Here is a 72,089-nt window from a genome sequence, read left to right on the forward strand (position 1 = left end):
GAGCGCAGTGATTTGCATGCTGAAATTTTGATCCAAATCGCTGCGCTCAAAAAAGCAACATGTCACTTCTTTCGTGGGCTTTGGATGCAGCTCCCACTCTGCCTATGGGCGAGGCAGCATCCAGTGCGCATGAAATCGGCATCTATTCTGCAGACACACTGCATCCATTACGCAGTGTTTCTGCTGCGATTTGAAGCGCACATGCACTGCCAAATCACTGCAGAATTTTCAGCATGAACACTATGCAACGTGCACACATAGCCTAACTGTGGTTTAGGTATACTGTAGGGCTCAGAAGGGAGGTGGGCATTTCAATTTGGGAGTGCAGATTTTGACGGATTGCTTTTTTGGGGAGGGAGGCATAGCGTTTTTCCATAGCCTTTGTGTTACCAGTAATGTGGAAGTCCCCTATACTTTCATTAACATATGATGGACCTGAGTGGGGACTTGGTTTCTGTGGGTTGAGTTGAATGCCATTTGTGATGCAGAACATTTTGGATCAGTCCACATTTATCCTGTGCTCTATGCTTAGCAATGACGTCAAGGTGTCCATCTACATCTCCGAAATACGTGATTCAGGTGAAACCCTCGAAACCCCACCATAGGGATCGTACGCTTCTCAAATCCCACCACAAGCGTCGTACGCCACCCATATTGCACCAAAAGGCATTTCCCATCAGGCATCGAACAGCCAACCCCTCCATCAAGCATCGTATGTTACCCAAATCGCACCACAGGCATCTCCCCCCCCATCGTATGACCCCATACCCCCGCCCCCGACATTAAGCCCTCCTCCCAACATACCATATAGCCCCAATTCCCCAAGCACCGCGTACACCCCCAAAACTATACAGACAGGACAAAACCTCGCTCCCCTTTCCCTCCGCAGCTTGTCAGAGGAGCGAGCACTAAGAATGGAGGCGAAACCGTGCGCAGCTCTCCACAATGCTAAATAACGCGCTGTGGTGAAACCACGCCCACACCACGTGACGGAAGTGACGTCTTCCCGGACAGGCGCCCTTACATTCTAGCATCCACCGTCCATGTTTCCCCGGTTTGTCGTTGTAGTGTGCGCAGAACCGGGCCGGCACAACCATGAGCGGGACACTGGCCAAGATCGCCGAAATCGAGGCTGAGGTGATTTGCTTGGGAGTTATGGGGGTCTTGGAGCTGTGGTTGTAGTCTCGGCCTCGCACAGCTGGCACAGGCATTGGCGGAGTGCGTGACAGCCTTGTAGGCGCAGGCAATACTGGCTGTTTTCCCACTATATAATTCCCAGTGTTTCCCTATTGCCATTCACATGGTATTGTGATGATCTCTTATAAGGGCTGACCTTTTTCAGGAAAGGATCCTTAGTAATCCAAAATAAGGAGCCCAGGCGCTCGCCCTCCCTCCCCTGGTCCTTTTCTGTCTCTTCACCGCTGCTCAGATCTGTGTTTTAGCTTCAACAGTAACATCACGTTGATCGGTCGCATCACCGCTGCAGCCCATCAAGGAGATCAGCAGCTAATGCTGCCTACCTCGGCACAGCCGCTGAACTCGGTGATCGACTGCAGCGGTGATGTTAGCGGTCAAAACACCAGGACCGGAGCAGCAGAGGGGAGCCGGCAGTGGACCGAGGAGGGTTAGAACCGCCTCTGTTTTGGGAATTCTGTAACAACCCTTTCATCGTTGTTACATGGGCTCATACAATAAAGCCGCTGTTTATAAATCACTAATATCAGAAAATGTTATACGACAAGCCCCGCATTAGTCGCCTCTTATATCCCCCCCCCCAACCTCAGCACCATCAATGGTCCCTACTGGTCTTTAGGCTATGTGCGCACGTTGCGTATTTACATGCAGTTACGCTGCGATCTGCACCGCAGCGTAACTGCATGTGTCCTGCGTCCCCAGCATAATCTATGAAGATTATGCAGGAGCCGTGCGCACGTGGCGTATTAGAGCGCAGCGCTTCGGCTGCTGTCCAAAGCGCACGTTCTTAGAAGTGACATGTCACTTCTTTCCTGCGCTCTGCCTGCAGGTCCCACTCTGTCTATGGGAGGGGCTGCACTCAGAGCGCATGGAATCGGCTTTTTTTTTTTTCATTACGGCTTCTTTCTGTAGCGATTTGAAGCGCACGTTACTTGTTTGACAGCGATGTCACATATCCAGCACAGCAGCCAGGCACTGACCTCGGCGTCCATACTGGGACCAGCGATTGGGTGCACTGGTCTGTACGACACATTATCACTGCCACACAGCAAACAAGGCCAGAGGAGTGGTGGAGGCATTACAAGGGGCATTACACTGGCTTCATGTCTCTCCAGCATCATGAGTAGAGTGCCGCTTCCTCTCAATGGCAGCATGGACCGGCTCTGCTCACTGCTATGTTCTTTCTCCAGCGCTATAGAACATATGCATTGTGATATACAGCACCCATCATGGAGGCAGCAGGGATCTCTGTTGTACAAATGCATTTTTTAATGTGGGGATGATATTGAGCTTGACCTGCATATAATAGTCCATGAAATTATGACACAAAACCCTACTGCATGATGGCAATCTCTGTACAACGCTTCCAAATAGGTTACTGCTATATAAGCAACGGTGTGCAGAAGATTCACACTTGAAGATGCATTGTTATATGTTCTTATTGTACAATCAGTAAGGTCCATAGATGAATTTGCCAATGGCCCTAGGAACCTGTCATGTCATTTTTTTAACTTGTCAGCCCCTGTCTATATGGTCAGCATAAATGATGAGTGCAAACAATCAGTACAGTAGTTTTACTTGGTAAGAAATCGGGTTACTGCTAATGATGAGCGAGTTTCCAAATACTCGGATTTGCAATACTCGTAACGAGTACTGTCTAATACATGTGTATTCATTCCGAATAGCATGTGCAATGCAAGTCAATGGGGAAAACTTGCAATGTAATGAGTAACCCGAATGCCGCACTATTAGTGCGAGTAGTGAATAGTGCGGCATTCGGGTTACTCGTTACATTGCGAGTTATCCCCATTGACTTTTATTGTACATGCTATTCGAAATGCATACATGAGTATTAGTACAGTGCTGGCCAAAAGTATTGGCACCCCTGCAATTCTGTCAGATAACTCAGTTTCTTCCTGAAAATGATTGCAATCACAAATTCTTTGGTATTATTATCTTCATTTAATTTGTCTTCAATGGAAAAAAAAATAAATATTTGTCATAAAGCCAAATTGGATATAATTCCACACCAAACATAAAAAGGGGGTGGACAAAAGTATTGGCACTGTTTGAAAAATCATGTGATGCTTCTCTAATTTGTGTAATTAACAGCACCTGTAATTTACCTGTGGCACCTAACGGGTGTTGGCAATAACTAAATCACACTTGCAGCCATGGATTTAAGTTGACTCAACCTCTGTCCTTGTGTGTACGGCTAGTTTCACACTTGCGCTATTTTGGCGCAAACGGAATCCGTCACTAATGTACTACAGTTCATTTATTTACATTGGAAGCGCGTTACTATGGCGCGTGTGTGTGTGTCATGCAGTACCCGCTTGTGTCCACATGATGTCGCGCTTCCACTTTAAATAAATGAACTGTACTACATTAGTGACGGATTCCGTTTGCGTCAAAATAGCGCAAGTGTGAAACTAGCCTACCACATTGAGCATGGAGAAAAGAAAGAAGACCAAAGAACTGTCTGAGGACTTGAGAATCCAAATTGTGAGGAAGCATGTGCAATCTCAAGGCTACAAGTCCATCTCCAAAGACCTGAAAGTTCCTGTGTCTACAGTGCACAGTGTCATCAAGAAGTTTAAAGCCCATGGCGCTGTGGCTAACCTCCCTAGATGTGGAAGGAAAAGAAAAATTGACTAGAGATTTCAGCGCAAATTGTGTGGATGGTGCATAAAGAACCTCGACTAACATCCAAACAAGTTCAAGCTGCCCTGCAGTCCGAGGGTACAACAGTGTCAACCCGTACTATCCATCGGCGTCTGAATGAAAAGGGACTGTATGATAGGATACCCAGGAAGACCCCACTTCTTACCCGGAGACATAAAAAAGCCAGGCTGGAGTTTGCCAAAACATACCTGAGAAAGCCTAAAACGTTTTGGAAGAATGTTCTCTGGTCAGATGAGACAAAAGTAGAGCTTTTTGGGAAAAGCCATCAACATAGAGTTTACAGGGAAAAAAAAGAGGCATTCAAAGAAAAGAACACGGTCCCTACAGTCAAACATGGCGGAGGTTCCCTGATGTTTTGGGGTTGCTTTGCTGCCTCTGGCACTGGACTGCTTGACCGTGTGCATGGCATTATGAAGTCTGAAGACTACCAACAAATTTTGCAGCATAATGTAGGGCCCAGTGTGAGAAAGCTGGGTCTCCCTCAGAGGTCATGGGTCTTCCAGCAGGACAATGACCCAAAACACACTTCAAAAAGCACTAGAAAATGGTTTGAGAGAAAGCACTGGAGACTACTAAAGTGTCCAGCAATTAGTCCAGACCTGAATTCCATAGAACACCTGTGGAGGGATCTCAAAATGGCAGTTTGGAGAAGGCACCCTTCAAATCTCAGGGACCTGGAGCAGTTTGCCAAAGAAGAATGGTCTAAAATTCCAGGAGAGCATTGTAAGAAACTCATTGATGGTTACTGGAAGCGGTTGTTCAGTTATTTTGGCTAAAGGTTGTGCAACCAAGTATTAGGCTAAGGGTGCCAATACTTTTGTCTGGCCCATTTTTGGAGTTTTGTGTGAAATGATCAATGATTTGATTTTTGTTTCATTCTCTTTTGTGTTTTTTTCCATTGCAAGCAAAATAAATGAAGATAATAATGCCAAAGAAATTGTGATTGCAATCATTTTCAAGAAGAAACTGAGTATTATCTGACAGAATTGCAGGGGTGCCAATACTTTTGGCCAGCACTGTACTCGTTACGAGTATCGCAAATCTGAGTATTTTGAAACTCGCTCATCATTAGCTACTGCTATCATTTTTCAAGAGCAGTACATCCCAGACAGCAGGTGATTGGCAGAAGTACGCAGTGCATGACAGATGGCAGGTGACTGGTAGCAGTGTGCGGTACAGCGCACGGCAGGTGACTGGTAGCAGTGTGCGGTACAGCGCACGGCAGGTGACTGGTAGCAGTGTGCGGTAAAGCGCACGGCAGGTGACTGGTAGCAGTGTGCGGTAAAGCGCACGGCAGGTGACTGGTAGCAGTGTGCGGTAAAGCGCACGGCAGGTGACTGGTAGCAGTGTGCGGTACAGCGCACGGCAGGTGACTGGTAGCAGTGTGCGGTACAGCGCACGGCAGGTGACTGGTAGCAGTGTGCGGTACAGCGCACGGCAGGTGACTGGTAGCAGTGTGCGGTACAGCGCACGGCAGGTGACTGGTAGCAGTGTGCGGTACAGTGCACGGCAGGTGACTGGTAGCAGTGTGCGGTACAGCGCACGGTAGGTGACTGGGAGCAGTGTACTGTACACAGCGCACGGCAGGTGACTGGGAGCAGTGTACTGTACACAGCGCACGGCAGGTGACTGGGAGCAGTGTACTGTACACAGCGCACGGCAGGTGACTGGGAGCAGTGTACTGTACACAGCGCACGGCAGGTGACTGGGAGCAGTGTACTGTACACAGCGCACGGCAGGTGACTGGGAGCAGTGTACTGTACACAGCGCACGGCAGCTGACTGGGAGCAGTGTACTGTACACAGCGCACGGCAGCTGACTGGGAGCAGTGTACTGTACACAGCGCACGGCAGCTGACTGGGAGCAGTGTACTGTACACAGCGCACGGCAGCTGACTGGGAGCAGTGTACTGTACACAGCGCACGGCAGCTGACTGGGAGCAGTGTACTGTACACAGCGCACGGCAGCTGACTGGGAGCAGTGTACTGTACACAGCGCACGGCAGCTGACTGGGAGCAGTGTACTGTACACAGCGCACGGCAGCTGACTGGGAGCAGTGTACTGTACACAGCGCACGGCAGCTGACTGGGAGCAGTGTACTGTACACAGCGCACGGCAGCTGACTGGGAGCAGTGTACTGTACACAGCGCACGGCAGCTGACTGGGAGCAGTGTACTGTACACAGCGCACGGCAGCTGACTGGGAGCAGTGTACTGTACACAGCGCACGGCAGCTGACTGGGAGCAGTGTACTGTACACAGCGCACGGCAGCTGACTGGGAGCAGTGTACTGTACACAGCGCACGGCAGCTGACTGGGAGCAGTGTACTGTACACAGCGCACGGCAGCTGACTGGGAGCAGTGTACTGTACACAGCGCACGGCAGCTGACTGGGAGCAGTGTACTGTACACAGCGCACGGCAGCTGACTGGGAGCAGTGTACTGTACACAGCGCACGGCAGCTGACTGGGAGCAGTGTACTGTACACAGCGCACGGCAGCTGACTGGGAGCAGTGTACTGTACACAGCGCACGGCAGCTGACTGGGAGCAGTGTACTGTACACAGCGCACGGCAGCTGACTGGGAGCAGTGTACTGTACACAGCGCACGGCAGCTGACTGGGAGCAGTGTACTGTACACAGCGCACGGCAGCTGACTGGGAGCAGTGTACTGTACACAGCGCACGGCAGCTGACTGGGAGCAGTGTACTGTACACAGCGCACGGCAGCTGACTGGGTAGCAGTGTGCGGTACAGCGCACGGCAGGTGACTGGGAGCAGTGTACTGTACACAGCGCACGGCAGGTGACTGGGAGCAGTGTACGGTACAGCGCACGGCAGGTGACTGGGAGCAGTATACTGTACACAGCGCACGGCAGGTGACTGGGAGCAGTATACTGTACACAGCGCACGGCAGGTGACTGGGAGCAGTGTACTGTACACAGCGCACGGCAGGTGACTGGGAGCAGTGTACTGTACACAGCGCACGGCAGGTGACTGGGAGCAGTGTACTGTACACAGCGCACGGCAGGTGACTGGGAGCAGTGTACTGTACACAGCGCACGGCAGGTGACTGGGAGCAGTGTACGGTACAGCGCACGGCAGGTGACTGGGAGCAGTGTACTGTACACAGCGCACGGCAGGTGACTGGGAGCATTGTACTGTACAGCGCACGGCAGGTGACTGGGAGCAGTGTACTGTACAGCGCACGGCAGGTGACTGGGAGCAGTGTACTGTACACAGCGCACGGCAGGTGACTGGGAGCAGTGTACTGTACACAGCGCACGGCAGGTGACTGGCAGCAGTGTACTGTACACAGCGCACGGCAGGTGACTGGCAGCAGTGTACTGTACACAGCGCACGGCAGGTGACTGGCAGCAGTGTACTGTACACAGCGCACGGCAGGTGACTGGGAGCAGTGTACTGTACACAGCGCACGGCAGGTGACTGGGAGCAGTGTACTGTACACAGCGCACGGCAGGTGACTGGGAGCAGTGTACTGTACACAGCGCACGGCAGGTGACTGGGAGCAGTGTACTGTACACAGCGCACGGCAGGTGACTGGGAGCAGTGTACTGTACACAGCGCACGGCAGGTGACTGGGAGCAATTTGTATTACATTAGACAATTGATTTTAAATCACTATGATTCCTATGTCTGCAATTTTGGGTGCCAGTCACATATATTTATGCGTAAAACTGTTGTGCTTTGCAGATGGCTCGGACCCAGAAAAATAAGGCCACAGCACATCATCTTGGTCTCTTAAAAGCCCGCTTAGCTAAACTGCGACGTGAACTCATCACCCCAAAAGGTGGTGGAGGTGGTGGTCCTGGGGAAGGTAGGTGTGCTAGTGAGCTTTCTACTGTGACATCATGAATTGGGAGATGAGTGCACTTACAGGTTGTCTACTCCGTTTCTTGGTGACCTTTGCAAATTCGCTGATCCATTTGCTTCTGCCGGTGTGACAGTTATTCAAGAGTGAGATGCATTTTCACTGCGATTTGTATGACCGAGTATCCAAGAAGCACAGACTATGAGTGCAGCCATTTCTGTATTAGTTATATTCCCTATTGGTTTGTGTGCCAAAATAGCAGAATCATTTTAATACACTTTAGCCAGGGCAGAAGAAATGTCAGGAATGATATACATGGCTGTCTCTGGCAGTCAAGCTGTCCTATGAGTAGGGACCACTTCCCGACAGAATGCCCCTTTTTTACTAAAGGAAATGTTCTTGCTTGGCTACTGAAAGGGTGAACATGTCCCCTCAGTCTAGATGGCAGAAGACGTTCAGCAATCGCATTGTCAAACTATGACTTTCTACAGGACGCTTGTGCAGGTTTGGTGTACATACAGTTGTAATGCCATATTTTTTTATATTTGTTTTGATCAAGTGTTTTTTCTTTTGTAGGCTTCGATGTTGCCAAGACTGGGGATGCCCGAATTGGATTTGTGGGATTTCCATCTGTGGGAAAGTCAACACTTCTCAGCAACCTGGCTGGTGTTTATTCCGAAGTGGCCGCTTATGAGTTTACTACATTGACAACAGTACCTGGGGTTGTGAGATACAAAGGGGCCAAAATTCAGGTAAAATATGCTCTCGCATGGTAACTAAAGCTTAGCTCCCATAGAGGAGAGAACCCAACATACACTTTTCTTTATCACCAATATTACACATACATGAAACAACTTTAAAATTAGCCGATGTAAACTGTGAATACTTTCCCCATCCCAGCAGATCTCGCTTTGTATGTTTTCTAAAGGGAAGAGCAAATTATTTTTTTGTCTGGGAGCTTATGATAAATAAAAATTCCACAACTCTTTTAATACTATTCTTTCATCAGTTGCTTGACCTTCCTGGAATCATCGAGGGAGCTAAAGATGGAAAAGGCAGAGGTCGCCAAGTCATTGCAGGTGATTTTGAATTTATTGATTATTCATATTGCTACAAAATTGGCTCCTTTTTTTTTTTTTATTTTTCAATACATGTTTTTTTTCACCTCCTGTACAGTGGCACGCACGTGCAATTTGATCCTTATTGTCTTGGATGTATTAAAACCTTTGGGACACAAAAAAATTATTGAAAATGAACTGGAGGGCTTTGGTATCAGACTGAACAAGCAACCACCAAACATCGGATTCAAGAAAAAGGACAAAGGTGGCATCAATCTTACGGCTACTGTGAGTATTGTAGGCCCAGGTTTGGCATGCACACGACAACAGGGTCAAGGTGCAGGTGAATGGGTTATGGTTAACCCTTGTAGAAAATCACTGCGCGCTGTTTTCAAATTGCAGAACTAAATATTAATGATGAATGTAAACACATAGGAAACATGCAACAATATATTTTCTTTGTCGCTCCATTGGGAGACCCAGACAATTGGGTGTATAGCTTCTGCCTCCGGAGGCCACACAAAGTATTACACTTTAAAAAGTGTAACCCCTCCCCTCTGCCTATACACCCTCCCGTGCATCACGGGCTCCTCAGTTTTATGCTTTTTGTGGAAGGAGGCACACATCCACTCATGCATTCTCAGATTAGTTATATCGGTTGGAAGAAAAGAGGACCCCCACGGGGCCCCCGGCATGTTCCCTTCTCACCCCACTACGTCGGCGGTGCTGTTAAGGTTGAGGTACCCATTGCGGGTACAAAGGCCGGAGCCTCATGCCATTTTCCTTCACCATCCCTTAGTGGCTCTGGGAGAAGTGGGATCCTGACCGGTCATCCATTCACTGGGACCGGGCTCCCTCCGCAGCCCCTGTGGGAATCTGCTGGACAGGAGTCTATTCTTCCTCAGGGATCGGGCCCTGCATCTATAAGGTACTCTGTGTCCCCATGGGGACTGTGCCAGTGGCCACTCTGAAAACAGAGGGAGTTGTGATGCCGGTTCCCCCTCAGGAACATGGTCGCGGCTTTTACTCCAACTTGTTCGTGGTGCCAAAGAAGGACGGATCATTCCGCCCCGTTCTGGACCTCAAATTGCTCAACAGACATGTGAGCACCAGACGGTTTCGGATGGAATCTCTCCGCTCGGTCATCGCCTCGATGTCACAAGGAGACTTCCTAGCATCGATCGACATCAAGGATGCTTATCTCCATGTGCCGATCGCACCCGAACATCAACGCTTCTTGCGTTTCGCCATCGGGAACGAGCACCTTCAGTTCGTGGCATTGCCTTTCGGCCTGGCGACAGCCCCAAGGGTGTTCACCAAAGTCATGGCATCCGTAGTGGCGGTCCTACACTCTCAGGGCCACTCGGTGATTCCCTACTTAGACGATCTCCTAGTCAGGGCACCTTCTCGGGCGGCGTGTCAACACAGCCTTACAGTCGCTCTGGCGACTCTCTAGCAGTTCGGGTGGATAATCAACTTCCCAAAATCCCAGTTGACACGGACCCAATCACTGACTTACCTCGGGATGGAGTTTCATACACAGTCAGCGGTAGTCAAGCTACCGCTGGACAAACAGCTGTCCCTGCAGGCAGGGATACAATCTCTTCTTCGGGGTCAGTCATACCCCTTGAGGCGCCTCATGCACTTCCTGGGGAAGATGGTGGCAGCGATGGAGGCAGTGCCGTTCGCGCAATTCCATCTGCGGCCACTCCAATGGGACATTCTCCGCAAATGGGACAGGAGGTCGACTTCCCTCGACAGGAACGTCTCTCTGTCCCTTGCAACCAAGACGTCTCTTCAGTGGTGGCTCCGTCCCAATTCTCTATCGCAAGGAAGATCCTTCCTACCCCCAACCTGGGCTGTGGTCACCACGGACGCGAGCCTGTCAGGGTGGGGAGCGGTTTTCCGCCACCACAGGGCTCAGGGAACCTGGACTCCGGTAGAGTCCTCCCTTCAGATCAATGTTCTGGAGATAAGGGCGGTGTATCTAGCCTTATTGGCCTTCCATCGGTGGCTGGAGGGCAGACAGATCCGTATACAGTCGGACAACGCCACGGCCGTCGCATACATCAACCATCAGGGAGGCACGCGCAGTCGTCAGGCCTTCCAGGAAGTCAGGCGGATTCTGCAGTGGGTGGAAGCCACAGCCTCCACGATCTCCGCAGTGTACATCCCGGGCGTAGAAAACTGGGAAGCAGATTTTCTCAGTCGTCAGGGCATGGACGCGGGGGAATGGTCTCTTCACCCAGACGTGTTTCGAGAGATCTGTCGCCGCTGGGGAACGCCGGACGTCGATCTCATGGCGTCACGACACAACAAGGTCCCGGCCTTCATGGCACGGTCTCAGGATCACAGAGCTCTGGCGGCGGACGCATTAGTTCAGGATTGGTCGCAGTTTCGACTGCCTTATGTATTTCCTCCTCTGGCGATGCTGCCCAGAGTGTTACGCAAGATCAGGTCCGACTGTCGTCGCGCCATTCTCGTCGCTCCAGATTGGCCGAGGCGATCGTGGTACCCGGATCTCTGGCATCTCACGGTGGGTCAACCGTGGGCGCTTCCAGACCGCCCAGACTTGCTGTCACAAGGGCCGTTTTTCCATCTGAATTCTGTGGCCCTCAACCTGACTGTGTGGCCATTGAGTCCTGGCTCCTAGCGTCTTCAGGATTATCTCAGGATGTCATTGCCACTATGAGACAAGCCAGGAAACCAACGTCCGACAAGATCTATTACAGATCTTGGCGGATCTTCTTATCCTGGTGCTCTGATAATGGTTTTTCTCCCTGGCCGTTTGCCTTACCCACTTTTCTTTCATTCCTTCAATCCGGAATGGACAAGGGTTTGTCACTCGGCTCTCTCTCAAAGGACAAGTATCGGCGCTCTCCGTATTTTTTCAAAAGCGCCTGGCCAGGCTTCCGCAGGTCCGCACATTCCTGCAGGGAGTTTGCCACATAGTCCCACCATACAAGCGTCCGCTGGAACCCTGGGACCTTAACAGGGTGCTAACGGCTCTTCAGAAACCACCTTTCGAGCCGCTGCGGGATGTTTCTTTATCACGTCTTTCGCAGAAGGTGGCATTTCTAGTGGCAGTTACATCACTCCGAAGAGTGTCGGAGCTTGCAGCGCTGTCATGCAAAGCCCCCTTCCTGGTTTTTCACCAGGATAAGGTGGTTCTGTGTCCTGTTCCGGAATTTCTCCCTAAGGTGGTATCCCCTTTTCATCTCAATCAGGATATCTCCTTGCCTTCATTTTGCCCTAATCCAATTCACAAATGTGAAAAGGATTTGCACTCATTAGATCTAGTGAGGGCACTCCGGTTCTACGTGTCTCGCACGGCACCCCTGCGCCGTTCAGATGCGCTCTTTGTCCTTGTCGCTGGCCAGCGTAAGGGTTCGCAGGCTTCCAAGTCAACCTTGGCTCGGTGGATCAAGGAACCGATTCTTGAAGCCTACCGCTCTTCTGGGCTTCCGATTCCTTCAGGGCTGAAAGCCCATTCTACCAGAGCCGTGGGTGCGTCCTGGGCATTGCGGCACCGGGCTACGGCTCAGCAGGTGTGTCAGGCAGCTACCTGGTCTAGTCTGCACACTTTCACGAAACACTATCAGGTGCATACCTATGCTTCGGCAGACGCCAGTCTAGGTAGGCGAGTCCTTCAGGCGGCGGTTGCCCACCTGTAAGAGGGGGCCGTTTTCGGCTTTTTTTATCGAGGTATTCTTTTACCCACCCAGGGACTGCTTTTGGACGTCCCAATTGTCTGGGTCTCCCAATGGAGCGACAAAGAAGGGAATTTTTGTTTACTTACCGTAAATTCCTTTTCTTCTAGCTCCTATTGGGAGACCCAGCACCCGCCTCTGTTCCCTTCGGGCTGGTTGTTCTTTTGTGTACACATGTTGTTCATGTTGAATTGTTCTTTTGGTTCATGGTTTTCAGTTCTCCGAACATCCTTCGGATTGAATTTACCTTAGACCAATTTATAAGTTTCCTCCTTCCTGCTTTTGCACCAAAACTGAGGAGCCCGTGATGCACGGGAGGGTGTATAGGCAGAGGGGAGGGGTTACACTTTTTAAAGTGTAATACTTTGTGTGGCCTCCGGAGGCAGAAGCTATACACCCAATTGTCTGGGTCTCCCAATAGGAGCTAGAAGAAAAGGAATTTACGGTAAGTAAACAAAATTCCCTTCTTTTAAATGTTTCGACCTATAAGGCCTTGTTCACAAAGTTGCTGTAGACAACTTCACTCCATATAGTGAAGTTGTCATCATCCATAGGAAGGGCTTTTATTTGGATGAATGGACAATGTTGTCACAGTAGTGTTTGGATGCTGGCTCTCCTGTGCCTTATCTGGATAAATGGACAATTGTTATGATCTGGTCACCGTGGATGATCACAAAAAATTCAGCAGAAAAACACAAGAGTAGCTGGAACCTGAGCTGACCGCAATCCCCTATCTATCGGACAACGCTAGAAGTAGCAGTGGAGCGTTCCTAAACACACCTAGACTCCTCGTCACAGTTGGAGAAACTTACTACACCTCACAGACAGAAATGAGGAAACCTATCTTGCCTCAGAGTAGTCCCCAAAGGAATAGCAAGCCCCCAACATATAAAGCCAACGGTGAAGTAAGACAATACAATACACAGATAGGAAATATAGATTAGCAAAGACGAGGCTCGACTTCTTAGAACAGGACAGAAAACTGATTGCGGTCAGTGCAAAAGCGTGCATAAATATACCAATCTCCTGCTATCAAAAAAACCCTGAGACCACACAGTCTCTACTGCACTATATCACGTACTCTTGTAAATAATGGGAGAAACAAAATGACAAAAAAAACCCCACAAGAAATACAAAATAGCAAATAATCAAGTAGAACAGAGAGAATCTCTTGAGGACTTGCGGAGGGGGGAACCCCCCATGCTCATCAAAATAGAAAGACAATTCCTCTCCTGCCAAAAAACACTTTAAGCAAAATGAAATGAAATACAAACACTCTTAGGTTTGGATCAGGCAATAAAGCAAAGAACTTGCAACTTATCTGTAATGGTTCAGGCTCAGGATAAATAGGACAAACTCCCAAGCCAATTCAGAGACTGAGGAATAAACATCTATCACCGGCCCCAGCCAGCAGACACTGATCTTCTATATAGCCCAGGCTTTCACCTCCAGTCCTGACTACCAGAGGGAGCTACAATCACCCCCTCGGATGACATTCACAACAGACAATGTTGTCACTGTAGTGTTGGATGCTGGCTCTCCCGTGCCTTATTTGGATTAATGGACTATGTTGTCACTGCAGTGATGGATGCTGGCTCACCCGTGCCTTTTAAAAAGCTCATCACAGGACATTTAGTATAAATTCATAGAAAAAACTCACGAAAAATAAAGCCAAACCATAAACTGGTCAGATAGTAGCAAAAGCACATGCAAGATGCATACGGCCCCCCATGATAAAGGTTGAAAGATCACAGGTGCAGAATGCCAGCAACCTCCCCCTCCTGTTATGATAGGCTCAGCTAAGGCACAGGAGAGCCAGTATCCATCCATCCATCACTACAGTGGCAACATTATCCATTTATCCAAATAGCCCTTCCTATTGACTTCCCTCTATTGAGAGAGTTGTCTACAGTGACTTTGTGAACAAGGGCTTATAGGTAGAAACGTTAAAAGAAAAACACTGTCACATGTTTCCTGTGTGTTCACTTTCATCATTAAAATGTAATTCTGCAGTTTGATAACAGTGTGCAGTGATATTTTACAGATTACTGGGAGTATGGTGGCAAACCATCTTTGGAACAAACCTGTAAGGAAATTGCATTCTTTCAGTACAGTCTTGGTAAGAGTTAGAAAGAAAGGGAGTAGTCTCCAATTAAAGTCATGAATGTTCATCAGAACACGGTCTCTTCTTGTCACTCCTACATATATGGCTTCTCCTAACACTTGTTTTGTACAGGGATACACTTGGTCAGTAAGTCTTCACAGCTGCATCTTTACACTCAAGCCAGAATGTGAGCGAGAAAACTAACTGCTATAAATAATTTTATGGTGGATGAGATTTAGTTCTCTTTTTATATTCCTTTTGTTCTTACACACTCAGTGCACTCAAAGTGAGCTGGATTTGGAGACCGTAAAGAGTATCCTGGCAGAATACAAAATTCACAATGCAGATATCACCCTTCGAAGTGATGCTACCGCCGATGACCTGATTGACGTGGTTGAAGGAAATAGGTATTTAATTTTTAAGTGAGCTTTCATTATAAAAATAAGAAACTGTTGTCTTTTTCTATCCTGTTCATCTATTTCTTTCAGAGTCTACATCCCTTGCATCTATGTATTGAATAAGATTGACCAGATCTCATTAGAAGAATTAGATGTTATTTACAAGGTGCCACACTGTGTTCCCATCTCTGCCCATCACCGCTGGAACTTTGATGACCTCTTAGAAAAAATCTGGGATTACTTACGATTGGTTCGAATGTAAGTCTAAGGGGTACTTTGCACGCTGCGACATCACTAGCCGATTGTAGCGATGCCGAGCGCGATAGTCCTCGCCCCCGTTGCAGATGAGATCTCTTGTGATAGCTGCAGTAGTGAACATTATCGCTACGGCAGCTTCACACGCACTTACCTGCCCTGCGACGTCGCTCTGGGGGCGGGTTGTGCGGCGTCACACGGCAGGTGGCCAATAGAAGCGGAGATGAGCGGGACGTAAACATCCCGTCCACCTTTTTCCTTCCTCATTGCAGGCGGGACGCAGGTAAGGAGATGTTCCTCGCTCCTGCGGCTTCATACACAGCGATATGTGCTGCCGCAGGAACGAGGAACAACATCGTACCTGTCGCTGCAGCGAAATTATGGAAGTGACCGACACTACACAGATCACCGATTTTAGACGCTTTTGCGTTCGTTTATTGGTACTTCTAGGCTTTACACGTTGTGACGTCGTTACCAGCGCCGGATGTGTGTCACTTTCGATTTTACCCCGACAAGATCGCAGTAGCGATGTCGCAACGTGCAAAGTACCCCTTAAACTAGATTTGCTATGCGAACAGACATTGTTGTCACCTATGCCTGATGTGGTAGCATTGCTTTCTATTAATGGATACTAATCCTTTGGGGGTACAGCCCTCTCACCCCCAAAGATAACTTTGCTTTATTTTTCCTTCAGCTACACTAAGCCCAAGGGTCAGTTACCAGATTACACTGCACCGGTTGTGCTTCCGGACTGTCGCACGGCAGTTGAAGATTTCTGTACTAAAATTCACAAAAACCTCATCAAGGAATTCAAGTAGTAAGTATCTTGTTGTTCTGTGCTGAAGAAGAATAATGCTTTACCTTTTTCTTGTACACCTCATTTCTTTCTATTTCAGTTGTTGATTTAGCACATTTGCCTTGGTCTGTTATATTTGCTTTTAGATCAGTATATATTTTTGCTTTCTTTGTCGCTCCATTGGGAGACCCAGACAATTGGGTGTATAGCTACTGCCTCCGGAGGCCACACAAAGTATTACACTTTAAAAAGTGTAACCCCTCCCCTCTGCCTATACACCCTCCCGTGCATCACGGGCCCATCAGTTTTTAGCTTTGTGTTGAAGGAGGCACACATGCAAACGAGCTCCACATTTTAGTCAGCAGCAGCTGCTGATTATATCAGATGGAAGAAAAGAGGACCCCCACGGGGCCCCCGGCATGCTCCCTTCTCACCCCACTAAGTCGGCGGTGCTGTTAAGGTCGAGGTACCCATTGCGGGTACATAGGCTGGAGCCACATGCCGTTTTCCTTCCCCATCCCTTAGAGGCTCTGGGAGAAGTGGGATCCTAACCGGTCACCATTCACTGGGACCGAGCTCCATCCGCAGCCCCTGGGGGAATCTGACGGACAGGAGCCTGGATATCATCAGGGACAGGGCCCTGCATCCATAAGGTACTCTGTGTCCCCTGAGGGACGGCGCATGCAGCGCCTGTGTTGCAGACGCCGCAGCGGCTCCTGTGTGGTTTGTGAGACCGGGACTACCGCGCCGACCGCGCTTGTTTGCCGGCCGCGTTTTTAACTTTAGTCCCCGGCTTTTACGGCCTAGTACCATATACTCCCGCCCCCGGGCCTGTCAGTCAGGGGTAAGGGCGGGACGGCCGACTGGACGTCGGCAGTGAGGGCTGGAGCATACTTTGGTATCCTCCTCCCCCCTCACTGAGCACTGTGGGGCACTAGTTTCCCGCACTTTATTAGGCACGCCCACGGCTCCATCCTCCCCTCAGAACGCTGGCAGCCATTGTTATAATCACTGCTGCCGGTGGGGGATTTCAGAACGAGCTCCGCAGTTCTGGGAGAAGTGGGTTCCTAACCGGTCGCACTGGGACCGGGCTCCCTCCGCAGCCCCTGGGGGAATCTGACGGACAGGAGGCTGGATATCATCAGGGACAGGGCCCTGCATCCATGAGGTACTCTGTGTCCCATTAGGGACGGTGCAGGCAGCGTCGGTGTTACAGACGCCGCAGCGGCTGCTGTGGGGTTTGTGAGCCGTGACTACCGCCCTGACCGCGCCTGTTGGCCGGCCGCGCTTTTAACTTTAGTCCCCGGCTTTTGCGGCCTAGTACCAGGTACTCCCGCCCCCGGGCCTGCCAGTCAGGGGTGGGGGCGGGACGGCCGACTGGACGTCGGCAGTGAGGGCTGGAGCATGCTTGGGTATCCTCCTCCCCCCTCACTGAACACTGTGGGGCACCAGATGCCCGCACTTTATTAGGCACTCCCATGGCTCCCTCCTCCCCTCAGAACGCTGGCAGCCATTGTTATCTCTTCTGCTGGTGGAGGATTTCAGAATGAGCTCTGCAGCTCTGGGAGTCCCAGGCAGGGAATCTGGTGGACGCACCACCGCTTGGGGCGGTTGGTAAGCCACACCAGTTGTCAGGTGCTGGCCCCCCTTGGGTACGGAAGTGTGTATATATATATATATATATATATATATATATATAATATATATATATATATATATATATATATATATATATATATATATATATATATATATATATATATTATAATAATATTGTATACATTTTCTCTATTCGGCAGCATTATTTGCTTTTGGCTATATCTCTAAGAGGAGACAACAGCATGTCATCCGCAGAAAGCAAGGGGGCCAAGGCACAGGCTTATTTTGCAACCTGTACCTCTTGTGCGGCTATGTTACCTGCAGGTTCCACCTACCCTCATTGTGACAATGCTCGGCCCCCGTGGCACTCACTCAGCCGGAGCCTCCGGCACTGGTGGGACCCTCGGCTCAGGTGGTACCGCCGGTTTCCACTGCACAGATGGAAGGGACAGAGTTTACATTTTTGACTGAGAAACTCTGAGTCGCCTCACATTCCATGGCTCAGTCTATGGACAGATGGTCAGCTAAGATACTAGAAGCTTGGCAGTCCAGACCGGTAACACAGGGCTAGGGCACTGTGAGTTCATCGCCCCCAGGCCCCTCTCGGTCGGTACAGCAAAGGGCTCCTGGGGTGGCACCCAGATCCCACGGTGAGAACTCCGACACGGACCGCAGCCTCAGACAGGCTAAGCGGGCTTGCTGGGAACCTTCCCCGACTTCATCACGCGGTTCGGGGTCTCAGCATGAGGACTCTCTGGAGGATGAAGCGGAGGTCGCAGCTCAGGGCTCTGATCCTGACGTTGCTCTCATTCTGGATACACCTGAAGGGGACGCCATAGTAAATGACCTTATAGCGTCAATCAACCAGGTGCTAGATCTTTCTCCCCCAACTCCACCTATAGAGGAGTCGGCTTCGCAGCAGGAGAAACACCAGTTTAGGTTTCCCAAACGTACACGGAGTGCGTTTTTCGATCACTCTAACTTCAGAGATGCTGTCCAGAAGCACAGAGCATTTCCGGACAAGCGCTTTACTAAGCGCCTTAATGACACACGTTACCCTTTCCCCCCCTGACGTAGTTAAGGGTTGGGTTCAGTGTCCCAAGGTGGATCCTCCAGTCTCTAGACTGGCGGCTAGATCCGTAGTAGCAGTGGCAGATGGTTCATCGCTCAAGGATGCCACTGACAGGCAAATAGAGCTCCTGATGAAATCCATCTATGAAGCCATAGGCGCGTCTTTTGCTCAGGCCTTTGCAGCCGTGTGGGCACTCCAAGCTATCTCAGCCTGTCTGTCTGAGATTAATGCGGTCACATGTACCTCTGCTCCGCAAGTTGTGTCTTTGACTTCTCAGGCGTCAGCCTTCTTGTCCTACGCCATGAACGCCGTCCTGGACTCTGCGAGCCGTACAGCGGTAGCATCCGCCAATTCAGTGGCAGTTCGCAGGGCCATGTGGCTACGCGAATGGAATGCAGACTCTGCTTCCAAGAAGTTCTTAACCGGTTTGCCATTTTCTGGCGACCGTTTGTTTGGCGAGCAATTGGACGAAATTATTAAACAATCCAAGGGAAAGGACTCGTCCTTACCCCAGTCCAAACAGACCTCAGCAACGAAAAATACAATCGAGGTTTCGGTCCTTTCGGCCCTCAGCCAAGTCCCGTTCCTCCACGTCCAACAGGTCAGAGAAGGGCCAGAAGGACTCTTCTGCATGGCGGTCTAAGTCACGTCCTACCAAGACCGCCGGAGGAACCGTCTCCAAGGCGGCCTCCTCATGACTTTCGGCATCACCAAACCGCATCCTCGGTCGGTGGCAGGCTCTCCCGCTTTTGCGACGCCTGGGGGCCACATGTCCAAGACCGATGGGTGAGAGACATTCTGTCTCACGGTTACAGGATAGAGCTCAGTTCTCGTCCTCCGACTCGTTTCTTCAGATCATCTCCGCCCCACGAGCGAGCCGATGCACTTTTTCAGGCGGCGAACACTCTGAAGGCAGAAGGAGTTGTGATCCCCGTTCCCCTTCAAGAACGTGGTCGCGGTGTTTACTCCAACTTGTTCGGGGTGCCAAAAAGGGACGGATCATTCCGTCCCGTTCTGGACCTCAAACTGCTCAGCGGACACGTCAGAACCAGACGGTTCCGGATGGAATCTCTCCGCTCTGTCATCGTCTCGATGTCCCAAGGAGACTTCATAGCATCAATCGACATCAGGGATGCTTATCTCCATGTGCCGATTGCACCAGAGCATCAACGCTTCCTGCGTTTCGCCATCTGGGACGAACACCTTCAGTTCGTGGCACTGTCTTTCGGCCTGGCGACGGCCCCACGGGTCTTCACCAAGGTGACGGCATCAGTGGTAGCAGTCCTACACTCTCAGGGCCACTCGGTGATCTCTTACTTAGGCGATCTCCTAGTCAAGGCATCCTCCCGGGTGGCATGTCAACACTGCCTGACCATTGCTCTGGAGACTCTCCAGAGGTTCGGGTGGATCATCAATTTCCCAAACTCAAAATTGACACCGACCCAATCACTGCCTTACTTCGGGATGGAGTTTCATACTCTCTCAGCGATAGTGAAGCTTACGCTGGACAAACAGCGTTCGCTGCAGACAGGGGTGCACTCTCTCATTCGGATCCAGTCACACCACTTGAGACGTCTCATGCACTTCCTAGGGAAGATGGTGGCAGCAATGGAGGCAGTTCCCTTTGCGCAGTTTCATCTGCATCCAACTCAAGGGGACATTCTCCGCAAATGGGACAGGAGGTCGACGTCCCTAGACAGGAACGTCTCTCTTTCACTGACAGCCAAACCCTCTCTTCAGTGGTGGCTTCCTCCCACTTCTTTGTCGAAGGGAAAATCCGTCCGGCCCCCATCCTGGGCGGTGGTCACGACGGACGCGAGTCTGTCAGGGTGGGGAGCGGTCTTCCTCCACCACAGGGCTCATAGAGCCTGGACTCCGACAGAGTCCTCCCTTCAGATCAATGTTCTGGAGATGAGGGCAGTGTATCTAGCCCTAAAGGCGTTCCAGAGGTGGCTGGACGGCAGGCAGATCCGAATACAGTCGGACAACGCCACGGCGGTCGCGTGCATCAACCACCAGCACAGAGCGCTGGCGGCGGACGCATTAGTTCAGGACTGGTCGCAGTTTCGACTGCCTTATGTATTTCCTCCTCTGGCACTGCTGCCCAGAGTTTTACGCAAGATCAGGTCCGTCTGCCGCCGCGCCATCCTCGTCGCTCCGGACTGGCCGAGGAGGTCGTGGTACCCGGATATGTGGCACCTCACGGTGGGTCAACCGTGGGCACTCCCAGACCGACCAGATATGCTGTCTCAAGGGCCATTTTTCCATCTGAATTCTGCGGCCCTCAACCTAACTGTGTGGCCATTGAGTCCTGGCTCTTAGCGTCCTCAGGGTTATCTCTATCACGCCCTTCGCAGAAGGTGGCCTTCCTAGTGGCAGTCACATCACTTCGGAGAGTGTCTGAGCTAGCAGCACTGTCATGCAAAGCCCCCTTCCTGGTGTTTCACCAGGATAAGGTGGTTCTGCGTCCGGTCTCGGAATTCTACCTAAGGTGGGATCTCATTTTCATCTCAATCAGGATATCTCCTTACCTTTCTTCAGCGCTCTATTGGGAGACCCAGACGATTGGGGTATAGCTACTGCCTCCGGAGGCCACACAAAGCACTACACCAAAAAGTGCAAGGCCCCTCCCCTTCTGGCTATACCCCCCCGTGGTATCACGGGTTCTCCAGTTTTCAAGCTTTGTGCGAAGGAGGTCAGACATCCATACATAGCTCCACAGATTTTAGTCAGCAGTAGCTGCTGACTATTTCGGATGGAAGAAAAGAGGGCCCATATAGGGCCCCCAGCATGCTCCCGTCTCACCCGTGGATGGTGTTGTACGGTTGAGGTACCTATTGCTGGTACAGAGGCTGGAGCCCCACATGCTGCTTTCCTTCCACATCCCCTTGTAGGGCTCTGTGGAAGTGGGATCCTGCCGGCTTCTAAGCTCTGACGCCGGGCTCCATCCACAGACCCAGTTGAACCTGATGGATATGGAGCAGGAGTACAATCAGGGACAAGGCCCTGCATCATACAGGTACTCTGTGTCCCCGGCAGGCACAGACACACTCCGGGCTGGCTGGGTGTTGTAGTGCGCCGGGGACCGTAACGTTGGAGTTAGTGTTCCTACAGTTTACTGGGGGACTTTGTGTTGTGGGAACGCAGCGCCGACCCCCACTGGATCGGGCGGCGCTGCTGTGACTTGTGGTGCGCCGGGGACACGCCGACCGCGCTTTTACGGCGGCGGCGTTTATAACTTTAGTCCCCGGCTTTTTGCGGCCTAGCTCCGCTTCGTTCCCGCCCCCACCCTGTCAATCAGGGTAGGGGAGAGACGCTGTTTCGCAGCAGCGACGAGGGCTGGAGCCTGATTTACATGCTCCAGCCCTCTCACTAGGCACAGAGGGAAGCAGGCTTCCCGCTCTTAGCCAGGAACGCCCAGGGCCCGCCCCCCCTCCTCTCCCAGGACGCCGGCAGCCATTACATGCAGTCTGGCTGGAGGAAGGACGCAAGGCTCTGGGAGACCTGGACTAGGGGGCTTTTGGCGACCACACACCCGCTCTTAAGCGGGCGGTAAGCGGCATTTCAGCTGGCCCCTCTAGTGCCTCAGTGTGTATTGGTGTACTGTGTCACCAGATATATATATTTATTTATTTCTTGCACTGTGAGGTCGCTTCCTGGCTGGATACCCAGATCGCTCTGAGGAAGCAGCAACATGTCATCCACAAAACGCAAGGCTGCCAAGGCTAGGGCTGTGTACACTGCGTGTGCTGCATGTGGGGCTGCTCTACCAGCAGGCTCCGATGACCCCCATTGTGTGCAATGCTCCGATCCGGTGCTGCTTCGCCAGCCGGAGTCCGGAGAGGTAGTGACCCAGGCTGAGACGCTTGTAAGTTCTGCCCCGGCGCCAGGGACAGACTTTGCAGTTTTTGCTGATAGAATGTCTGTGACTATGACAAAAATCCTTGAAACTTTGCAATCCATGTCTGGGGCTCAGTCTTTGGACTCGGCGAGGTCTCTGTCCTCTGGCCCCCCTCAGCTGGATCCAATCCAGACTACAAGGGGGTCCCCGGCTTCATAAGCTGAGGATTATGACTCAGATGATAGCCCCAGCCACCCTAAGCGAGCTCGCTGGGAAAGACCCTCAACGTCATCACACTGCTCAGGGTCTCAGCGCATTCAGTCTCCCTGTGAGGTGTCTGAAGAGAGTGATCAGGAATCCACTCCTGGAACCCCTCTCAACCTGGATACCCCTGATGGGGACGCCATGGTAAACGACCTCATCTCAGCCATCAATAGGCTGTTAGATATTTCTCCCCCAGCCCCTTCAGCAGAAGAGGCAGCTGCAGAGCAGGAGAAGTTTCGTTTCCTCTATCCCAAGCGTAAATTGAGTGCTTTGTTGGATCACTCTGACTTCAGAGAATCAATCCAGAAACACGACGCTCACCCAGAAAGACGTTTCTCTAAACGTTCTAGGGATACACGTTATCCTTTCCCCCCTGATGTGGTCAAGCGCTGGACCCAGTGTCCAAAGGTAGACCCCCCGATTTCCAAACTTGCAGCTAGATCCATAGTTGCAGTGGAGGATGGCGCTTCACTTAAAGATGCCAATGACAGACAGATGGACCTTTGGTTAAAATCTGTCTATGAAGCTATCGGCGCGTCGTTTGCTCCGGCATTCGCAGCCGTATGGGCTCTCCAGGCTATTTCAGCTGGTTTAGCAAAAGTGGATGCTATCATACATCCAGCAGTGCCACAAGTGGCGTCCCTTACCTCGCAGATGTCTGCGTTTGCGTCTTACGCTATCAATGCGGTCCTAGAATCTACCAGCCGCACCTCAATGGCGTCCGCCAATTCGGTAGTTTTGCGCAGAGCCTTGTGGTTAAGGGACTGGAAGGCAGATGCTGGTTCCAAAAAATGTTTAACCAGCTTGCCTTTATCTAGAGATAGACTGTTTGGCGAGCCATTGGCTGACATCATTAAGCAGTCCAAGGGTAAAGACTCTTCTTTACCCCAGCCCAGAACAAGCAAACCTCAGCAGAAAAAGTGGCAGCAGAGGTTTCAGTCCTTTCGAGGTTCGGGCAAGACACCATTTACCTCGTCCAAAGGGTCTCAGAGGACGCAAAGAAACTCAGATTCCTGGCGGGCTCACGCACGCCCCAAGAAAGCAAATGGAGGAACCGCTTCCAAAGCGGCTACCTCATGACTTCCAGCCCCCTCCCGCCGAATCTCCGGTCGGGGGCAGGCATTTGGCTGTCACAGGTCAAGGACCGGTGGGTGACAGACATTTTGTCTCGCGGGTACAGAATCGAGTTCAGTTCTCGTCCTCCAGCCCGATTCTTCAGAACCTCCCCACATCCAGACCGAGCAGATGCTCTGCGGCAGGCGGTGGACTCCCTAAGAGCGGAAGGAGTAGTGATCCCTGTCCCTCCTCAGGAACAGGGTCGAGGGTTTTACTCCAATCTCTTTGTGGTTCCAAAAAAGGACGGCTCATTCCGTCCTGTTCTGGACCTAAAACTGCTCAACAAACATGTGCACGCCAGGCGGTTCCGGATGGAAACCCTACGATCTGTCATTGCCTCAATGTCTCGAGGAGACTTCCTTGCCTCAATAGACATCAAAGATGCTTATCTCCACGTGCCAATTGCTACAGAACATCAACGTTTTCTACGTTTTGTGATAGGAGACGACCATCTTCAGTTCGTAGCTCTGCCATTCGGTCTGGCGACAGCCCCACGGGTCTTCACCAAGGTCATGGCGGCAGTGGTAGCAGTCTTGCACTCTCAGGGACACTCGGTGATCCCTTACCTAGACGATCTACTGGTCAAGGCACCCTCTCAAGAGACATGCCAACTCAGCCTGAATGCTACGCTGGAGACTCTACAGTCTTTCGGATGGATCATCAACTTTCCAAAGTCGATCCTGTCACCGACCCAATCACTCACGTATCTTGGCATGGAGTTCCATACTCTAGCAGCGATAGTGAAGCTTCCGCTGAACAAACAGCGATCACTACAAACAGGGGTGCAATCTCTCCTTCAGGGTCAGTCGCACCCCTTGCGGCGCCTCATGCACTTCCTAGGGAAGATGGTGGCAGCCATGGAAGCAGTTCCATTTGCGCAGTTTCATCTGCGCCCACTTCAATGGGACATTCTCCGCCAATGGGACGGAAAGTCAACGTCACTAGACAGGAAAGTCTCCCTTTCCCAGACGGCCAAGGACTCTCTACAATGGTGGCTCCTTCCCACCTCATTGTCTCAGGGAAGATCCTTCCTGCCCCCATCCTGGGCAGTGGTCACGACAGATGCGAGTCTGTCAGGGTGGGGAGCAGTTTTTCTCCACCACAGGACTCAGGGAACGTGGACTCCGCAGGAGTCCACCCTTCAGATCAATGTTCTGGAAATCAGGGCAGTGTATCTTGCCCTACTAGCCTTCCAACAGTGGCTGGAAGGAAAGCAGATCCGAATCCAGTCGGACAACTCCACAGCGGTGGCATACATCAACCACCAAGGAGGGACGCGCAGTCGGCAAGCCTTCCAAGAAGTCCGGCGCATTCTAATGTGGGTGGAAGACACAGCATCCACCATATCCGCGGTTCACATCCCAGGCGTCGAAAACTGGGAAGCAGACTTCCTCAGTCGCCAGGGCATGGACGCAGGGGAATGGTCCCTTCACCCGGACGCGTTTCAGGAAATCTGTCGCCGCTGGGGAGTGCCGGACGTCGACCTAATGGCGTCCCGGCACAACAACAAGGTCCCGGCATTTATGGCGAGGTCGCGCGATCAAAGAGCTCTGGCGGCAGACGCCTTAGTACAAGATTGGTCGCAGTTCCGGCTCCCATACGTATTCCCGCCTCTGGCACTCTTGCCCAGAGTCTTACGCAAGATCAGATCCGATTGCAGCCGCGTCATACTCGTCGCCCCAGACTGGCCGAGGAGATCGTGGTATCCGGATCTGTGGCATCTCACGGTCGGCCGACCGTGGTCACTTCCAGACAGACCAGACTTACTGTCCCAAGGGCCGTTTTTCCATCAGAATTCTGCGGCCCTGAACCTGACTGTGTGGCCATTGAGTCCTGGATCCTAGCGTCTGCAGGATTATCCCAAGGAGTTGTAGCCACAATGAGACAGGCTAGAAAGTCGACTTCTGCTAAGATCTACCACAGAACGTGGAAGATTTTCTTATCCTGGTGTTCCGCTCAGGGAGTGTCTCCCTGGCCATTTGCATTGCCCACTTTTCTTTCTTTCCTGCAATCGGGGTTAGAAAAGGGCTTGTCGCTCAGCTCCCTTAAAGGGCAAGTATCGGCAATATCCGTGTTTTTTCAGAAGCGTCTAGCACGTCTTCCTAAGGTGCGCACGTTCCTGCAGGGGGTCTGTCATATTGTGCCCCCGTACAGGCGGCCGTTAGATCCATGGGATCTGAACAGGGTACTAGTTGCTCTCCAGAAGCCGCCTTTCGAGCCTCTGAAGGAAGTTTCCTTTTCTCGCCTGTCACAGAAAGTGGCGTTTCTTGTTGCGATCACATCGCTTCGGCGAGTGTCGGAGCTGGCAGCTCTGTCATCCAAGGCTCCCTTCCTGGTGTTCCACCAGGACAAGGTAGTGCTGCGCCCCATTCCGGAGTTTCTCCCTAAGGTCGTCTCCTCGTTTCATCTTAATCAGGATATATCCTTGCCTTCCTTTTGTCCTCATCCGGTTCACCGGTATGAAAAGGACTTACGTTTGCTGGATCTGGTGAGAGCACTCAGAATCTACATTTCCCGCACGGCGCCCATGCGCCGTTCCGATGCACTTTTTGTCCTTGTCGCTGGTCCGCGCAAGGGGTTGCAGGCTTCTAAAGCCACCCTGGCTCGATGGATCAAAGAACCAATTCTAGAGGCCTACCGTTCTGCGGGGCTTCCGGTTCCTTCAGGGCTAAAAGCCCACTCAACCAGAGCCGTGGGTGCGTCCTGGGCATTACGACACCAGGCTTCGGCTCAACAAGTGTGCCAGGCAGCTACCTGGTCGAGTCTGCACACTTTCACCAAGCATTATCAGGTGCATACCTATGCTTCGGCGGATGCCAGCTTAGGTAGAAGAGTCCTGCAGGCGGCAGTGACACCCCCGTAGGGGAGGGCTGTTTTGCAGCTCTAACATGAGGTATTTCTTTACCCACCCAGGGACAGCTTTTGGACGTCCCAATCGTCTGGGTCTCCCAATAGAGCGCTGAAGAAGGGAATTTTGTTACTTACCGTAAATTCCTTTTCTTCTAGCTCTTATTGGGAGACCCAGCACCCGCCCTGTTGTCCTTCGGGATTTTTTTGTGGTTTGCGGGTACACATGTTGTTCATGTTGAACGGTTTTTCAGTTCTCCGATGTTACTCGGAGTTAATTTGTTTAAACCAGTTATTGGCTTTCCTCCTTCTTGCTTTGGCACTAAAACTGGAGAACCCGTGATACCACGGGGGGGTATAGCCAGAAGGGGAGGGGCCTTGCACTTTTTGGTGTAGTGCTTTGTGTGGCCTCCGGAGGCAGTAGCTATACCCCAATCGTCTGGGTCTCCCAATAAGAGCTAGAAGAAAAGGAATTTACGGTAAGTAACAAAATTCCCTTCTTTTTGACCCTCATCCAGTTCACCAATGTGAAAAGGATTTGCACTTGTTAGATCTCGTGAGAGCACTCCGGCTCTACATTTCGCGCACGGCGCCCCTGCGCCGTTCTGATGCCCTCTTTGTCCTTGTCGCTGGCCAGCGTAAGGGGTCGCAGGCTTCCAAGTCAACCTTGGCTCGGTGGATCAAGGAACTGATTCTTGAAGCCTACCGCTCTTCTGGATTTCCGATTCCTTTAGGGCTGAACGCCCATTCTATCAGAGCCGTAGGTACATCCTGGGCATGGCGGCACCAGGCTACGGCTCAGCAGGTGTGTCAGGCGGCTACCTGGTCGAGTCTGCACACTTTCACGAAACACTTTCACGAAACACTTTCACGAAACACTATCAGGTGCATGCCTAGGTAGGCGAGTCCTTCAGGCGGCGGTTGCCCACCTGTAAGAGGGGGCCGTTTTTCGGCTCTTTTTATCGAGGTATTCTTTTACCCACCCAGGGATTGCTTTTGGACATCCCAATTGTCTGGGTCTCCCAATGGAGCGAAAAAGAAGGGAATTTTGTTTACTTACCGTAAATTCCTTTTCTTCTAGCTCCTATTGGGAGACCCAGCACCCGCCCCTGTTCCCTTCGGGCTGTTGTTCTTTTGTGTACACATGTTGTTCATGTTGAATTGTTCTTTTGGTTCATGGTTTCAGTTCTCCGAACATCCTTCGGATTGAATTTACCTTAGACCAATTTATAAGTTTCCTCCTTCCTGCTTTGGCACCAAAACTGATGGGCCCGTGATGCACGGGAGGGTGTATAGGCAGAGGGGAGGGGTTACACTTTTTAAAGTGTAATACTTTGTGTGGCCTCCGGAGGCAGTAGCTATACACCCAATTGTCTGGGTCTCCCAATAGGAGCTAGAAGAAAAGGAATTTACGGTAAGTAAACAAAATTCCCTTCTTCTTTGTCGCTCCATTGGGAGACCCAGCCAATTGGGTGTATAGCTACTGCCTCCGGAGGCCACACAAAGTATTACACTTTAAAAAGTGTAACCCCTCCCCTCTGCCTATACACCCTCCCGTGCATCACGGGCCCATCAGTTTTTTGCTTTGTGTTGAAGGAGGCACACATGCACACAATGCTCCACATTTTAGTCAGCAGCAGCTGCTGACTATTTCAGATGGAAGAAAAGAGGGCCCCCGGCATGCTCCCTTCTCACCCCACTGAGTCGGCGGTGTTGTTAAGGTTGAGGTACCCATTGCGGGTACAGAGGCTGGAGCCCACATGCCGTTTTCCTTCCCCATCCCTTAGGGGCTCTGGGTGAAGTGGGATCCTAACCGGTCATCCAGGCACTGGGACCGGGCTCCCTCCGCAGCCCCTGGTGGTATCTGCCGGACAGGAGACTGAGTATCCTCAGGGACAAGGCCCTGCAACTACAGGTACTCTGTATCCCCTTTGGGACGGTGCATGGAGCACCTGGGCCTCAGACGCTGCAGCGCCTGCAGTGTTGTTTTTTTGTCCGGGACTACCGCGCCGACCGTGCCTGCTTGCCGGCCGCGGTTTTTACTTTAGTCCCCGGCTTTTGCGGCCTAGTACATTAAACGCCCGCCCCCGGGCCTGCCAGTCAGGGGCAAGGGCGGGACGGTCGGTCTGACGCCGACAGTGAGGGCTGGAGCACACATTGCTGTCCTCCTCCCCCCTCACTAATCCCTATGGGGCACCAGTTCCCGCACTTTTGTAAGTTACGCCCACGGCTCCCTCCTCCCCTGTGAACGCCGACAGCCATGTTTTAACACATCCTGCCGGTGGAGGACTTCTGGCTGCAGCTCTGGGAGACCCGAGGCAGGGAATCTGGTGGCCACACACCGCTGGAGCGGTTGGTAAGCCACACCGGTCACCCGGTGCTGGTCCCCCTAGGGTGCTGAACTGTATATAGATACATTATATTGGTATACTTTTTCCGGTTCAGCTATACTGTTCACTTGTGGCTATATACCCTCAGTGATCACGCTCCTGGGAGACAACAGCATGTCGTTCACAAGGAGCAAGGGGGCCAAGACACAGGGTTATTTTGCTACCTGTACCTCTTGTGCGGCTCTGTTACCTGCAGGTTCCACCTACCCTCACTGTGAGCAATGCTCGGCCCCTGTGGCACTCGCTCAGCCGGAGCCTGAGGCACTAGGGGGTCCCTCGGCCCAGGTAGAACTGCCGGCACCCCCTGTCCAGATGGCAGGGACAGAGTTTGCTGTTTTAGCCGACAAACTCTGAGTCGCTTTCTCATTCCATGACTCAGTCTATGGATAAATGGTCTGCTAAGTTTCTAGAGGTTTTGCAGTCCAGACCGGCCCTTACACAGGCCCCGGGCACTGCGGGATCACCCCCAGGCACCTCTCGGTCTGCGACTAAGCGTGTTCCTGGTGTGGCCTCTAGTTATTATGTGCAGGACTCCGGCACGGACCGCAGTCCCAGACCAGCTAAGCGGGCTCGCTTAGAATCTTCCCCGACTTCATCACGCAGTTCGGGGTCTCAGCTTGAGGATTCTCTAGAGGAGGAGGCGGAGGTCGCAGCTCAGGACTCTGACCCTGATGTTGCTCTCAATCTGGATACACCTGAAGGGGACGCCATAGTAAATGACCTTATAGCGTCCATCAACCAGGTGCTAGATCTGTCTCCCCCAACTCCGCCTACAGAGGATTCGGCTTCACAACAGGAGAAACACCAGTTTAGGTTTCCTAAACGTACCCGGAGTGCTTTCTTTGATCACTCTAACTTTAGAGATGCTGTCCAGAAGCACAGGGCTTTCCAGGACAAGCGATTTACTAAACGCCTTAATGACACACGTTACCCCTTCCCCGCTGACGTGGTTAAGGGTTGGGCTCAGTGTCCCAAGGTGGATCCTCCAGTCTCTAGACTGGCGGCCAGATCCGTAGTAGCAGTGGCTGACGGTGCATCGCTCAAGGATGCCACGGACAGGCAGATAGAGCTCCTACTGAAATCCATCTATGAAGCCATAGGCGCGTCTTTTGCCCCAGCCTTTGCAGCAGTGTGGGCACTCCAGGCTATCTCAGCTTGTCTGTCTGAGATTAATGCGGTCACCCGTACCGCTGCGCCACAAGTAACATCTTTGACTTCTCAGGCGTCAGTATTTGCATCCTACGCCATGAATGCTGTCCTGGACTCGGCTAGCCGTACAGGGGTAGCATCCGCCAATTCTGTGGCAGTACGCAGAGCCATGTGGCTACGCGAATGGAAGGCAGACTCTGCTTCCAAAAAGTTCTTGACCGGTTTGCCTTTTTCTGGCGACCGACTGTTTGGCGAGCGATTGGATGAAATTATTAAGCAATCCAAGGGAAAGGACTCGTCCTTACCCCAACCCAAACCAAACAGACCTCAGCAACGGAAAGTTCAAGCGAGGTTTCGGTCCTTTCGGCCCTCAGCCAGATCCCAACCCTCCTCGTCCAACAGGCCACAGAAGAGCCAGAGGAACTCTTCTGCATGGCGGTCTAAGTCACGTCCTCCAAAGACCACCGGAGGCACCGTCTCCAAGGCGGCCTCCTCATGACTTTCGGCCGCCCCAAACCGCATCCTCGGTCGGTGGCAGGCTCTCCCGCTTTTGCGACGCCTGGTGGCCACATGTCCAAGACCGATGGGTGAGAGACATTCTGTCTCACGGTTACAGGATAGAGTTCAGCTCTCGTCCTCCGACTCGTTTTTTCAGAACATCTCCGCCCCCCGAGCGGACCGTTGCGCTTTTTCAGGCGGTGGACACTCTAAAAACAGAAGGAGTGGTGATCCCCGTTCCCCTTCAGGAACGCGGTCGCGGTTTTTACTCCAATCTGTTCGTGGTGCCAAAAAAGGACGGCTCATTCCGTCCCGTTTTGGACCTCAAATTGCTCAACAGACATGTGACAACCAGGCGGTTTCGCATGGAATCCCTCCGATCTGTCATCGCCTCGATGTCCCAAGGAGACTTCCTAGCATCAATCGACATCAAAGATGCCTATCTCCATGTGCCGATCGCTCAAGAGCATCAACGCTTCCTGCGTTTCGCCATCGGGGACGAACACCTTCAGTTTGTGGCACTGCCTTTCGGCCTGGCGACAGCCCCACGGGTCTTCACCAAGGTCATGGCATCCGTCGTAGCGATCCTACACTCTCAGGGCCACTCGGTGATCCCTTACCTAGACGATCTCCTAGTCAAGGCACCCTCACGGGTGGCTTGTCAACACAGTCTGACCGTTGCTCTGGAGACTCTCCAGAGGTTCGGGTGGATCATCAATTTTCCAAAGTCAAAATTGTCTCCGACCCAGTCACTGACGTACCTCGGGATGGAGTTTCATACTCTCTCAGCGGTGGTCAAGCTGCCGCTGGACAAACAGCGGTCGCTGCAGACAGGGGTGCAATCCCTTCTTCGGGCCCAGTCGCACCCCTTGAGGCGCCTCATGCACTTCCTGGGGAAGATGGTGGCAGCAATGGAGGCAGTTCCATTTGCGCAATTTCATCTGCGTCCTCTCCAATGGGACATTCTCCGCAAATGGGACAAGAGGCCGACGTCCTTAGACAGGAACGTCTCTCTGTCTCTGGAAGCCAAGACCTCGCTTCAGTGGTGGCTTCTCCCCACTTCTCTGTCGAAAGGAAAATCCTTTCTGCCCCCATCCTGGGCTGTGGTCACGACGGACGCGAGCCTGTCAGGATGGGGAGCGGTTTTTCTCCACCACAAGGCTCAGGGAACCTGGACTCCGACAGAGTCCTCCCTTCAGATCAATGTTCTGGAGATAAGGGCAGTGTATCTAGCCCTCAAGGCGTTCCATCGGTGGCTCGAGGGCAGGCAGATCCGCATACAGTCGAACAACGCCACGGCGGTTGCGTACATCAACCACCAGGGCGGCACTTGCAGTCGTCAAGCCTTCCAAGAAGTCCGGCGGATTCTGCTGTGGGCGGAGGCCACAGCCTCCACCATCTCCGCGGTTCACATTCCGGGCGTAGAAAACTGGGAAGCAGACTTCCTCAGTCGCCAGGGCATGGACGCGGGGGAATGGTCTCTCCACCCGGACGTGTTTCAAGAGATCTGTTGCCACTGGGGAACGCCGGACGTCGATCTCATGGCGTCTCGGCACAACAACAAGGTCCCGGCATTCATGGCACGGTCTCAGGACCACAGAGCTCTGGCGGCGGACGCCTTAGTTCAGGATTGGTCGCAGTTTCAACTGCCTTATGTATTCCCTCCTCTGGCAATGCTGCCAAGAGTGTTGCGCAAGATCAGGTCCGACTGCCGCCGCGCCATCCTCGTCGCTCCAGATTGGCCGAGGCGGTCGTGGTACCCGGATCTGTGGCATCTCACGTTGGGGCAACCGTGGGCGCTCCCAGACCGACCAGACTTGCTATCTCAAGGGCCATTTTTCCATCTGAATTCTGCGGCCCTCAACCTGACTGTGTGGCCATTGAGTCCTGGCTCTTAGCGTCCTCAGGGTTGTCTCAAGACGTCATTGCCACTATGAGACAGGCCAGGAAACCAACGTCAGCCAAGATCTATCACAGAACTTGGAGGATCTTCTTAGCCTGGTGCTCTGAGAGGGGGTTCATCCCCTGGCCGTTTGCCTTACCCAGGTTTATTTCCTTCCTTCAATCGGGATTGGACAAGGGTTTGTCTCTCGGCTCTCTCAAAGGTCAAGTCTCGGCGCTTTCCGTGTTTTTTCAAAAGCGTCTAGCCAGGCTTCCGCAGGTCCGCACGTTCCTGCAGGGAGTTTGCCACATAGTCCCACCTTACAAGCGTCCGCTGGAACCCTGGGATCTCAACATGGTTCTACGGGCTCTTCAAAAACCACCTTTTGAGCCGCTGCGGGATGTCTCTCTATCGCGTCTTTCGCAGAAGGTGGCATTTCTAGTGGCGGTTACTTCACTCCGTAGAGTGTCAGAGCTTGCAGCGCTGTCTTGCAAAGGCCCTTTCCTGGTATTTCACCAGGATAAGGTGGTTCTGCGTCCGGTCCCGGATTTTCTCCCTAAGGTGGTGTCCACTTTTCATCTCAATCAGGATATCTCCTTACCTTCATTTTGCCCTCATCCAATTCACCAATGTGAAAAGGATTTGCATTTGTTAGATCTAGTGAGAGCACTCCGGATCTACGTGTCTCGTATGGCGCCACTGCGCCGCTCTGATGCGCTCTTTGTCCTTGTCGCTGGCCAGCGTAAGGGGTCGCAGGCTTCCAAGTCAACCTTGGCTCGGTGGATCAAGGAACCGATTTTTGAAGCCTACCGTTCTTCTGGGCTTCCGATTCCTTCAGGGCTGAAAGCCCATTCTACCAGAGCCGTGGGTGCGTCCTGGGCATTGCGGCACCAGGCTACGGCTCAGCAGGTGTGTCAGGCGGCTACCTGGTCGAGTCTGCACACTTTCACGAAACACTATCAGGTGCATGCCTATTCTTCGGCAGATGCCAGCCTAGGTAGGCGAGTCCTTCAGGCGGCGGTTGCCCACCTGTAAGAGGGGGCCGTTGTTTCAGCTCTTTTTATCGAGGTATTCTTTTACCCACCCAGGGACTGCTTTTGGACGTCCCAATTGTCTGGGTCTCCCAATGGAGCGACAAAGAAGAAGGGAATTTTGTTTACTTACCGTAAATTCCTTTTCTTCTAGCTCCTATTGGGAGACCCAGCACCCGCCCCTGTTCCCTTCGGGCTGTTTGTTCTTTTGTGTACACATGTTGTTCATGTTGAATTGTTCTTTTGGTTCATGGTTTCAGTTCTCCGAACATCCTTCGGATTGAATTTACCTTAGACCAATTTATAAGTTTCCTCCTTCCTGCTTTGGCACCAAAACTGATGGGCCCAAGATGCACGGGAGGGTGTATAGGCAGAGGGGAGGGGTTACACTTTTTAAAGTGTAATACTTTGTGTGGCCTCTGGAGGCAGTAGCTATACACCCAATTGTCTGGGTCTCCCAATAGGAGCTAGAAGAAGAAGGGAATTTTGTTACTTACCGTAAATTCCTTTTCTTCTAGCTCTTATTGGGAGACCCAGACGATTGGGTGTATAGCACTGCCTCCGGAGGCCACACAAAGCAATTACACTAAAAAGTGTAAGGCCCCTCCCCTTCTGGCTATACACCCCCAGTGGGATCACTGGCTCACCAGTTTTAGTGCAAAAGCAAGAAGGAGGAAAGCCAATAACTGGTTTAAACAAATTCTCTCCGAGTAACATCGGAGAACTGAAAACCGTTCAACATGAACAACATGTGTACCCGCAAACAAACCAACAATCCCGAAGGACAACAGGGCGGGTGCTGGGTCTCCCAATAAGAGCTAGAAGAAAAGGAATTTACGGTAAGTAACAAAATTCCCTTCTTCTTCGGCGCTCTATTGGGAGACCCAGACGATTGGGACGTCCAAAAGCTGTCCCTGGGTGGGTAAAGAAATACCTCATGTAGAGCTGCAAGACAGCCCTCCCCTACGGGGAGGCAACTGCCGCCTGCAGGACTCTTCTACCTAGGCTGGCGTCCGCCGAAGCATAGGTATGCACCTGATAATGTTTGGTGAAAGTGTGCAGACTCGACCAGGTAGCTGCCTGGCACACCTGTTGAACCGTAGCCTGGTGTCGTAATGCCCAGGATGCACCCACGGCTCTGGTAGAATGGGCCTTCAGCCCTGATGGAACCGGAAGCCCAGCAGAACGGTAGGCTTCAAGAATTGGTTCTTTGATCCATCGAGCCAGGGTGGCTTTAGAAGCCTGCGACCCTTTGCGCTTACCAGCGACAAGGACAAAGAGTGCATCCGAACGGCGCAAGGGCGCCGTGCGGGAAATGTAGATTCTGAGTGCTCTCACCAGATCTAACAAATGTAAATCCTTCTCATACCGATGAACTGCATGAGGACAAAACGAAGGCAAAGAGATATCCTGATTAAGATGAAAAGAGGATACCACCTTCGGGAGAAACTCCTGAATAGGACACAGCACAACCTTGTCCTGGTGGAAGACCAGGAAGGGAGCCTTGGATGATAGTGCTGCCAGCTCAGACACTCTCCGAAGAGATGTGATCGCTACCAGAAAAGCCACTTTCTGTGATAGTCTAGAAAGTGAAACCTCCTTCAGAGGCTCGAAGGGCGGCTTCTGGAGGGCAACTAGTACCCTGTTCAGATCCCATGGATCTAACGGCCGCTTGTACGGGGGTACGATATGGCAAACCCCCTGTAGGAACGTGCGCACCTTAGGAAGGCGTGCCAAACGCCTCTGAAAAAAGACGGATAGCGCCGAGACCTGACCTTTAAGGGAGCCGAGCGACAAACCTTTTTCTAACCCAGATTGCAGGAAAGAAAGAAAGGTAGGCAATGCAAATGGCCAGGGAGACACTCCCTGAGCAGAGCACCAGGATAAAAATATCCTCCACGTTCTGTGGTAGATCTTAGCGGACGTGGGCTTCCTAGCCTGTCTCATGGTGGCAACGACCCCTTGGGACAATCCTGAAGACGTTAGGATCCAGGACTCAATGGCCACACAGTCAGGTTCAGGGCCGCAGAATTCCGATGGAAAAACGGCCCTTGGGACAGTAAGTCTGGTCGGTCTGGGAGTGCCCACGGTTGGCCGACCGTGAGCTGCCACAGATCCGGATACCACGCCCTCCTCGGCCAGTCTGGGGCGACAAGTATGACGCGGCTGCAATCGGATCTGATCTTGCGTAGCACTCTGGGCAAGAGTGCCAGAGGTGGAAACACATAAGGGAGCCGGAACTGCGACCAATCTTGCACTAGGGCGTCTGCCGCCAGCGCTCTTTGATCGCGAGACCGTGCCTGAAACACGTCTGGGTGAAGGGACCATTCCCTTGCGTCCATGCCCTGGCGACTGAGGAAGTCTGCTTCCCAGTTTTCTACGCCGGGGATGTGAACCGCGGATATGGTGGAGGCTGTGGCTTCCACCCACATCAGAATCCGCCGGACTTCCTGGAAGGCTTGCCGACTGCGTGTCCCCCCTTGGTGGTTGATGTATGCCACCGCTGTGGAGTTGTCCGACTGAATTCGGATCTGCCTTCCTTCCAGCCACTGCTGGAAGGCTAGTAGGGCAAGATACACTGCTCTGATTTCCAGAACATTGATCTGAAGGGTGGACTCCTGCTGAGACCACGTACCCTGAGCCCTGTGGTGGAGAAAGACTGCTCCCCACCCTGACAGACTCGCATCTGTCGTGACCACCGCCCAAGACGGTGGTAGGAAGGATCTTCCCTGTGATAATGAGGTGGGAAGAAGCCACCACTGCAGAGAGTCTTTGGCCGTCTGGGAAAGGGAGACTTTCCTGTCCAGGGATGTTGACTTCCCGTCCCATTGGCGGAGAATGTCCCATTGAAGTGGACGCAGATGAAACTGCGCAAACGGAACCGCCTCTATTGCCGCCACCATCTTCCCGAGGAAGTGCATGAGGCGTCTTAAGGAGTGCGGCTGACTTTGAAGGAGAGCCTGCACCCCAGTCTGTAGAGACCGCTGCTTGTCCAGCGGAAGCTTCACTATCGCTGAGAGAGTATGAAACTCCATGCCAAGATACGTTAGTGATTGGGTCGGTGACAGATTTGACTTTGGGAAGTTGATGATCCACCCGAACGCCTGGAGAGTCTCCAGTGCAACATTCAGGCTGAGTCGGCATGCCTCTTGAGAGGGTGCCTTGACCAGTAGATCGTCCAAGTAAGGGATCACAGAGTGTCCATGAGAGTGCAAGACTGCTACCACTGCCGCCATGATCTTGGTGAACACCCGAGGGGCTGTCGCCAGACCAAATGGCAGAGCTACGAACTGAAGATGGTCGTCTCCTATCACGAAGCGTAGAAAGCATTGGTGCTCTGTAGCAATCGGCACGTGGAGATAAGCATCTTTGATGTCTATTGATGCTAGGAAATCTCCTTGAGACATTGAGGCAATGACTGAGCGGAGGGATTCCATCCGGAACCGCCTGGCGTTCACATGCTTGTTGAGCAGTTTTAGGTCCAGAACAGGACGGAAGGAGCCGTCCTTTTTTGGAACCACAAAGAGATTGGAGTAAAATCCTCGCCCCCGTTCTTGAGGGGGGACAGGGATCACGACTCCTTCTGCTCTTAGAGAGTCCACCGCCTGCAGCAGGGCATCTGCTCGGTTGGGGTGTGGGGAGGTTCTGAAGAACCGAAGTGGAGGCCGAGAACTGAACTCTATTCTGTACCCGCGAGACAGAATGTCTGTTACCCACCGGTCTTTGACCTGTGACAGCCAAATGTCGCAAAAGCGGGAGAGCCTGCCACCGACCGAGGATGCGGAGGGAGGAGGCCGAAAGTCATGAGGTAGCCGCTTTGGAAGCGGTTCCTCCATTTGCTTTCCTGGGGCGTGAGTGAGCCCGCCAGGAATCTGAGCTCCCTTGTTCTTTCTGAGTCCTTTTGGACGAGGAGAATTGGGCCTTGCCCGAGCCTCGAAAGGACCGAAACCTCGACTGCCACTTTTTCTGTTGAGGTTTACTTGCTCTGGGCTGTGGTAAGGAAGAGTCCTTACCCTTGGACTGTTTTTTATGATTTCAGCCAATGGCTCACCAAACAGTCTGTCTCTAGATAATGGCAAGCTGGTTAAGCATTTTTTGGAACCAGCATCTGCTTTCCAGTCCTTTAACCACAAGGCTCTGCGCAAAACCACAGAATTGGCGGACGCCATAGCGGTACGGCTCGTAGATTCTAGGACAGCATTGATAGCATAGGTCGCAAACGCAGACATTTGCGAAGTTAGGGACGCCACTTGCGGCACTGCTGGATGTATGAAAGCATCCACCTGTGCTAAACCAGCTGAAATAGCTTGGAGTGCCCACACGGCCGCGAATGCTGGAGCAAACGACGCGCCGATAGATTCATAGACAGATTTCAACCAAAGGTCCATCTGTCTGTCGTTGGCATCTTTAAGTGAAGCGCCATCCTCTACTGCGACTATGGATCTAGCCGCAAGCTTGGAAATTGGGGGATCCACCTTTGGACACTGGGTCCAGCGTTTGGCCACCTCAGAGGGAAAAGGATAACGGGTATCCTTAGAACGTTTAGAGAAACGCTTGTCTGGATGAGCGTCGTGTTTCTGGATCGATTCTCTGAAATCAGAGTGGTCCAAAAAAGCACTTAATTTACGCTTGGGATATAGGAAATGGAACTTCTCCTGCTGTGCAGCTGCCTCCTCTGCAGAAGGGGCTGGGGGAGAAATATCCAACAGCCTATTAATTGCCGATATAAGGTCATTAACCATGGCGTCACCATCAGGGGCATCCAGATTGAGAGGGGCCTCAGGATTAGAATCCTGGTCACCGTCCTCAGTCTCATCACAGAGAGACTCTTGTCGCTGAGACCCTGAACAGTGTGAAGACGTGGAGGGTCTTTCCCAGCGAGCTCGCTTAGGCTGCCTGGGACTGTCATCTGAGTCAGAGACTTCAGCCTGTGATGCTTGAGACCCCCCTGAAGTACGGATTAGTTCCAACTGAGGGGGACCGGAGAGCATAGACACAGCAGTGTCCATGGCCTGAGCAACTGGCCTGGACTGCAAGGTCTCCAGGATTTTTGCCATAGTCACAGACATTTTATCAGCAAAAACTGCAAAGTCTGTCCCCGTCACCGGGGCAGGGTTCACAGGCGTCTCTGCCTGGGCCACTACCACCATAGGCTCTGGCTGACGAAGTGCCACTGGGACTGAACATTGCACACAATGAGAGTCGTTGGAGCCTGCTGGTAGATTAGCCCCACATGCAGTACAAACAGTGTACACAGCCTGTGCCTTGGCACCCTTGCGTTTTGCGGATGACATGTTGCTGCCTCCTCAGAGCAGTACAGGGCGTCCAGCCAAGAAGCGACCTTACAGTGCAAATATATATATATATGGTACCAAGAAAAAAGTACACTAATATAACACTGAGGCACAAGTGGGGCCAGCACTAAAGTGCAGCTTACCGCCCGCTTAGGAGCGGGTGTGTGGTCGCCGAAATCCCTTTAGTCTGGGTCTCCCAGAGCCTGCTGCCTTTCCCCAGCCAGACCGCATGTGTAATGGCTGCCGGCGTCCTTGTGGAGAGGGGGGGCGGGCCCTGGGCGTATACAGACGAAGAGCGGGAAGCCTGCTTCCCACTGTGCCTAGTGAGAGGGCTGGAGCATGTAAATAAAGCTCCAGCCCTCGGCGCTGCCTATTGAGCAGCGTCTCTCCCCTACCCTGATTGACAGGGTGGGGGCGGGAACGAAGCGGCGCTAGGCCGCAGAAGCCGGGGGCTAAAGTTAGAAGCGCCGCCGCCGTAAAAGCGCGGTCGGCGCAAAGTCCCCGGCGCACCACAAGTCGCAGCTGCGCCGCCGCTCCAGTAGCGGTCGGCGCAGTAGTTCCCAACATGTAACGTCACTCAGCAAAGCTGCAGTGACCTAACCCCAGCGCACAGCGCTACTGTCCCCGGCGCACTATAACGCTCAGCAAGCCTTGAGAGTGTCCGTGCCTGCCGGGGACACAGAGTACCTGAAAGTTGCAGGGCCTTGTCCCTGAACGGCACTCCCGCTCCAAATCCAGCAGGTTCTCTGGGTCTGTGGATGGAGCCCGGCCCCAGGGCTTGGGGGCCGGCAAGATCCCACTTCCACAGAGCCCTCCAGGGGATGTGGAAGGAAAACAGCATGTGGGCTCCAGCCTCTGTACCAGCAATAGGTACCTCAACCTTACAAGCACCACCGCGGGTGAGAAGGGAGCATGCTGGGGGCCCCATATGGGCCCTCTTTTCTTCCATCCGATATAGCCAGCAGCTACTGCTGACTACAAACAGTGGAGCTATGCGTGGATGTCTGACCTCCTTCGCACAAAGCAGAAAACTGGTGAGCCAGTGATCCCACTGGGGGTGTATAGCCAGAAGGGGAGGGGCCTTACACTTTTTAGTGTAATTGCTTTGTGTGGCCTCCGGAGGCAGTGCTATACACCCAATCGTCTGGGTCTCCCAATAGAGCGCCGAAGAAAAGGAATTTACGGTAAGTAAACAAAATTCCCTTCATTCCACATATTGCAAACTCATCTTCCTAATTGCTCAGAGCGTTTTAAAACCTAGCCATAAGAATAGGGTTTGACACACTGCACCAATTGTTGACTTGTGTACCATACTTGTGGAAGGTGGAGACCATGATATGACATCACACAAAACTTGGGTGTACAACTAAGTATGGGTAGAGGGGATGTCACTATGTTAAGTCGGTCCACTCAAAATGTTGGCTGCCCTACATGAAATGCAAAGGAGCCGTACTGATGCTTTTATTGTGGATTTTCTTTCTCTACCCTCCTCACAGTGCGTTGGTTTGGGGTTCGTCGGTGAAACACAATCCACAAAAAGTTGGTAAAGATCATGTAATGGAAGATGAAGATGTCATTCAAATAGTAAAGAAGTAAACCATACAAGACTGCATTGAAATTTTACGTCTGAAGATATTGAATATCCCCACAACATATTTCTGCATCCATTTGTAAATATCTCTTATGCAAAGAATCAATAAAATTTGGCTCCACTATTAGCGTTATTTACTATGAAACTGAAATATGAGAAACCCTGAATCAAATATTTATATTGAGTTGTTTTTTTTTTTTTCTATCCTTCTCCATAACAGGATAAAAAAAGCTCCATATGGCATCAGAATCTTAGAAATGTATATAGTGGGTGCTGTATTAGTCTGTACAACTTTGAGATTGTAAGGAGCCGTGATAGACTGCCTCAGCCTGCACTGCTCCTCATTCCAATGGATGTACTGGGATACCACCAGAAAAAAAAATCCCTTCCTGTAAATTGATTTAACTGTACACCCTGATTGCAAGTAGTGTACTGCAATTGGGCATATAGTTAGGTCTTAATAATGGCACAGGAGTTGTGCCTATAACATCCACAGCTGGAGCCAGCTGAAAAGCATAGGTAAGCGCCTTCTGTCCCAGTACTTGAATCACTCAGATGATGCTTTCAGTTGTGACTGCAGCAGTAAGGCATCTGACATAGGAAGATCGCTCCCTCTGTCAGTCTATTGGCACACATACAGCTTGCTGATGGACTGCTATAACATTACCAAAGTTCTAACGATGGCCTTCATGTCTCCCATACGTCTCAACCAAACAGATCCCAACAGAGGCTGGATTTAATAAGGACACCCGTCGGTGACCATGTCTAGGCGACAAAATTTTCAATGAGCTGGAAGGATTGAAACAATGAAATATGCATCTTGAAGATCTATGGTTGATTTATAATATCCTTTCTGAAGAATTGCTAATACGGATTGAATTGCCTTATGCTGAATTTTTTTTTTCTTCTCTAGAAACTTGTTTAGGAAAGTAAAATCTATCACCAGATGCCACTTATTTCCAGGTCTTGGAACTATAAATATGGAGGAATATATGCCCAATCCTTCTTGCTGAGGTGGAACATCTTCAAGTGCTTCTTTTTGCATGAATTCTTAAACTAGGTGCCACACCATTGGATTTTGTTTTTCATTGGGAGGAAACCCTTTTAATTCTAAAGAGCAACCCCTCTTTATTACCGATAATACCCACGCGTCCAAGGAAGTTCCTACCCAAGCTGGATAGAAGTTGGATGGATAATCTTCCTACTACTGTTGAACAGCTAGCGTCACAAAGTCGATTCCTTGCAAACTGATTATTTCTTATTGGCTGAATCTGATTCAGGCTTCACCTTATGCTGTCTCCTTGGCATACATCTTCTGACTTTGGGTGACCTTTACTGAAATCGAAGGAATCTGAAGGTAATTCTAGGTTGCGGAAAGGACAAGCCTTTGTCCTCAGAGAGTTTTAAGTATGCCTTAGAAAAGGGAACCAAACATACTTGACGGCTGAGGAAGACATGAATTTTTTAAATGACATCCGCTGACCACTGCAAGTGGAGGCAGCAGTTATATACTGTTTCTTCAAAAATAAGATGGGATCCTATTTTCAGGAGATTTCATACCATGTTTCCCCAAAAATAAGATGCTGTCTTTATTTTTTGTCCTGGAAAAAAATTGCTAGGGCTTATTTTATGGGTAGGATTTATTCTTGGTGAAACACTGTTGGGGGAAAGTTTGCCCTTCAAAAAAAATGCAGAGCTCCCTTCCGAGGAGATTCATGAACCAGAACCCGGGCGTCTGCGTTGCTCACAGATCCTCCTGCGATCTTCGGTGGGCGCTCCCAGCAGGTGTGCTGCACGCCATTCTCCCCTGTTTCTGACCATCACACACTCACATCACATCTAGCGATATCGATTGCTTTCGTACGGGCAGAGATTCCTCGGGTGCAGTGGAGTGTGAGGACATCCAGATGGAATGCATCGATGCGTTCCACCCACAGGTCCTTGTGCTCCACTTCACTGCGCCCCGGGTTCTAATGCCGGCAAGAAGCAATCAATATCGCTAGATATAGTGTGTGCGTTCTGGTGTGCAATCCACTGCAGGTTCTTCCGATCGGTGTCTGGTGAGTATAATCGTAGGGTCTTCCGTCTTCTAGGGGTGTCTGCTTTCTATACATTTTTTATAACTGAAATTTTATTACATTTTTCCAAAGTATACAAAGAAAAATAACATGAATATGCTCCACAAGCATGTGGGCTATAGCAAAAAGCTATATATCAGGGTACACATCTGATTATCCATTAATATAAGAAAGACAAGGACTATAACAAGACACACATTACAATACGAGACAAGAAAACAAGGGGCAAAGGGGTACAGAAAGTACAGTTGAGTATATAGGATTTCCCGTAAAGACCATACAGACCCACTATTCTCTATTGGCCCAGTAAACATCCCAAAAGGACCAACGTTATTTGACATAGCTTATAGATACTCCATTCTCCTCACTTCTTAGATCTGAGAATGGAGATTGATTGAGGGTGGATGAGCCAAACTCCAGCTACGAGCAATTAAACACCTGGACGCTGTCGTTTCACTTTCCTACCCAACAGAACAGGTGCAATATTTAATAGGTAAAACTTAGGATCCAGGGGTATCTGGAGATCAGTTACTTTCAGGGCTGTGGAGTCGGTAAGCCAAACCTTCGACTCCGACTCAGACTCCTCAAATTCTCTTGCACAGACTCCGACTCCGGCTCCGACTCAGACTCCGGCTCCGACTCCTACATATATTGCTTATAGTTAGGTGAAAAATTTATTGTAGTACATGAATATGTGTATGTGAACATCAGACATTTAATAATTTTTATGATACAATAATCAAGATATTTGGATAGAACATAAAATATATTTATTGGAATACAACTTTAGAACACAAAAAACTGTAATAAATTGTAAATATGTAATACACTATGTAATATACAGTAGATTACATATATATCTTGTGTGTGTGTGTATATACACTGTATATATATATATATATTATATATATTACATATTTACAATTTATTAGTTTTTTTGTGTTCTAAAGTTGTATTCCAATAAATATTTTATGTTCTATCCAAATATCTTGATTATTGTCTCATAAAAACAATTAAATGTCTGATGTTCACATTGTACTACAATAAATTTTTCACTTAAATATAAGCATTATACTAAATGTTGTTATTTAGTAAAATATTCAGCACATTCTGCATTGCACTCCTGTCCCCAATTTATTATATATTTTAGGAGTCGGAGTCGGTGCATTTTATACCGACTCCGACTCCACCAAAATGAGCTCCGACTCCGACTCCGACTCCACGACTCCGACTCCACAGCCCTGGTTACTTTATATATAAGGGATTGTACCGACTTCCAAAAGCACTGGATATTGGGACATCCCCAGAATAGCTATGGGACATCCCCACCTGTAACCCCACATCTCCAACAGTTATCAGATATAGCCAGATTTAGTTTAGGTAATAACTATGAGGTGTGATAGCAGTACATGAGTAGCTTGTACTGATTTATCCTTTTAGACACAGCATGTGGATGTTTTTGAGGCACTATCCAAGATCTGACACACACACACACACACACACACACACACACACACACACACACCCACACACACAGGAAATCCTCCCATTTACCCATATATGTGTGATTTGGCTGTTCGTCTGGATAGGGAGTAACTAGAATGCAAGATATATCTGAGATGAGGCTCTTAGTAGAAACCCCAGCTCTGCATAATCTTTCAAAAAGTGTAGGGGTAGAGATTACTAAGGAAGAAAAAAGGGAGTGCTTCAGGTGTTTAACTTGTAGGTATTGATATTGGGAGTGGTCGGGGAGATTAAATCTAGTGGATATGGTATCGAAGGGGAGAAGAACTTTGGAGTGCGAGTCCACTGTCAGCATAGCAAAAAAACTTTGTCAAACTACACTTTGGTCACTGTACCCTGCATACTATCCGGCATCCTGGGATTAAAAAGAAATTAAGTCAGAGGGGAGTGTTCAGAGTTAAGTGGAAACTTTTTAACAGCAGTCCCAGATCCTCTTGGTGAAAGCTATGGGGCCTAGAGTATGTGGCTCAGGTTTGCTAGTTGAGGTGCCCCAGAGGTAAGAGTTGGGATGTAATGGAGCCAACCATAACTTTTTTTTTTCCCCCTCACCCATGACAGCACCACGTGAGAGAGGGATCCGCCCAGCAAGGACAGGAAACCATTCTGAATAAAAGGGCGGTACTTCTCCCCTTCGTCAGTTGGTTTCCTGTCCTGGATGGGAGACCCCTGTTCTGAAAACCGGTGGTATAGAAGAGGAAAAGAACAGAATATTCGCCTACTTACCCAGCCCCGTCCGGTGTCTGGAAGAGCAGGGTGAGTCCTGTAGCACCGTTCTTTGGGGCTGGAAGCGCCGTCCACCTGCCCGGGGGGGTCCTGGTGTCTGTGCGGGAGCGGGCGGCAGGAACCGCTCGGGGGCTCCCGGTCTGCCGCTCCTTTTCCCACGCTCTGCGCTCCATGCGGCCTGGAACTTCCGGGTGCGCGCACACGCGATGGGCACGCTGGGAGATGGAGGCGGGCCTTCCGATGACGTCACCGGATGAAGATGGCGGCGCCCATGCGACGCTGCGGTGTATGCGGCCTGCCGTTCCGGTATACGGGCACTCCTGGCCACCTGGGACCGGAAGGCGGTGGATAAGGGGACTGCGACTCTCCTGGCGCTGTCAGAGGCTTGTACCTGGGCTCTGCAATGGACACGGATGAGCAGCAGCGCTCTCCTGTGCGTCGTCAGCAGGGCAGGAAATCGGATGACCGGAGCGACACTGGTCGGACGGGCCGTGGCAGCCATGACAGCAGATCCTCCCATGACTCTGCAGCTCCTGTGAGACCTGTGGATGTTCCGAAACAGCCTTCAAAACCGGTACCCTTCATTCCTATGGTGGTGAGTGGATCTTCGTGAATGTCCTCATACTCATGGCTCCCTTGGGGTTTTTTCTCCCCTGCTTTTGTCTTCCCTTCTTAGGCCCCTAAAAAATCCATGTCCAAAAAGAAGCATAAGGAATGCCCCCTTTGCAGGGAACCCCTCTCAGATGAGTGGCACAAGAAGTTGTCAGGGGTGTGTCCGTCGCACAATTGCGGAGGAATCCCCGGGACTCTCAGCGGACGTCCGTTCGGCTATCCGCTCGGAGGTACAGGATTCCATGAAGGCTTTCTTAAAAAAGAAAAAAACGAAACCTGTAGACTCTGCCCCTTCCTCCTACTTCTCCTCCGGTACGGCCTCAGACTCAGACTCCTCGTCCTCAGGTGGTGATATGGGAGGCAGACCGTGCTTCTCCATTGACGATATTGGGTCCCTGGTCAAATCTGTCAGGGCTACTATGGGGTTAACGGAGGAGAAATCCTCTAGATCCCTGGAGGATGTGATGTTTGGTGGTCTGGAAGATAGGAAGAAGCGTACCTTTCCAGTCAACAACAAAATTGAGGCACTTATTCAGAAGGAGTGGAAGCGTCCGGACAAAGCAGGCTCTCTCCCCTCCTCCTCCAAACGGAAATATCCCTTTGATGAGGACAAGGCTGCCGTATGGGACAAGGCGCCCCGGATCGATGCTGCCGTTGCGAAGTCTTCTCGGCGGGGCGGCATTCCCCTGGAGGACTCGGGTACATTGAAAGATCCCCTGGACAAAAAAGCAGATGTCATTCTTAAGCACCTATGGGAGACTTCTGCGGGGAGCTTGAGGCCGGCCATAGCAAATACCTGTACGGCCCGTTCTCTCATGGTCTGGCTCCAACAGGTTGAGGATCAGTTGCAGGATAACACCTCCCGTGACAAGATCCTGTCAAAATTTCCGCTTCTCCAGGGGGCTGCGGCCTTTTTGGCAGATTCCTCAGTGGATGTTATTAGGCTGGGTGCTCGTTCTGCGGGATTGTCTAATCAGGCCAGACGGGCATTGTGGCTGAAGGGCTGTCCAGGAGATCTGCAATCCAAACACAAATTGTGCGCGGTGCCCTGTGACGGTCACCTGCTTTTTGGGAAACAGCTGGAGGATGTGCTGGACAAAGCATCAGAGGGCAAAAAGTCCTTCCCGAGATTCCACTCTGGTTCCTCCCGTCCCTTTCGGAGGCAGAGATTCTCCAAAGGCAGGCCCCCGGATAATCGGCGGTGGGAGCGCAGACCAAAGTGGGACTCCGGTTTTATGTTCGGGGGCGCCCCAGCCGCCTCCAAGAAGTCTGCCCAGTGACGCCAGGCTGCCGGTCGGAGGACGCCTTTCTCACTTTCTGGAGCAGTGGGAAAGCATTTCCTCCAACGCCTACGTTCGTTCCATTATCAGAGACTGTCTCCAGTTCCAATTTCTGCTTCAGCCACCACAGCGTTTCGTCATCACTCCTCTTCGGGGGTCACAGTCGGAGCAACATGCTCTGGAATCGGAAATCCGGATGTTGCTTGGGAAGGCAGTCCTGTGCGGGGTGCCCGTGGTGGAAAGGGGGAAGGGGTTCTATTCCCCCCTCTTTCTTGTAGGAAAGCCAGACGGTTCCTTCCGTACGATAATAAACCTCAGACGTCTCAACCAGTTTTTTCAGTATTTCCCGTTCAAGATGGAGTCTGTTCAGTCGGCCATAAAGCTGCTGTTCCACAACTGTTATATGGCAGTGATAGACTTGAAGGACGCCTATTACCATGTCCCTATCCATCCTCATTCTCAGCAGTTCCTGCGAGTGGCGGTTTCCATCAACAACTTGGTCAGTCATTTTCAGTTCCGAGCCCTCCCCTTCGGGCTCTCTGTCGCCCCCAGGATTTTTACGAAAATAGTGGCGGAGATGACGGCTCATCTACGGATACGGAATATTCTGGTGGTTCCTTACCTGGACGACTTCCTGGTAATTGGGAACTCCAAGCAGCAATGTGCGGCTCATCTCCAATACATTCAACTGTCTCTACAAGACCTGGGTTGGATGGTGAATTACGAGAAGTCCCGGATGGACCCGGTCACGATTCAAGCGTTTCTAGGTCTAACTCTCAACTCAGTGTGTCAGCAGTGCCTTTTGCCAGCAGAAAAAATTCGGAGGGTTTCAGCCTTGGCCCGCCGGGCGATCCACCATCCCAGGATGTCTCTGAGGCAGGCTATGTCCTTGCTGGGTACTCTGACATCTTGCTTCCCGGCGGTCCCGTGGAGTCGGGTTCATTCCAGGGCTCTCCAGTGGCAGGTTCTGTATGCCCAGAAAGCGTTAAACGATTGTTTAGAAGGGGTCGTCACCCTGTCCTGGGCGGTCAGAAGCTCTCTCCTCTGGTAGACGTCCGTGGACAATCTGTCTGTGGGTGTTCCCTGGCTACCTCGGGACCGGAGGGTGGTAACTACCGATGCCAGCCAGTCCGACTGGGGGGCTCACCTTCTCGAGCACATTTCTCAGGGATGGTGGTCGCCACGGGAGGCGGCGCAACCCTCGAATCTCCGGGAGCTGTGGGCGGTAGAGCGTGCCCTACACGACTTTCTCCCTCACCTTCGCGGGCGGCATGTTCTGGTCATGTCCGACAACCAGTCCACAGTCTCATATGTCAACCACCAAGGGGGCACGAGATCCCCATCCCTCATGCAGGTGTCCTACAGACTGTTTCTCTGGGCCGAGCAGCATCTTCTCTCTCGGCTCTCCACATCAAAGGAAGTCTCAATGTCACGGCGGATTACCTCAGCCGCCATCACCTGCGGCAAGGGGAATGGTCCTTGAATCCTCGGGTCTTTCGACAGATAGTGACTCTCTGGGGCTTGCCGCTGATAGACCTTTTTGCCACCAGACTGAACAGGCAGGTAGTACAGTTCTGTTCGCTAAGCCCCTCGGACCAGCCCTTCGCAGTAGACGCGCTACAGGTTCCATGGACCTTCGGGCTAGCTTATGCGTTTCCTCCGATTATCATGCTGCCAACCGTTCTGCAGAAAGTCAGGGAGGACCGGGCGAGGGTACTTCTTATCGCCCCCTTCTGGCCCAAGCGACCATGGTTTTCTCTCCTAAAGGCAATGTCTGTCACGGATCCCTGGGTTCTGCCGGAAGTTCCGGACCTGTTAGTACAGGGACCAGTATTCCACGCACAAGCGAAAGGGTTACATTTAACGGCTTGGAATTTGAAAGGTCGTTGTTGAGGAGCAAAGGTTTTTCCCCTGACCTTATTTCTACTTTATTGAAAAGTCGCAAACCCGTTACCACCAAAATCTATGGGAGAGTGTGGCAAAAATTCCTGCAGTTCTCTGAGGGTCCCTTGGGTCCGGAGGCTCCTGTTGAGTGCATTTTAGAATTCCTTCAGAAGGGGTTTGATCTGGGGTTAGCGGTGAACACTCTCAAGGTTCAGGTCTCTGCCTTGGGGGCCCTGTACAATTGTAACCTGGCGGCCAACAAGTGGATTAAACGATTTATTATGGCTAGTGGTAGGTCTAGGCCTGTGGTCATTCCAAAGGTTCCTCCCTGGGACCTGAACTTGGTCTTGGATGCCCTCACGGGACCCCCCTTTGAACCTTTGACTAAGCTTTCCCTGAAATTGCTTACCCTGAAAACCGTATTGCTGGTCGCATTAACCTCGGCACGGTGGATCGGTGATTTGCAGGCCCTGTCGGTAGTGCAGCCTTACACTCAAGTCCTTGAAGATAGAGTCATCTTGCGGCCGGACCCAGCGTATCTCCCGAAGGTCGCTTCTCATTTTCATAGAACGCAAGAAATAGTCCTGCCCTCGTTCTGTAGCCATCCCACTAATGAGGGGGAACGTAGATTTCACACCCTGGATGTCCGCAGGGCCCTCCTACACTATCTTTCGGTCACTCAGGCAGTGAGGAAGACACAGTCGTTATTTATCTCCTTTCAGGGTAGTACCAAGGGTGTCCAAGAGTACTATCGCTAGGTGGATTAGGGAGGCCATTACTTTAGCCTACTCCTCCAGTGGAGCGCCTGTTTCGGAGAACCTCCGGGCCCATTCCACCAGAGCGGTGTCTACCTCCTGGGCTGAGCGTGCACAGGTATCTCTTGAACAAATTTGTAGGGCCGCTACCTGGTCCTCACAATCTACTTTTTTCCGACACTATCGGATGGACCTGTCCTCCTCGGCTGCTCTTTCGTTTGGTAGAAGGGTGCTTGAGGCGGTGGTCCCTCCCTAATTGGGTGTCTCTGGAAATCTCTCACGTGGTGCTGTCATGGGTGAGGGGAAAACACTACGGTTACTTACCGGTAGCCGGTTTTTCCAGAACCCATGACAGCACCCTTATATTCCCTCCCTTTCTCATCCTTGGTGTGCACTTTTTCGGTGTGCTTGTGAGTGTTTAGTGGTGGTGGGGTAAGTTTTGTTGGAGGTCCTCTCGTTCTCGGTAATCAACTGACGAAGGGGAGAAGTACCGCCCTTTTATTCAGAATGGTTTCCTGTCCTTGCTGGGCGGATCCCTCTCTCACGTGGTGCTGTCATGGGTTCTGGAAAAACCGGCTACCGGTAAGTAACCATAGTGTATTTCCATCCATCTAGAGAAGGCACAACGATTGGACCATGCAGGGATGCGACGCAGATGAGTTGCCCAGTAGTATTTAGTTATATCAGGGACCCCTAGTCCTCCCCTCAATCTGCTGTCAAGCAAAGTTTTCTTAATTCTATGTCTCTAATGGGCCCAAATGAATTGAACTATAAGGGACTGTATGTTACGTAACTCTTTGTATGGCACACACACCGGAAGGATCTCAAATAAGTTAAGTAGCTTCAGTAGAACAGACATTTTGATAGTAGAGATTCGTCCAAACAGAGACAATGGAAGTTTGTTCCAATTGATTAGGAGTCTTTTAAGCTCAGTAAATAAGCTAGGATAGTTATGCTGGTATAGGAGTTTATAATTAGATGTTAATTGTATTCCCAAGTATGTCAAGGATGTATCCTTCAATTTGTAGTTGTAGTTTTCTCGCAAGGTGGTCACTTGTGCCTGTGGAATGTTAAGGGGCAAAGCCTCCGTTTTGCTCTAGTTGACCCTCTATCCTGAGAGCCTTCCAAAATGTATTAGTAAGGTATGTAAGTTCAGAAGGGTGATATGTAGCTGGGACAACATCATCTGCAAATAGTGATATCTTAAACTTTGTCCCTCACCATTACCCCATGTACATTAGGATTGGAACGAATAGCTGCCGCCAGCGGCTCGATGCACATAAAGAGAAGGGGAGACAAAGGGCACCCCTGACGTGTGCCATTATGTATCTGAAAGGGTTGATATGTGGTATAATGAAGTTTGACCGAAGCTGAGGGGCATGAATACAGACTTTTCAGGGCAGTAATAAATGCACACAAAATTCCAAAGTGATGTAACGTTTCAAACGTGAATGGCCACCCCAGTCGGTCAAAGGCCTGCTCCGCATCTAAACTGAGAAGAAGTGCCTCTTTCAGTTTTATTAACAACCTCAACTAAGTCAATCATCTTCCTAGTATTGTTCCCTTCTTGTCTACATGGGACAAATCCCACCTGATCCTTATGGATAAGGTGAGGGAGCAGGACTGAAAGGCGTAGGGCAAACAATTTAGTAAAAAAATTTAAATCGGCATTAAGTAATGCTATGCGTCTGTAGTTGACACTATCTATAGCATCCTTTCCTGGTTTAGGAATAAGTGTGATATATGAGTGTAACATACTGGTAGGTATAGGGGAACCTGTGAGAAATCCATTAAATAATTTAAGTAGGGGGTAAGTCGGCCCACGTATGTCTTATATATAGTACAAATAGGTCAGACCGTCTAGACCTGGCGATTTCCAATTGAGAAGTAATTTAAGCACCTCTCCTATCTCCTCGCATGTGATTTCTTTATTCAGTGTATTTGCAGCATTCTTAGTAAGGCAGCCTACATTGCTCGAGAAAAGAATGGATTCTGTTTCTCTGGATCTGCAGGAAGAGTGTTAGGCAAGGAATACAACTTTGACAGGTAGTCCTAAAAAATCTTTGCAATTTTAGTGGGATTATATAAAACATTCCCCCTGCATCTCTCAAGGCATAGACGGATGAGTTCCCCCTATCTTCTCTAAGCTGGCACGCTAGAAGGGAATGGGACTTATTTCCTTTTTCATAGTATTTATGTTTGCCATAGAGTTAGTAATTTTTCTGTTGTGGTGACAGCTAAGTTTCAATTGGGCATGGGTTTTTACTATATTCCTGAGAATACTTACTGATGGGCTAAGGGCCATCTCACTCTCCACAAGCCTTTGAGATTCCGGAGGAGCTGTTCCATCTGGTATAGTCTATCTTTTTTTTAATACAGGAGCTTAAGGCTATACATTGTCCTCTAAAGGCGGCCTTATGGGCTTTCCAAACAGTGGAAAAATTTGATACTGACCCCTCATTATTCTCAAAATATTCTATCAACCCTGCTTCCAGTTAGTATCTGTAGGGTGCTCTCTTGAGGAGGGATTCATTAGGTCTCCAATGGCAGACCCTTGTACGTGTTATTGTCTGATCTAGTGTGAGAGTCATTTTCGCATGGTCTGACCACGTTATTGCGCCAATCTCCACATTGCTCGTCAGTCTAAGGGCTTGAATATTAACAAAGAAGAAATCTATCTGCCATGAGGAGGAGAATAAAAGTTAAATGTTTTTTCTGAGGGATGTCTAATGCGCCACAAGTCAAATAAGGCAAACCTGCGGATCAGCCTACGAAAAGCAGCCGACAATCTATGTTGAGATAAACCTAGTGGCTGGTTATTGATAGTCTGTCTGAAGAGTCAGAAAAATAGTGTTAAAATCTCCCCCAACATTCCACGCTGAAGAGGAAAGGCGTGTTAGTTGTAGAATTACCCGATTTAAGAAGAGGACCTGAGAGGTATTAGGAACGTAAACATTACACAGAGTGACTGGAATGTCCTTGTATGTCCCATGTAAGATAAGGTACCTACCCTGTGGGTCTGCCAGTGATGTGGTAATTTGGATGGGGCAGGTCCTTGATATCAAAACCGCCACTCCAGATTTTTTTCTTGCTTGGGACGCTAGGAAAATTGTAGGGTATAGGTGTCTAGCAAAATTGCAGTTCCCACTAAGATTTAAGTGCATTTCCTGTAAGAAAACCACATCAGCTTGCTGGGTCCGCATCTCACTAAGCGCCATACTACTCTTAATATTTGAGTTTAAGCCCTTGACATTTAAGGTTAAAATTTTAACCATAATTTAAATTGTAGTAGTATAAAGCATAAGTAGCAATACATACAAAAGCTAACCGAGGAATTACTGTCTCGAAGTTGCCGGTGGGTTCGCATGGAACTCAATGGGGTACGGAAGATGTTGTCACCATTGCAAGGGTAGACACATAAGGTATAGGGAAAGACAATGACATAACATTTACACATCTCAAGTATTACCGAAGAGGTGCGGAGCCATAGGCAAGGACTCTCACTTCCAGCACCTCACTCCCTTGTCAAGGTCAAAGAAGAAAGACTTTGCATAATACTAAACTATCTTAACAATATCTTTCTTTCCCCTGACCTCCTCAGCTAACTCTTCCGAAAGAGGAACTAGGGTATCTCTAACCCTAGGAGGGGGTTGGCAGCACTGGGCACTCAGCATCTGCTGCCAATGCCAAGGACCAAATACAAAATAACAAAGAGAGGTGGGAGTAGTCAATTCCCACCGCTCTAGTAGCAAACAAATCCAAATATTATGAGGCATAATAAACAAGTTATACTAATAGAAAAAATATGAACAGCTACTATACAGTGTGTCCACCCATATATTGTCCACCACCATTAACTTGAGAACGGCAGCAGCTATAGGCATAGAAGTGGTGTCTAGGTATAGTAAAGTATCCATGCGCTACGCAATGAAACCACCTATAGCGCCACCTGGTGGAAAACAACGGAGTTAGCATTTTGTTTCCTGAGCAGCGCAGTGTACTGTGCCCTCTTCCAGTAAAGCTTATTTGTACAAGTCTATCAAACTAGTAGCTGTCCACTTGTTTCCTCTTTATGGCCGGTAAGATGAGCCTCCCTTCTATGCAAACATTATGCAGGGACGTGAACCATTTTCATGGCTCCCTTTTGTGCTCCACTCTCAGCAGATTAACCTATTCTGTGGGACCTTTAAGGTCACCTATAGAGGCAGGGGGTCTCATACGGATTTTCTAAAGTTTGTAGAATGTCCACTAGGTGTTAGTGCAGACGTATTTTTCAGCCAAGCACTTGGAGAAAAAAGCTTAATCCTGGAGGTGGCAGTGCAGAGTTCTGTAAGGGCTTTCCTGCTGTTTTGAAGCATCTGCAACCCAGTTTCTCACCTGCTTTCTATAATTAAGTGTCCTGCACAAACTGTTAGCTGCATGGACGCTAAATTATTGAACCACAATCAGGGCTTCTAGTTAATCCTATCACCGAAAATGCTGAAAACTCCTGCTAGAGCTTATTTTCGGGGGAAACACTGTTTTTTGTTTTTTTTTTTGCTGTAAGTTGTCCAATTGCTTTTCTGTAAGCCCCAGAAAATTTATATTCACGTGCCCACTATTAATAAAAAATGATTATTCACCCCTTCTCCCGCCCACCCCTCTGTCCCGGTGTCTGTTTTTGGTGCAATCAGCCTGCTATACTCGCCCACAGTTAATACAAAATGAATAGTGACCCTTCACTGCCCATTCTTCTGTACCTTGACTTCCTTTTCTCTGAAGCAGACATCTGAAAGGAAAAAGGATAAGGTTTAGTCATGAGCGAGTACTAAAATGCTTAAGTGCTTGGTGCTCGAATTGAGCAGGGCAGACGCTAGGATAGGCTAGATTCAAGTACCGAGAATAATGGAAGTAAATGGGAAACAAGCATTTTTCTGGAAGAACCTAGGAGGAGGGCTGGGTAGCCAGAAAAATTTCTGACATGGTGTCACGCTGCCTGGAATGTCAAGCAGGGCACATGCGTTCAAATAAAGAAGAACCCGACGCACAACAAAAATACAACAAACAATACAACACGTATGGGGGAACACCGAGGACACAATAACAATGGTTGGCCCTAGCTTTAGTGAGACGGGTAGATGGGAGACCTCCTATCCTCTCCTCCAGCTGTCCCTACTCTTCCAGCCAGTCCTTATACAGTCTCAACTGTCGCCAAGCAGGAACCTGAGAAATCCTACAGATGCCCTGGCTAGTGTGTTGGTAGGTGGGAGATGCTAGCCCCATTGCTGCACTAATAGAACACAAGGAAAAGTAAGACAAACGAGAAACCAGTAACACAAAAGGATAAAGTCCAGCTTCTGGAACACTCAATCATAGGACATTCCACCAAGGCGGCTCGAATACAATGGATTTTTATATTCAGCAAAGACTGCTGGGAAAACACTACTACTTATACCTGGAAGGGCGGGGCTATAAAGCAGCTGATATGCTCTGTTGGAAGCTGCTGGCAACAAAAACTAACAATTGATTTCCTCCACATATGAGATATCAGTGTACTCAGGAGAAATTGCACAATTAATTTTATGGTGCATTTTTTCCTGATACCGTTGTGAAAATGCTAAATTTTATGGCTAAAGTAACATTTTTGTGTAAAAAGTAAAATTTTTATTTTTTCCTTTATATTGCTTTGGCTGCTTTGAAGCTCCTAAAGGATTAATAAACTTCTTGGATGTGGTGTTGAGCAGAGTGAGGGGGTGCAGATTTTAGAATGGGGTCACTTTTGGGTATTTTCTGTCGCCTAGATTTCTCAAATCACTCCAAATGTGAAGTGGTACCTAAAAATTTTTTTTTGTAAATTTTGTTGGAAAAATGAGAAATTGCTGATAAACTTTGAACCCTTCTAACTTCCTAACGAAAAAAAATTGTTTCGAAAATTGCGCTGGTGTAAAGTAGACAAGTGGGAAATATTATTTTGTAACTATTTTGTGTGACATACTGTATCTCTCAGAGTTATGGGCATAAAATTTCAAATTTTAAAAATTGCAAAAATTACCAAATTTCCGAAATTTTCAAAAATAAACGCAAAACATATCGGACTAAATTTACCACTGACATGAAGTACCTTATGTCACGAAAAAACAATGTCAGAATCGCCAGGATCGGTTGAAGCGTTCCAGAGTTATAACCTCAAAGTGACACTGGTCAAAATTGTAAAAAATGGCCGGGTCTTTAAGGTGAAAACAGGCTGGGGGCTGAAGGGGTTAAATACAGAGTCTAAGATGATAATGAGTTACTCTAGCCCTGAACCTGTCACTAGTCTTCAGGATAGAGAGACGACTGTGACAAATGGTTGGAAACCGCGCTCAAATGGAATGGGGAAGATGCCTGGACACATCTATGACCCCCAGATCGCTGCTAGGAAAAGTGTTGTCAAGGTATTTTTAAGGCTTGACAAACAAAAAAAAAAAAAATACAAAACCAAAGATTACATTTATTTTACAGGAAAAAAATGTTAGGAAACATTCTTTCCTATGTAATGACTTGTATAGAAGGCAAAATTAAAAAGAAAAAAATAAATAAATCCTCCCCCACCCTTAATAGCAGAGTCATCTCACCGTATTTCCTCGTTGCCTATGACTACAGTAGATTACTTAGAAGGGGGAATTACATCTTCATCCATCAGTAGTCACCGCTAAATGTAATTTTAACATTTTACTACCTTATCAGGGCATGTGGTGCGTATGTGACATAGTCAGATACATCCGGTTTAATTTTTTTACGGACTCAAACTCACTAAGCCTATGTGGACAATGCAAGTACTGCCAATAATTATAAAGAGGGACTTTGATAAACTATATTAGACACAAAGGAGGGTCTTATACATATACTGTTAAAATTGTTAGGTAGTGGGACTACTAGACTCATAAAGGCCATGCAGTAAGTGAAAGGGCTGCAAAGCATTAGAAGGAGTTACTGCAATACACCCTGGAAAATACGTAGAGAAGGGCCTTAGAAAACAATTTTTTTTCAATTTTTTAAGGTGTTTGATTCCTAGACTGGTAAAGGCTATGCGCTAAGTGGAAGGGTTGAAAAACATTTACCCATATTTGTAGAGGTAGGCCTCACACACACATCCTGAAAAAATTATGAAGGAGGCCATCATACACATTATTGAAAAATTGAAAGCAAAGGTCGCATGATGACCTTCTAAAACTTATGAGTGAGGGCCGCCTGTTTACCCTCTTCAAATTTGGAGCAAGAGCCGCCTGACGACTATCTAGAAATTCAGTTTACCCTCTTAAAATTTAGAGCGAGGGCCGCCTGAAGACCTTGTTGCTATGTTGGACGAGGAGGACAAGAAAAAGAAGAATCCATGAACCGTATAGCCTTTTTGGGTGGGAAGCAGTGCATGGGAATATACCGGAAAAGAAAAGGGACCTTTGAATTGGCTTTCAGTTTCACTGCTGTCAACCAGTGGGCTGGAGAAGACTGGGCCAATCAAGGCCTCGTTGATTTTGAGAAGAGTCAGCCTGTTAACATTTTCAGTTGACAAGCGAATGCACCAATCAGTTATTATGCCCCTGGCAACACTAAAAACTAGCACTGACCAAACTCTAGCGGCAGAGCAGACCAGCACCTTCAAGGTGTAGACAGAGGAACAGTTCAAGCCATGTGTCCACCTTAAAAATACCCAAAAGTTGTATGGCACAGAGGAATTTCAGAGGACACTAGTACAGACAGTTATGTATTCCTTCACCATTATCCAAAACATTTCCTTTTTTTTCAGATTACCCCATGCATTCGGGCCTGAGCTCTAAAAGGGTCTAATGAAACTGTCCCAGACCTTTGACCTCTCTTGGACCTGATCTCTATTTCCCTCGTCTCTCATCCTTTGTTGCCCAAGAAACTATAAACTCTGTTGTCAGAGTTTTTGCACTAATTGTTCGACTAAGGCCTTCTGGTATTGCACCATTTTACTAGCTTTCTCAGCTGCAGGTTTGAGAGATGAACATTCTCAATGTAGTGTGGGTCAAGGTGGGTGAACAACCAGTTAATCATTGTTGGCAAAAATGCGTACAATGTGAGGGTCATGAGAATGGCAGCAGGACATAGTCAGCTGGGTGCCTCAGACTCTCAAAAGGCAAGACTTCTATGTCTCCACCAGGAGGATGGCACTCCTCTTCAGCCCATCCACACCGAACAGATGGGATGAAGATAGTGTGGGTAGTACTCTCTGTAGCACAGGCTACCATCTCCTGTTCCTAAGGCTACTCCTCATTATCACCAAATCCACAGTATAAAGAAGATATAAGGCTGGGTTTTGTAGTATCACCCTGTGTACATTCTTCCTTTATCATTACTCAGTATCTTGGTTGATTCCTCAAAGTTTTGTAGAACTTCACAAATGTCAGACATCCATGCCCATTCGTGGGTTCTAGGCTGACCGGAATGTAAACGGGCATGTTGTAGTTTGTATTCAACTAATGCCTTCTGCTGCTCACAAAGTCTTGCCAACATGTGTAATGTGGAGTTCAAGTGCATGGGCACGTTGGACACCAGTTGGTGAGCTGGCACTTGTAAGCACTGCCAGACCGTGTGGCAGCTGAAGCAAACGTGCAGAAATGGATGCACACATGGTGTACCTTCACACATAGCTCAAACAAATCTGGGTAGGTTTTCAGAAACCGCTGAACCACTAAGTTGAGCATGTGTGCCAGACACGGTAAGTGTGCAAGCTTGCCAAGCTTCAAAGCCGCTACCATGTTATGGCCATAATCACACACAACCATGCCTGGCTGTAGGTTCAGCGATGAGAGCCACAGATGTGGGTGGCTGGGTATTTACATTTTGCATTCCAAGGCATGGGGCAGCTGAATGCTGGGCTGGGACAAATAATCGGCCGTAGTTGCTGATGGTGCTTGCAAACGTGTAACAACAGGTGCATGGCGGGAGGCATCTGTGCCTGCTTCCTGAACAGAGGATTGGCAAGCACATAGCACAGAGGAAGAGGCAGTGGTGTCAACCGCAGACACTGATTGTGAACCCAGGTGCTTGGTCCACCTAGTCCAGGGGTGGGCAATTAATTTTCCCATGGGGCCGCATGAGAAATTGGGATTGGTTTAGAGGGCCGGACTAATATAATTACCTCAGTTCTACCCAATATACTACATTACTACACCCCCTCCATATACTACACCTGTAATAAACTACACCACTACACCCCTATATACTACACCTGTATTATACTACACTCCCTCCATATACCTGTAATATACTACACCCCCATATACACCTGTATTATACTGCACCACTATATAATACACCTCCGATATACTACATCATTACACCCCTATATACTACACCTGTAATATACTACATCACTACACCCCATATACTACACCTGTAATATAGTATACCTCCATATAGTACACCTGTAATATACTACACCTCCATATAGCACACCTGTAATATACTACACCTCCATATAGTACACCTGTAATATACTACATCACTACACCCCATATACTACACCTGTAATATAGTACACCCCCATATAGTACACCTGTAATATACTACACCTCCATATAGCACACCTGTAATATACTACATCACTACACCCCATATACTACACCTGTAATATAGTACACCCCCATATAGTACACCTGTAATATACTACACCCCTATATAGCACACCTGTAATATACACCTCCATATAGCACACCTGTAATATACTACACCTCCATATAGTACACCTGTAATATACTACACCTCCATATAGTACACCTGTAATATACTACATCACTACACCCCATATACTACACCTGTAATATACTACACCTCCATATAGCACACCTGTAATATACTACACCTCCATATAGTACACCTGTAATATACTACATCACTACACCCCATATACTACACCTGTAATATAGTACACCCCCATATAGTACACCTGTAATATACTACATCACTACACCCCTATATAGCACACCTGTAATATACACCTCCATATAGCACACCTGTAATATACTACACCTCCATATAGTACACCTGTAATATACTACATCACTACACCCCATATACTACACCTGTAATATAGTACACCCCCATATAGTACACCTGTAATATACTACACCTCCATATAGTACACCTGTAATATACTACACCTCCATATAGTACACCTGTAATATACTACATCACTACACCCCATATACTACACCTGTAATATACTACACCTCCATATAGCACACCTGTAATATACTACACCTCCATATAGTACACCTGTAATATACTACATCACTACACCCCATATACTACACCTGTAATATAGTACACCCCCATATAGTACACCTGTAATATACTACATCACTACACCCCTATATAGCACACCTGTAATATACACCTCCATATAGCACACCTGTAATATACTACACCTCCATATAGTACACCTGTAATATACTACATCACTACACCCCATATACTACACCTGTAATATAGTACACCCCCATATAGTACACCTGTAATATACTACACCTCCATATAGCACACCTGTAATATACTACATCACTACACCCCATATACTACACCTGTAATATAGTACACCCCCATATAGTACACCTGTAATATACTACATCACTACACCCCTATATAGCACACCTGTAATATACACCTCCATATAGCACACCTGTAATATACTACATCACTATACCCCCCATATACTACACCACTATATACACCTCCATATAGCACACCTGTAATATACTACACCCCCATATGTCACACACCCTGCTCCCCATACAGCCTGCACCCCCATATCACACTACACCCCATACAGCCTGCACCCCCATATCACACACCCTGCTCCCCATACAACCTGCACCCCCATATCTCACACACCCTGCTACCCATACAACCTGCACCCCCATATCTCACACACCCTGCTCCCCATACAGCCTGCACCCCCCAGATCACACACACTACACCACGGTATGTCACACACCCTGCCCACATATCTCACCCTGCCTGTACACCAACTTACCCCTCTCAAACACTCTGCACCCCTTCACATCCTTCTGTCAGTCTGCAGCCCTCATATGCCACTCACCCTGCAATTCCATCTTCCCACATATGCCACTCACCCTGCAACTCCATCTTCCCTCATATGCCACTCACCCTGCAACTCCATCTTCCCTCATATGCCACTCACCCTGCAACTCCATCTTCCCTCATATGCCACTCACCCTGCAACTCCATCTTCCCTCATATGCCACTCACCCTGCAGCTCCATCTGCCCTCATATGCCACTCATCCTGCAACTCCATCTTCCCACATATGCCACTCACCCTGCAATTCCATCTTCCCACATATGCCACTCACCCTGCAACTCCATCTTCCCTCATATGCCACTCACCCTGCAGCTCCATCTGCCCTCATATGCCACTCATCCTGCAACTCCATCTTCCCACATATGCCACTCACCCTGCAACTCCATCTTCCCACATATGCCACTCACCCTGCAACTCCATCTTCCCACATATGCCACTCACCCTGCAGCCCCCTCCCTCTCATGTCCCCTCTTTTCTTATTACCAGTTATCATGTGTCCACATCTTCAGGATTCAGTATCTTTGCTTTCTGCCCGGCATCCCGTGTCTCCTCCCACACAGTCACATGGGCGTGACGTCATCGCAGGTCCTGCAGCATGAATTATTCCGTCTGCTGTGCTGCTCCTCCTGCAGGGCGGGCGGGAACTTTTGAAATGACACACGCAGCGCAGTACTGACAACGTCAAAGCGCGCGCATGTGTCACTGGCAATTAGTGCCGGAAGGTAACAGAGGAAAGACTCCTGCGTTCCGCTGCCTGCACTGACTGTGCGGACCTGCACAGGATCTCTCCCTGCTCGGCACGCTGCAGCCCGGCTCCACTGCACCGGCTGAAGACGGGCGGGCCGGTCACAGAGTAGGCGGGCCGGATGTGGCCCGCGGGCCGACCCTTGCCCAGGTCTGACCTAGTCAATTGTTTTTGCCATTTGTGTTTTGCAATGCAATGCAATGCTGAGTTTTTGCCCAAATTTCTGCCACAAAAAGGCTGCAGTTTGAACAGCATAGTGCGGTCTAGAAACCCAAATTCCCATAGACTATGCTTGAAAAGCAGAACACATCCCTTTTGGCATTAAACGCTGCAGTTGAAAAAGCAGCAAAAAAGCAGCAAAAAAGCAACGTGCAGTCGCACCCTAAATGTGGCTCAGACATACTGTGGGGCTCAGAAGGGAATTTTGAATATGAAAACTGTCCTCCAGCTGCGTATCAGGGTGAATTAATTGGCTCCTTCAGGTGGGGCTAGGTCTGACAATTGAGATTTACCACTCAAAGTGTAGGTTTCATAGTCAATAGATGGATTATTTGGGGCTCAGTCCTCACATTGCCTGATTTTGCTATGAGCCATCTTGATATTTATACCATCATTCGGGGGTGATACATCAACCTGAAATGTATCTTCCAATATTTTGTCAATAGACTCAACCTAATGTGAAGTTTGGATCTGCTTGTCGTTGGTGAAATGTTTGATGTTAGGTGGAATTGACGTTGCTAATCGCAACTGCTTTTCCAGATTTGCATCGATCTGGAGCGCAGTTGACCCTTTGACGAATTTTGAAGAAAAAAAAGAGAATTTTGTTACTTACCGTAAATTCTTTTTCTTATAGTTCCGACATGGGAGACCCAGACCATGGGTGTATAGCTTCTGCCTCCGGAGGACACACAAAGTACTACACTCAAACGTGTAGCTCCTCCCTCCTAGCATATACACCCCCTGGTAGCCAGTCCTAGCCAGTTTAGTGCAAAAGCTGAAGGAGGACATCCACCCACAAGTAGAGACAGAGCAAAACCCGGAACAACCGGAACCTCTGTCTACAACAACAACAGCCGGTGAAAACACACGGAACAAGAAACCTGCCAACAGGCAACAGGGAGGGTGCTGGGTCTCCCATGTCGGAACTATAAGAAAAAGAATTTACGGTAAGTAACAAAATTCTCTTTTTCTTCATCGTTCCTTATGGGAGACCCAGACCATGGGACGTTCCAAAGCAGTCCATGGGTGGGAATAAACAGAAAAACTGAGAAGTAGGCGAAACCTAACTTCACAAATGGGCGACAGCCGCCTGAAGGGATGCGTCTGCCCAAGCTCGCATCTGCCGAAACATGAGCATGCAGTTGGTAGTGCGTCGAAAAGGTATGCAGACTAATCCAAGTGGCAGTCTGACAGACCTGCTGAGCCGTAGCCTGGGCCTGAAAGCCTAAGAGGCACCGACAGCTCTGGTTAAGTGTGTCTTGATCCCCGGCGGGAGAGGCACTTGAGTACACTGGTAGGTATCGGAAATGGCCGACCTAATCCAACGAGCCAGGGTCGGCTTAGATGCCGAGAGGCCCTTACGCTGACCAGTGGTCAGCACAAAAGAGAGGTGCACCGCCTAAGAACAGCGGTGCGAGACACATAGATCCGGAGCGCCCGCACCAGATCCAGAGTATGCAACGCCTTTTTAAAGCGATGAACAGGAGCCGGACAAAAGGAAGGCAGGGAAAATGCCCCGGTTAAGGTGGAAGCAGCAACCACCTTAGGGAGAAAGTCCGGAGTCTGACAGAGAACCACCTTGTCTTGATGAAAAACCAAAAAAGGGGAGACTCCGAAGAGAGTGCAGCCAAAACAGAGACTCTCTTGAGGGAAGTTATGGCCACTAGAAAGACCACTTTCTGTGAAAGACGAAACAAAGAAACCTCCCTAAGAGGCTCAAAGGGGGGTTTCCGGAAGCTGTGAGGACTGGATTAAGGTCCCAGGGCTCCAAAGGCCGCCGGTAAGGTGGAATGATGTGAGATGCGCCCTGCATGAAGGAGCGCACCTGAGCCAGCCGGGCGATACGCCGCTGGCACAACACTGACAGAGCCGAGACCTGTCCCTTAAGGGAATTGAGGGATAGTCCTAGCTGCAGACCGGACTGTAGAAGGGACAGGAGGGTCGGCAAGGCCAAAAAGGCCAAAGGATACTTCCGAGCTCGAGTCATAGTGGAGATGACTTCAGGAGGGATACCAGAAGTCGTCAAGATCCAGGACTCAAAAGCCACGCCGTCAATCTGAGAGCCGCAGGATTCTGGCGGAAAGACGGACCTCGTGAGAGAAGGTCTGGACAGTCCGGGAGATGCCATGGCACCTCTACGGACAGATGGAGCAGGTCAGGGTACCAAGCTTGCCTGGGTCAGTCTGGAGTAATGAGAATGACCCGATGGCCCTCCTTTCTGATCTTGCGCAGGACTCTGGGCAAGAACTAGAGGGTGAAACACGTAAGACAGACGAAGCTGGGACCAAACTTGAACCAGTGCGTCTGCCGCAAAAACCTGAGAATCGTGGAGCCACGGTTTGACGGCTGAGATAATCTGCCTCCCAGTTTTCCACGTCTGGGATGTGGGCTGCGGATATGGTGGACTAGGAGTCCTCCGTCCACTGAAGAATGCGATGAACCTCCAACATTGCCAGGCGGCTGAGTGTCCCGCCCTGGAGGTTGATGTAGGCAAACGCTGTAGAGTTGTCTGACTGGACTCGAATGTGCCTGGCCGCCAACAGATGGTGAAAGGCTTAGAGAGCTAGAAACCCAGCTCTGATTTCCAGCACATTGATCCAGAGGGCTGATTCGGACAGAGTCCAAGTGCCCTGCGCTCCATGGTGGAGATATACTGCTCCCCAGCCGGATAGACTAGCATCCTGGTGAGGATCACCCGGGACGGGGCCAGGAAGGAGCGTCCCTGAGACAGAGGGGCCGAAGCCACCACTGAAACGAGCCCCTGGTCTGTGGCGAAGCCACCACCCCGTGGAAGGAGGAAGTCCGCTTGTTCCAACAGCGGAAAATATCCAGCCGCAGAGGACGCAGATGGAACTGGGCAAGGGAATCGCTTCCATTGACACCACCATCTGATCCAGCACCTGAATTAGGTGCCTGATGGAACGACGTCGACCGCCAGCGGAGGGACTGCTGTTTGACTAAGGGCAGCTTCACAAGTGCCGACAGAGTCTCGAATTGCGTCCCTGGGTACGTGAACTTCTGGGTCGAAGTCAGAGTGGACTTGGACAGAATGACAAGCCACCCGAATTGGTTAGAGTGGCGAGAGTGAGCGAGGCACTCCGCTAACAGTCTGCACTGGATGAAGCCCAGACTAGAAGGCCGTCCAGGACAAAAGGATCACTGCCAACCCCTAAAGGTGCAGGACCGCAATCACAGCTGCCCCGACCTTGAGAATACTCGAGGGGCCGTGGCAAACCCCAAGGGAAGAGCCACGAATTGGACCACTCTGATTGCAAAACGTAGCCAACGCTGGTGTGAAACTGCGATTGGCACATGCAGATAGGCATCTCTGATGTCGATGGATGCTAGGGAATCTCCTTGGGTCATTGATTGATCGCAGAGACTCCATGCGAAAATGCCGCACTGAACATGCATGAGAAGCTTGAGATCCAGGTCGGAAGGCACCGCCCTCTTCGGGGACTAGGAAAAGATTTAAGCAGAAATCTCAGAACCGTTCCCAGTCGGGAACCGGTACAATTACTCCATTGGCCTGCAAGAATGCCACAGCCTGGGGGCGTGGCCTGGACCTCATGTAGAGAGGAAGCAGCGTGGGTGAGCTCCTGCCTGGATCCTGAATTATCCTGCACACCGGCCTTGCTGACAGGCACTACCGACCCAGGAGGGCTGCAACACAACTTATAACACCCAGGGAAGCGAGCACAGCCAGGATATGCCGACCCGCAGCAGCAATAAAAGGGTCAGAGACGCGCAGGAGCGTGCCTCTGAAGAATCCAATATGGCGCCGCCGGCATCCACACCATCCCGAGCTGGAGCAGTGGGAGTAGCAAGCAGGTTGGAGCGGTTTGCCAGAGTGGCCCCTGGCACAGAGCCTACCTGCAACGAGGCACCCGATGGCAGCGCTGAACGGGCCCTGGAGCAGGGAGAAAACATACCCGACAGTGAGACTGTGAGTACCCTGGGCCTTGCATGTTCAGCAGCACAAGGTATGCAGACACACAGGCCTGTGCTGGCAGAGGGAGGAGGGGGAGATGTGGAGCAAACAACACCTGTTTTCACTGAGGCCATACTGAGAGACATTCTGGCAGCAATTAACTCTTGCAATACCACATTGGCCACTTTAAGCAGCCAGATGGGAACTGTCACCTCAGATATGGCCTGTATTAAACGTGAGCTGCAAGGGGTGACTGTCAGAATGGGGGAGTTGGAGGAAAGAGTGAGTACAACAGAGGATAAATTACCACCAATGTCACGAGAGCTGGGAAAGGCCACGCAAAATATCTCCACACTGCTAAACAAGGTGGATGATTTGGAAAATCGCTCCCGCAGAAGTAATTTGCGACTGGTGGGGGTCCCAGAGAGGATGGAGGGCAATGACCCACTGAATTTCTTTGAAAAATGGCTTAAAGACACCATGGGAAAAGACATACTATCCTCTTTCTTCACCATTGAAAGGGCGCACAGGGTCCCTGCGCGTGCCCCACAGCCGGGAGCACCCCCACGTCCTATTCTGATTAAACTACTGCACTATAAAAATAGGGACACTATCCTGCGCAGAGCCAGAGATATCAAAGAACTTGCAATTGATGGGAGGAAGATATCAATATTTCCTGATTTCTCCATGGAAGTGCAACGTAAAAGAGCGCAATTTATTGAGATCAAAAAACGACTGCGCAACCTGCAAGTGCCATACTCCATGATGTACCCTGCTAAGCTGCGGATTGCTGCGAACGGAGAGACTCATTTTTTTGATACGGCTGGGGCGGAATTGTCTTGGCTGGATATCAATGAGAGATCCCTGAGGAGGAAGAATACCTGAGATTTCCCTTTCTGCCGCCAGGCGTTGTTTTTGTTTGGGACGCTATGCTGGTGAGCTCATTACAGTTAAATTCATCTAGGATCCAGGTTGGGAGACGGCCGGTTCATTGTGGACACCCGCTGCACTAGCGAGTTGTGGACCCCCTCCCTGCATGGACTTGGGGCGTGTTTTTAGCCCTGATTCTCTCTATTTGGGAGAAATGTGTAAGATACACTTGATTTTGAGGGCAGGGGCACTGCGCACTGGTGTGCGGAGCCCTATCTCTCTCCTTGTTTTTCTTGTTTATTGTTGTATGATGCAATCTGTTTGGGAAGTGTGGTGTGCCTCAGTCGTGTCGCTCAACCTAATGTTTTTGAGAATCGGTGGAGAACGCCTCTCTCCTCCAGGTATGAAGTATCCGTCCGGATCATATCTTAGTCTACGCTTATGGCGACATCTTTAAATATTGTAGCGTGGAATGTTAGAGGGCTCGGAGATGCGAACAAAAAATGTGCTATATTTACTCACCTACAGAAACTTTTACCGGCTATTTTATGTCTCTCCGAGACCCACATGGTCAGGGATAATGTTCATTGGCTGAGGAAGGGATGGATCGCGCATGAATATCATTCCACATACTCGACCCATGCACGGGGTGTGAGTGTGTTGGTGCACAAATCCATCCCGTTCTCATGTACCAAATCAGTGATTGACCCGGGGGGCAGATTTGTATGTTTGCTTTGCACGCTGTATGGTATACAATTTATTCTGGTTGCGATATATATCCCTCCACCATATTCAGTCGAACCGGTAAAAAGGATATTGTTTATTTTAGATTCCCTTCCATCTGTGCCGACGCTTTTGATAGGGGATTTTAATAATTACTTACATCCCTATCTAGATAAGTTACACTCGGGAAACATATCGGAGAACGCCGACCGACTTCATTTGCTAGAATGCTAACGGAGCTGGGTTTTGTAGATCTTTGGCGTGCCCAACACCCCACAACCAAACAATTCTCCTGTTACTCTAGCTCCCACCACACCATGTCACGGATAGACCTGGCTATTGGAAACGCACTTATGGCCTCATATACACAAAAGGTGGCCTACCTACCTAGAAGCGTATCTGATCACTCACCATTACATGTTACGCTTGCATGGGGAAACCCCGTCACTCTGCCCAGGCCTATCTGGAAACTTAATCCCTTCTGGATCCAGCTTATTGGGGGATCTTTATATGATAACATTCTGGAATACTTCCATATTAATGAGTGCTCTGCACCGCCACACATAGTTTGGGACTCTATGAAAGCTGTGGTAAGGGGCATATATATTAGAGAAATATGCATACGCAAAAATCAAACCAAATGTTACACCCAGAGTCTGATTCAGGAGGTATCTGATGCGGAGGCTGCGGTGGTGCTCAACCCAACAGTAGAAACTAAAAACACTCTAGAGAAGGCACAGATGTCACTCAAAGAAAATCTCATGTCGGTGGCAGAAAATAAAATAATTTTGTTTAAGGAAATAGCGTTTATGGCGGGGGAGGGCGTGGGGCACCTACTGGCCACAGTAATTAGAGCACAGGAAGGATCTTCTTATATAAATAGGTTAAAGACAGAATCAGGTGACTTTGTAACAGAAAGCGAGGATATAATAAGAGAAATAAAGAGGTATTATATGTGGCTATACACATCAGACTGTGACCTCACGGAGACTGAGATTGAGCAGTATTTGGATGCTCTCTCTCTTCCTTCACTGAGTGATGTAAACAGGGAATTGCTGGACCGGGACATCTCATTGGAAGAACTGGAGGAAGCGCTCGGCCAGACACAAAATGAAAAAGCTCCGGGAACGGATGGCCTGCCTGGAGAGTTTTATAAAGCGTATGCACCCTTACTGCTACCCAAACTACTTAAGGTATTTGAAGAGGCTGAAAGGCAGAGGGTCCTCCCGCCCTCTATGAGGGAAGCCTTAATAGTCTTAATATTAAAACCTGGAAAAGATCCAGAGATCCCGGATTCGTATCGCCCAATCTCTCTCCTACAAACAGACATTAAATTGCTGGCCAAGGTGCTCGCCAATAGGATGTCCCGAGTCATCTCATCTATAGTGCAGAGTGATCAGACGGGCTTCATTCCATGCAGAGCCACATCTATGAATCTCAGGAAATTATATTTGGGAATTCAACATAGTTCTGAGGTACCGGGGGAAAGGGCAATTTTGTCATTAGACGCCGCTAAGGCGTTCGATAGCCTTGAATGGGAATATATGTGGGCTGTACTTCGGAAAATGGGCTTTGGACATAGATTCATAAATTGGGTAAAACTGCTATATGACTCACTGGTGGCAAAGGTTAGGGTTAATGGCAGGGTCTCCGAGTCTTTTCCTCTTGGAAGAGGTACTAGACAGGGGTGCCCGCTTTCACCCTTGCTATTCGCGACTGCAGTGGAGCCGTTGGCAGTGGCAATACGGAAATCCAGGGAGGTAGAGGGATTTCGGTGTGGAGCCATGGAACAAAAGATATCATTATACGCAAACGATCTACTCTTATATTTAGACAGGGTACGTTCCTCGATTTTGCCGGCAATGAATATCATTCGGGAATTTGGACAGAGGTCTGGTCTACTAATCAACTGGTCCAAGTCGGCTTTAATGCCGTTGGACCCCCTTCCGGGGGACTTTTCGGACTTACAGATTCCAGTTCCTGTGGTCCGGGAGTTTAAATATCTGGGAGTAATTGTCAGCCCAATCCCGAAGGATTTCCAGGCCATAAATCTGGAACCCCTGTTACAAAAGTGCATACCTGGTGCCGTTTGCCGCTATCAAATGTCGGCAGATCCAATTTAATTAAAATGGTAATGATGCCACAATTACTATACCTTATACATAATTCTCCAGTGTGGATATGTAGGGAATTTTTTGTAAAAATTAATACAATATTTCGGGAACTTATTTGGAAGAAAAAGCAAGCTAGGATTCGACTGGAAGTGCTACAGCGGGGAAAGGAGGAGGGAGGACTGGCGGTACCAAACCCATATATATACTATATAGCCTCCCAGATGCAACATCTGAGGGGTTGGGGCAAAGAAGGAGGGTATGATACCAGTGGTGATATAGTGAGAGAGGGATCAGTGTGGAAGTACCCAGGTTGCCGGTTGGATGTGGGACAAAGACAGATAAATGGGGCACGATATCCCACACTGGCTATGATATTCCGGGTGTGGGACAGGGGTAAGTCTCTTTTGGGGATAAGCGGACCTACAGAGCTCTGGCCACTGTGGCAGAACCCCGACTTGCCAGAAATTAAAAAATTAGTAGGGTTCAGAGGATGGGAGGATAAAGGGATCCATTTAGTGTCACAAGTACTACAAAATAATACTCTTAAAAGCTTTGAACAACTGAGAACGGAGTTTCACCTTCCGCATGTCTTCTTTTATCAGTATTTGCAGCTGAGACACGCACTGGAAAGACAGGGGAGGACAAACCCGGTCATAGTGACACATAATCAAACATTACATAGGCTGCTTACATCTGAGTCCTCTAAGGGTCTTATTTCGGAACTATATAAAAAATTACTACCTGCCCATCTGGAAACACATCCATTGCTTGTTAAAAGCAAATGGGAACGAGACGTCGGTCCCCTGACGGAAGGCCAGTGGTCTGATATATTGGAACAAGTTCCTAAACTGGCGGTATCGGAGTGCCAAAAGCTGTCTCAAATATATCTCATCCACAGGGTATATAAAACTCCCAGTCTACTATTTAAGATGGGACTCAGACCAAACACACAGTGTGTTAGGTGTGGACAGGATGATGCCCATTTGATGCATGTTATGTGGGAGTGTGGACACATTGGTGATTTCTGGAACCAAACCCTGGGACTTATAGGTCAAATATATCATATCACAATACCACCGTCGCCCCGCCTGTGCCTGTTGAGTCTATGGGAAGGAGAAGTGGATCCGGATTCTCCAACAGCCCTGGGAATAGCACGTATCTTGTACCAAGCAAGAAAGCTACTTGCATATCACTGGTTAGACCCTCTACCACCAACATTACCAGAGCTCAAAAACAAATTAAATAACGTCATAAGATTGGAAAGGGGAGTTTAGTTAAAAAGAAAAACATTGAAAAAGTTTTACAACATTTGGCGGCCATGGATGGAGTTGCCGGGCCTACCCTCTAGTGCACTGGTTCGGGATGCAATGCTGGACCGGTTACTGTTGTGCCTGCAGTGATGGCATGTGTGAGGAAGGGAATTAAAACTACCGTATATGCCGGCGTATAAGACGACTGGGCGTATAAGACGACCCCCAACTTCTGCCCTAAAAATATAGAATTTGGGATATACTCACTGTATAAGACTACCCCCGTTCAGTATGCTTCAGTATGCTAAGAGCAGGGGGCCGCACTGTGTGAGGAGGTGTTTTTTTTACTGTCCAGTATAACCAATAGGATTAGTGCAGGGGCCAGCATGTAAGCTCTTCATTAATGTCCCTGCATGGATGCGAGGGGAATCTGGCGTTAGTGCACTAATCCTATTGGTTATACTGGACAGTGAAGAAAAAAAAAACACCTCACACAGTGCGGCCCCCTGCTATATATACGCTATATATCCGCTGTATATATACCAGTATATATGCTGTATGATATACCAGTACGGGGCCGGGCTGTGTATCGCGTTTCCATAACGACGAGGCAGGAACTTCCCTGCTAGAGCGCTGACGTCAAGGCAGAGCTGCTTGCCTCTGATTGGCCAGCGCTCTGCCATTCAGCAGCGGTGACAGGAAGTTCCTCCCTCGTCGCTATGGAGGCAGAATCCAAGCGTGGAACGGAGTGGAGCGGCGCACTACAGCACCCAGGTATATATCCGGCGTATAAGACGACCCCCCACTGTAGCCATTATTTTAAGGGGGTAAAAAGTCATCTTATACGCCAGTATATACGGTAGTTTTTTCTGTGGCGAAATGGACTTTGAATGAAGAGGTGAGAGAGGACTGGAATGGTTTCATGGATGACTGCACGAAGAGGGAGGAGCAGGAGAGTATAGCAATATGATGTGGAGCGACACGGCTGATGGAGGAGGTGTTCCTGTTAGTCTGAGGCATTATTGCATAATTTAAGTTTTGTTTATTTGTAGAGCCACGAGGTTTGTAGGCTCAAGTTATATAATATAATTATGATTTGAGAACTCTATTATATTTACATATATGCAGAGAAAGAACCTGATTTATAAATCATATATGTTTATCTGTTTATTGTTATCAGTTATATGAAAAGTGAAATACTCTGTATTGATCCCTAATGATTTAATAAAAAAAGATCTGATTTAAAAAAAAAGAATGCCACAGCCTGTGAGAAGGCGGCGGCCTTGGAGCAGGGGGGAGTTGACAGAAAAAATCTGTTTGGCGGGCTGGATAGAATTCTATCCTGTAGCCGTGGGAGATGGTATCCCGCACCCACTGATCGGAGACGTGTTAAAACCATACGTCGCCAAAGTGGGAGAGCCTGCCACCGACTAAGGACGTTGCTGGCGTGGCCAGATAGCCAGGAGGAGGCTGACTTAGTGGCAGCATCTCCTGCTCTGAGTACGCGGCTTCCTGCGCCATTTGGGTTTACGATCCTTGGCTGAGCTAGTGGACGAGGCCGAGGGCTTAGAGAACGATCAGATGGAGGAACGAAAAGAACGAAACCTCGACTGATTCCTGCCCTGGACAGGTTTGTGGCATGGAAGAACTCTTCCCGCCAAGAGCTTCCTTAATTTCATCCAGTTGTTCCCGAA

The 72,089-nt window shown here is 49.7% G+C and overlaps 1 protein-coding gene across 1 annotated transcript; it reads left to right on the top strand.

The window, feature by feature from the left end:
• Positions 1-996: 996 nt before the first annotated feature.
• DRG1 (developmentally regulated GTP binding protein 1) lies at positions 997-40,727 on the top strand. The gene is made up of 9 exons (XM_075320684.1): positions 997-1,137; positions 7,591-7,714; positions 8,285-8,460; positions 8,718-8,787; positions 8,885-9,054; positions 14,857-14,987; positions 15,069-15,236; positions 15,928-16,050; positions 40,509-40,727. Exons 1-9 carry the CDS (start codon positions 1,096-1,098, stop codon positions 40,606-40,608), a joined length of 1,104 nt encoding a protein of 367 aa, XP_075176799.1. The 5' UTR covers positions 997-1,095; the 3' UTR covers positions 40,609-40,727.
• The last annotated feature ends 31,362 nt before the right edge of the window (positions 40,728-72,089 follow it).

This window comes from Anomaloglossus baeobatrachus, chromosome 1 (genome assembly GCF_048569485.1).
Source record: "Anomaloglossus baeobatrachus isolate aAnoBae1 chromosome 1, aAnoBae1.hap1, whole genome shotgun sequence".
Classification (NCBI taxonomy): domain Eukaryota; kingdom Metazoa; phylum Chordata; class Amphibia; order Anura; family Aromobatidae; genus Anomaloglossus; species Anomaloglossus baeobatrachus.

What these genes read in the sequence shown, in the direction of transcription:
- DRG1 (XM_075320684.1), top strand. Translation starts at nt 1,096, where the DNA reads ATGAGCGGGACACTGGCCAAGATCGCCGAAATCGAGGCTGAG. An exon ending in AGGTCGCCAAGTCATTGCAG is followed by an intron (nt 8,788 to 8,884) that starts GTGATTTTGAAT and finishes CCTCCTGTACAG; the next exon opens with TGGCACGCACGTGCAATTTG. An exon ending in CTCATCAAGGAATTCAAGTA is followed by an intron (nt 16,051 to 40,508) that starts GTAAGTATCTTG and finishes CCCTCCTCACAG; the next exon opens with TGCGTTGGTTTGGGGTTCGT.